Genomic DNA, 69,739 nt, shown 5'->3' with positions numbered 1-69,739 from the left:
GGACATACACTGTGTGTACCCAGAATCAGAGAGACTCTGCAGGTAACACCCAGAAACACACATTGTGAACCACAGTAAAAAATAAAATTAGGCCCACAAATACACTGCTGGTAACAAACAGAAATGCAGACACTGTTGTCCATATACGTACTCCTGGCCACACAGGAAACGCCTCACACAGGTCCCCAGGCTTGCTTTTCACACGCACTGGGCATGTATACACTCACACTTGTCTTGGCACACAGCCTTAGTGTGCGGCACACAGCTCCAGAAATAGTGACCTGCCTATTCTTGTGCACACTCTACGTTCTTCATTCTTCCTTGATAGCAGCAGAAACAACCAGGCTGTATGGAGGGCAGGCTTTGGGCCTACCTGCCCTGACTTGAGCTCTGGTCCTACTTGCCACCTGCTCAAGGAGGCAAGTCCAGCTCCTTGGAGGACCAGGCAGTCAGTGGGATCAGCCTCGGAAAGGAGCGGAATCCCTGCGGAAGGCTTCCTGGGGGTGGTGAGGCTCAAGGTGAGTGACATGTAAAGAGGCAGGAGGGAGAGAGAGATTGTCCTTCGAAAGCCTCCATCTCATTCTGTTCAGTTTTCTAGGAGTGTTCTAGAAGCTGGCCGTGAAAGGGTTAACAGTGCCAGCTTCCACATCCCCTACCATTAGGCCTTGGAAAACCTGAGCGCTGGGATTTGCCCAAGGGGAGTCAGGGTCACTACCTCCCCCACATCCCTTTTAGCTGTTCCCAGGATGAAATTCCCCAGGTGAGTGAGATGGAAACCTAAAACGAAACTTCGAAACTTCGCTAGACTTCTCGGACTCAAGCCTCATGACTGTCACCCTGATCAGCAGCAGCAGCACCAACTCCCTCATCATCATTGCCTCTCCCTGAGGCCTGGTCTCCCCTTGGGTTTGGAATGTACTGCATTCTCTTGGGCAAATGTAACTTCCCCTCACTGGGCCTTGGGCTCCCCACTCTCCTACTTAGGAGGTGTTTCAGGGACAAATGAGATTAAGCATACAAGGAACCTGGATAATGCCTGGCACCCTGGGAGGTTCAGGCCCACTTCCTGTCTCTCCCAGTGTCCTCTCTCCCCTCGCCCCTCTCCCATCCTGGGGTCCAGGTGAATTGGAATGCAACATTTGCATAGACATGAGACCTCACCCCCGGGGAATTTCCCCCTGGTGACCAGGCTTCCTTTCTGAGGTCAAGCCACATCATCAGACATTGCTTCTTCCTCTTCAGCTCCCCCCAGCCGGGCTTTGGCCCTTGTCGTCTGGCAGGTGTAGATCCAGGCTCACAGATGTAGTCCTGTCCTAAAGGTCCAGGCTCACAGATTTAGTCCTGTCCTTTCACTTGGATGCTGTCCAAGAAGTTGTGAGTGTAGAGGGTGGGCTGGGGTCCTGCAGCAAAAACAGAAGGGATGGATACTTGAGGAATAGAGGCAGGACAGCAGGCAGGAGGGTGTTGGAGAGCCTGGAGTGTAATGCCAGCTCTCACCAACTCCTGCCTGACCTTGGGCCCATGCCTTCCCCTCCCTGGGCCTTAGTTTCCCCTTCTGTCCAGCCAGGGGATTGGCCAAGATAATCTCTAAGCTTTGTTCCAGATGTGATGGGCTAAAAGCCACTTCCTTTAGCAGCATAGTCTTGCAACATTTGTCCTTGGATCTTCCTTTGACAAGAATCTTGCAACATACTGCCCTGTATCCGTTTCCTTGGAAAGCACAATTTTGCAAAATGCATCCCCAAATCCCATTTTTCAGATGCTGACAGAATTGCATATACCTCCTCTCCTCATAGTGATTTGGTTTGAGTTTTAATTTTTCCTTTCATATCCACCATGTATAATGTTCTGTGACCCACAAAACGTGGGATAGAGCTCTCCTCTCTCCAGATTCTAAGATCTGTTGTCCTCATGGTCTCTGACCCTGGTACTGAGAAGGCACCTTCCCTGGTACAAAAAGGGGACGACCGAGGTCCTGGAACTAGCTGCATCAGAACCAACTGTTAGGAGGGCAGCTTTAAGAGCAGTGGTCGCAACTTGAATCACCTGGAGATCTTTTTAATACCAATCCCAGGTCAGACACCCCAAGATTCTGATGGAATTTGTCTGGGCTGGGGCCTGGGCATCTGTATTTTTACAAAGCTCCCCAGGTGATTCTAAGGTGCAGCCAGGACTGAGAACTGCTGATCTAAGGCCTCACCCAAAACCAAATGGATCAGATGATTCTGAGGGACACTAAAGTTGATGAACCCCTGATCTATGATATTCCTTATGAAATTATCCTAATGGGCACCCCTTCTACGCTGTCTATGCAGACAGCTATTTGCAGAGTTATAGATGGTCAAAGAGAATTGACCCCCTTTCACAGATGAGGAAGATGAGGGACAGAGAGAGGAAATTACTGCTGAGGTCACACAGTGAGTCAGTAACAGCAGTGGGCCTGGCACCTATCGGATGCTTGTGGACTCAAAGCGTTTTTGCAAAAGTCAGGGATTTGATGCTTGAGTGGCCCAGAGAAGTACATGACATTTAGTACCTCCTGTTGGCTCATGACAGTGATTTCTCCTTGGCTGCCCGTATACGAGCAGCTACTTCTCACTTTGGAGCTGGAAGACCCAGCTTAGCGAGCTTGGGCTTCTCGAACTCTGCCAAGTACCAGGATCACCCCTGGGAGCTTATTAAAAGTGCTGCCTCTAGGGCTCCACCGCCCAGAGAGTCTGATTTCTCAGGTCTATGGTGGGACCCAGAAATCGGCCCAGAGTCTTGGGCTAGCCTAACAGCATGAGGAGTTCCCATCCTTAGGGAGCTTTCCACAGAAGTGGTGGATCGCGAAACCCATGGAGTCAAATCCATTCATTTGCTAAATAAATTTTGATTGACTATTACGAGGCTGGCCCAATGCTATTCCAACAAGACCAACAACAACACCAGAGATGGCCAAGTGGGAGAGGTGGGGTTAGATAATTAAGTGTCAAAGGAGTGGGAAAGTTTCTCTGTGTATATCCAAATATCACCCATCTTTTGAGGTTCAGCATAGGTCTCATCTCCTCCAGGTAAGCTCTGGAGACATACCCGACTTTGAACTCCAGCTGTGGCACTTATTAGCTGTTGGCTTATGCCTCTATGGGCCTCAGTTTCCTCATGTAAAATAGCAGTACCCATCTCATAGGGTTCTGATAAGGAATGCATGAAATAATTCATTTAAGGGCACTTAGTACTGTGCCTGGCACATGTTAATCTTAAATATTAGCTATTAGTGTTATTATGTCCTGACCATCTTGGCCTGCCCTGATTTCTCCTTCCTCTGAACCCTTGGACTTTCTTACAGTGTCAGAATGGAAGGTCCCGTAGTGATTATCTAGTCTGATTCCTTCACATTATGGAACGGGAAGCTGAGGACCAGAGAGGGCAAGGGACTTGCCAAGGGCCACACAGCCGAGCCAGGACTCAAACTCAGCTCTTCTGATGCCCAGTCCAAAGGCCTCTTCTTCCTTGATGTCTATCCCAAGGCCTGAACAAGGAAGGCAATTTCAGAGAATTCATGACTGGAAGAAGGAAGAGGTGGAGAGAAGATGAGAGAAGCTGATTGCTCTTGGCATGGCAGCAGGGAAAGCCCAGAGCTCCTAACTGGAGATCCCAGCTCTTGTGGGTCCAGCTCCTTGAGCCTCCTCAGCCTTCAAGTCCCCTTCGCCATTTAAGACTCTGTGAGCAGGAACAAGTGCAAGCCAGGCTTCAGGAACTCACAGAGGATTTGTGATTGTTGTGGCCTCTGAAGACAAATACTGTGTATAGAGGGCATATCACAGTCCAGGAACATCAGGGCTGAATCACACGTCGTACTGATGAGGAATCTGAAACTCCATTTCCTCAAGGAAGGGACCTTCCTCAGTTTCACGGAAGCCTCTGGCTGACCCAGGGGGCTGATCCCTGGCCCCCAGGAAGCTTCACAAAGGGAGCCAGGGACAGGATTTCTCTCTCTGATGCTGAGTCCTGCCACCATCCCAAAGGCCTGTTTCTGAGCTGTGGGCGACGTGGGCAAGGGAGGCCCTGCAATTTGGTGTCAGAGGGCAGAGAGGGGAGCATCTGCCAGCGTGGGTATGAGAAGGTGTATTTTTACTCCCTGCAGAGAAAAGGGTCCATGTGCAGGGAAGCAGATCATCCTTTGCACCTGGTATGGCTCAAGGATTGTGCTGTTCATCCTGTAGAACTTTCTGCAATGATGGAAATATCTGCACAGTGTGTACAGTAGCCACTTGCCTCATGTGGCTATTGAACATCTATAAAGTGGCCAGTGTGACTGAGGGACTGAGTGTGGCGTGGGAAAGAGCACTGGACTAGGAGTCAGGAAGTCCCTCCATTTACTCACTTGGAAAGTCACTTCCCCCGTCTGGCCTTCACTTCCTCATCTGTATGGTGAAGCGTTGGGCCAGGAGGTCTCTCTAGCATTCCCCATGCAATCCTGATCTGCGGGGCAGGAAGCAGTTGAGAATTGGATTCGGCAGACCCTCCCCCTCCCTCACTCCCATCCCCCACTTCCCGCCACTCCCCAACTTCCCACCTGCCTCCCCCAGGGATGAATGTGGCCTCTTGTGACCTGGGTCTGCTTATTTCTCCAGGCCCACCTCTTTACTTCCCCCTTGCCTGCTTCAAACTCCATGTTCTACTCAGAGTGAATGATTTTCAGTTCCCTGAATGTACTCTCTCTTCTCTTTGCACACTCTATTCCCTTTGCTGAGAACACCCTTCCTTATGTTCTTACTTGACTGCTTTCAGGCCTCAGCTGAGGTGTTACTTCCTCCAGGAAGACTTCCCAGATCCCCAAATCCCGACCAGATGCTCCCTTGTCCAGGCTCCTGTAGCTCCTGCCAAAACACATCTCTACCACACTTTATTGAAATTACCTATCAATTTGCCTACAGCCCCAGGGCAATGCTATCCAATAGAACTCTCTGTGATGATGGAAATGTTCGATACACGTGCACTGTGGTCGCCACAAGTGGTGATTGAGCACTGGAAATATGGCTGTTGCTACTGAGGAACTGAATTATTCATTTTATTTAATTTTAACTAATTTACATTTAAATAGCCACACGTGGCTACTGGGTACTGTAGTGGACAGGGCAGCCCCAGAGCCTGAGCTCTGAGTGCGTGGGAAGCAGGTCTGACTTGTCCATTCCTGTATCCTCAGTGGTCTATAATGTTGCTGTAAGAATGAAGAAACTCCAGAACCACGAATGATCAAGAAGGGCCACCTCATCCAGATTGGCCTCCTCCCAGTCCCTCCCCAGGCAATTTTTCAGCAGATAGTGAACTGAGACCTTCTGTTTGTAAAGGAGTCAATAGTTTACAAAGGATGTCTGCAAACCATCATTTTATTTTAATTACCATCACAGGAGGCAGACAAAGTGGCACTCACTACCCCCATTTTACAGCAGGGGATCTCTGAGGCTCAGGAGTACCAGCTGGTTAGTGCAGAGCTGGACTGCTCCTTGGTGGGTAGGTCTCTAAGGCCCCACTTGACACGGGAATGAGACCCAGCACAGAGGGAAGGAGTGGGCTTTTTCTTCCCTGTGGAGATTTCATGGAAACTAAGTGGAAACAGATGGATAGGAACAGGGGCAGGAAGATGTGGGCTGGGCATCTGGCGGCTTCCTCAGGACTCTGGACTCTGGAATCCCCCACCTTAGGCAAAGGAGGAAATAGAGGTCCTTGGGAGAACCCAGGAGTGGCGTAGGGTAGGCAAGCCAGGTGGCCCCTGCCCCTGGGCCAGTTCCCAGTGCAGCCACAGAATCATCAGGCTTCCAGCTCTTCTCCAGAGCCCTCTCCCCACCCTGGAATTCACAGCAAGCAACAGCCAGTCTGGAAAGTGACAGGTGGGAAACTGACAAAGAAGGGCCCTGTGCTCTGCCAGGGGGCGGGATGGGGCCTCAGCTGGGCCTTGTGGGGCTGCCTGGCGGCTGGCTCCTCCATCTCGGGGAATTCCCCTCCTGCCTAAAAGTCAGCCCAGCCCAGCCCTCCTTCCTGCAGAAGCACAGTGAGCTGAGGAGCCTTCACAGGGCCGCAGCCCCCGCTGTACACACCCTTGTCTTCTCCTGACCTTCCCCAGGTGAGTGACCTAGCCCAGGGGTGGTGAGGCAGAACAGGGAAATTGGCTCTCTGCACAGGGTACGGGAGCCACCAGACCCTCCCAGCTCTGGGCCAAGAGCCACCCAGCCGCCCGCTTTCCTGCCAGCTGGGGTCAGCTGCTCCCCTGCCCAGCTCCCTCTTCCCCGACCCAGGGCTTGGGCTGGGGCCCTCTGTACCTCCTTGCCTGGCCTCATTCTCCTCTTGCCTCTCTCCCTCCATTACTTATTTCCTCTTCCTGCCCTCCTCTTCTTGCCCTGCCTTCTCAGCGGGTCTTTTTCTCTCTAGTTGCTTTTAGTTTTTCCAAAGGGAAAGAAAAGAAAGGTCTATTTTTGTCGTATCCTTTCCCCAAGAAAAGGGAGTAGGTTCACCAGTGTGAATGCAGACGTGTGTTTGTGTATTTGAGAATGAGTGTCTATGTTTGTGAACGTGTGTCAGATCTAGGGGGTGTATGTGTGTCTGTCCGTGTGAGCGAAGGTTTGTGAACATGTTTACGTGTTTATGTGTGAGGGTGTCTGTGGGTATCGGGGTCATGATGTGAATGTGTGTCTGTGTGTGAGTGTGAGTTTTTGAGGCTGAGTGTGTGGGTGCATGTTGGGCACTTTAGTGATCTAAAGCTAGACAGGAAGAGACCAGGTGGGAGTCTACCCCTTCTCCCCTGGGAACAGGAGGGAAGGCTGGGACCATCCTTAACACTGGACCAAGTGGATCCCTGGAGCGCTCTCCCCCCTGCTTTACTCTGAGGGCCGCTGGACCTTCCTTTAACAGAGATCCTGAGGTACTAGGAGTGGGTGAAGGGCTGGCAGAGAGTGCTGATGCGGCCTCCTCTTTGATCACAAACAGTCCAGATTTTCCAAAGCTGGTCAGAGGCCCAGCCCAGGGAAGTCCCTGGCTAGGATGGGCAAGGAGTGGAGGCCAAGTCACTGTCACAGTGGCTTCTGTGCTGGAGAAGAATAGAGGGAGAAAAGGGAGGGGCCCTAGAAGAGGGAGCATGAGAGAGGATGTGGGGTGAGGCTGAAGGAGGATTGCTCTCAGAGCCCTGTCAGGGCTTCCCAGGATTAGGAAATGCTCTAGTTCCCATGGGTCTGCCTCCCTCGGGGGCTGGGCTGGGCCTGGCTGACCTCTTCCCACTTCTAGGAGAATGACAAGGGGCAAGCTTGGATCCATACTCAGATCCGCTTGACAACCTGACCTGGAGAGAGGGAGGCGAGGGAGAAGAGCTGGGGTGGGGAGGCCTGGGGCTCCTAGGAACTGTGGGAGGGGCCTGGCAGGCTGTGTCTGCTACACTTTGCCCTTTCCTCTCCTCCAGTGGTGCCCTAGAAACCCTAGAGTAACAAGCAGACACAGGGACACAGGGAAACAGTTGGGATGGAGAAAGAGGAAACCAGGAAAGATCTTGGAGAACAAGTCAGGAGGAATGCCTTCTAGGCCTGGCGCTTCTGAGAACATTTTTGGGAGGTCTAGGGCAAGGTCCTCCACAGCTCCAGGCCCTGGGGCCTCGCTGGAAAAACGAGATAATCAATCCTGCCCACTCCATAGGGCTGGTGGTCATAATTATCATCGCTGCCTTTCACTGACGCCAGGCCCTTTGGCATTTCGTTCTCTCTCTTCTGTCCACTGGGCACTGTTCTAGCCTTCATATTATTAAGGAGGAAACAGGTGGAGAGTGATCACGAGGTGTGAGTGGCCGGGCTGTGATCTAAGCCCAAGTCTGTTTGACTCCGGAGCCCACGCCCTAACCCTTACAAGACAGGCCTCGTGGAGGAGGGGCAAATTGTGCGTATGATATGGTGTAACTCACCTTAAGGTGCCGAATGAATGTGAAAGGTTAAGGAGATCTTATGGCCCTCATATCCATCCCCTCCTGCACTTATTTGGGAGGTAGGTAGGGAGAATTAAAAATGCATTCTCCTGAGGGTGGGAAGCAGGGACCATAGACTGCTCACTTATTTACTTCTCACCAAAAAATATGATTACCTAGTACAATTTCAGTCAACATCATGTGCTTGACACGCATTTCTCGTTTAACTATCACTGAAATCTCTCTCTCACATACACACACACCCAACACCAAAAAGCACCTAGAATCCACCGGAGGGTTTTACATTCCTGAGATTGCCTCAGGCTATGGAGACGTGAGACTGGATCTAAGGAAGAGACCCAGACCCAGGGTTGCTATTTTCCTAGCTCATTAGCTGCTCTCCCTGAGTTTCATTCACCCCCAGCCAAAACCCTGATGCACTGATTCAGCTAATGGAGCTCGCGCTTGTTTGCTTTAGAAGCTCTGTTTCCCATCAGTGGGGGTGAGGGGGTGTGGAAATAGCACTGCTCTGGGTTCTAGTCCCAAGTACTAATCACAAACTCGCTGTAAGACCGCCCTCCAGCAAGTCCCTGACCCCCTCTGGCCTTCAGCGGCTTCATTTGTACAAGGAAAAGGCTGAATTTGATCCTTTCTAATGACCGTTTAAGGACTGGTATATTGAGTTCTGTGTCTTGCTAGCTAGCACGACTCCATAGCATAATGCTTAAAAGCATCCTGAGTTTAAGACCCTGGATCTTCATACTCCCATTACCTTTTGCTGTATAAGACCTTGTACACACGATCTAACACCTCAGGACCCCAGTTTCATCTGTGAAATGGGGACGATATGGTACTGACCTCAGAGGGTGGTTGGGAGATAACATTATGTAAAAGTGCAGGCCTAGCACACAGCAAATACTCCATAAATATTACCTTTTAATGTTTTTAATATGCAGCCTCTACTCTTTAGGCACTTGATTTAGAGCTCAGTCAATTACAGGTGGGTTTTTTGGTATGTTTCTTATTTCCTTGAAATGTGGATTTAGGTCTGATTTTGGAGCAGCCTTGGTGGAGATGGTGGAGGGGGAGGGAGTGGCAGAAAGGAGACTGGGAAGTTGCATGCTTTAAAACAAAACAAAACACAGGCCTTTTGATTAACGCCCCCTGTGGAGCTTTGCTTGGTGCCTGTCACCACTCTGGAAGAGCAAGAGGTCCCCAGCTACCTGACTCACTCAGCTCCCAGTATCAGGCCCAGCTTTCTAGCTTGGAAATCTCCCTCCAGATCTGGGGGTGGCAGGGGATGCCAGGCTAGGGGGCCTGTTTCCCACACTGCCAGGCGCCCAGACTCTAGGGCCCCACAGAGGATGTGGATGGTGGAATGGAACCTAGGAGGTTGCATTTCTGGGTTTAACAGCGAAGTTCTACCCAATGCATGCAATCCATGTCTACATACTACTATCATTTCTCGAATGCCTACTGTGTGCCAAACTGTGGGCTTTACTTGCGTTACCTCATTTATCCTGATGATCACCTGAGGGGTAGGTACAATTATTATCTCTATCTTTCAGAGAGGAACTGAGGCTTAGAGAGAGGCCACCCAGGTAGTAAGTGGTTGAGTAGGGGTTAGAACCCCATTACTTAGATCCATAGCCTATGTTTCATAATGAGTATTGAGTTTCTGTAACAAAGTAAGAAAAATCATGACCTTGTAAAGACAACATGGTACGGTGGAAAGAGCACACACGACCAGGAGCCAAGGTCCTGGGCTCCAACCCTGGGTGCACCACTCAACATGCATAGGCTTGAACAAGTCCTTTACTACACTGAGGCCTCAGTTTACCTATCTGTTGAATAGGGGATTGTGATCAATGGTCTCCAGGGCCTCTAACATGGTGGGATGTTCTGAAATCAAACTAAGACTTAAAAGGATGGAAGGGTGGGCACAGTCATGGCTTTGAAGAGATGACTTTTCTCACACACTGCAATTATCAAGAAAAGTTATCCAATAGCAGGAAATCAGGCAAAAAGGTGACTGTGTGAACTTTGTATGTCATACTAGAGCATTGTCCAACAAGCCCACCTGGGAATCATCTGGCACTTTGGGGAACGGAACTATGTGTCTAACTCTTTAAGGACAGACATTTTACAAAAACAGTTGAAATAGTTTGGAAACAAATGCAAATAGTTGGAGACACTTCATTTTTTAAAGTAAATTTCAGGTGCATGAGAAGACTTGGGTTGGGATTATGAAGAGAACAGTCCAGGAAGAGGCAAATTGGGAAGTAAAGAGGAAGAGTAGGAAGAAAACCGGTTTGGAGGGGCCTCATGGGTAGAGGTGAGGCCTGAGAGGCGCTGAATCCAAGATTCTAACCTCCCTGTACCCTCCCCCATTGGTGACACTCAGTGGTGTTCTGTTTGGTGTTTGCATCCCTCTCTCCCTCTGTCGCTTCAAAATCAGGGTGTATGTGAACTTATTTTCATAATTCAAATGAACTAGAATTAATACTGTTTTGAGAATCTGATGACACCTTTGAAGCAACTGAAGGCCTCCCAGGATGTCACAAAGCCTGAAAGGAGAATCCTCGGATAGGCATATACTTGCGTAGGGGAGCGCGCGCGCGCGCGCGCGTGTGTGTGGTCACACACAGTGACGGTTGCCTGACAGATCTCTCCTTCCATAAAATGAGGGCCTGTATGGAATAGCTCCCGAAATCCTTTCTGAGGATGAGAGCCTGTCAATGACTAAGTTTTCAACAGTTCCAGTGAAATGAGTGTTTCGCAATAGGTTTTTCATAAAGCTGTATTTACCCAACTTAAAGAGCTGTCTTTTATCCCAAGGTTAGGCCTTTCCACTTTTTGGAATTAAAACGTACCCTCTTTTAAATAAAATGATTGGCTTAAAAAAAAAAAAATAAGTGTTCCCAACCTTAAACCAAGTTACTGCTCCTTACTGGTCTGGGAAATCCCACAGCCTATTTGGACGATCTGGCCCATAAAGGTAGGCAGGGTAGAAGGCAGGCAAGGATTTGCCCACCTGGGTTTGAATCTTGGTCTGGCCACTTAATGAGGTCATGTAACCTCTCTGTGCCTCGTATATTAATTTATTTATAGTAAAAAGGGGGATAAAACCCACTGCACTAGGGTGGCTGTGCGAATTAAAGTAATGCGTGCAAAGTACTTACAATGTTAGGGCAGTAAGTTAGCAAAAAAACTGTTAGCCGTAATAATAAGATTCTTTAAGGGTTCATTCACCTCGGAATTTCTATGAGCTCTGCTAAGAAGTCCAGGAAAGCCCTGGACGGAACTCTGGGGCCCTGAGCCCTAGCTCTGGCTGAGCTCCAAATGCTTACGTGCCTTTTGGCAAGTCCCCTCCCTGCTCTGGCCTGTGCGCCCCTCCGCACAAGGAAGGGGTGGGGTGGTCTCTGCGGCTCGTCTCGGCTCAGAAATTCCGGCTTGCAGGGTGGCCCCAGCCGCATTCCGGTGCCAGGAGTTTCCGGCGCGGGGCTGCCCTGACCCGGGGCGGTTGCCATCCGAGGCGAAGACAGCCTCGGGCCTGCCTGCGGGACGGGTTACCCGCGGCTACCGGGCCGACTCTCGGACCCCCAGACCTCGGGCGCCTGCTGTTTACCTCGCTCCGTCCCTCCCCGGCGGCCGCGGGCCCGCCCGGACGGCGCGACGCGATTGGGCGAGCCGCCTGTCAATCGCCGGGGACTTTCCCAGGGGTAGGGCGGCCCGGCCCCTGGCACTTCCTCGTCCCGGTCCCTGTCCCTCTGCCCCAGCCCGGAGCCTGCGGAGTGCTGCGGAGCCAGAGCCTGGCCCGGGCCACTACTCTGGCCCTGGACCCCAGGCTGGACGCGGAGAGCGCGGCGCTGTCCCGCAGGGCCCCCACCCTGAGGTAAGCCGGCCTGGCTGGAGCGGAGGATGCAACGAGAGGAAGGGAGTCCGGGACCGGGCCGTTCAGAGCCTCGGCAGTGACCCGGCGTCGGGTAGGAGGTCAGGCCCGGCCAGGTGGCCCGGGCTCCTCCGCGCCTGGGCCCCGGCGCGCGAGGTTCCGGGCGCGGGGCGCCTCGCGCGGCCGGGGTCGGGTTGTCTGGGGAATCCCTGCCAGGCGCGGAGGGTGGCGGGCGCGCGTGCGCACTGCGTGGGCGAGCGCGTCTGGGAACGGCGTGCAGGCGGGGTGCACCGCGGCAGCCCAGCGGGTGGGGGGAGTGTGCGGGCGTGGGTCTGTTTACACTGTGGGAAACCAGTTTTGGAAGCAGTGTGCACATGTGATGAGTGCCCACCTCTTACTGGGCACTTACCAAGTGTTGGTCTAAACCCTTTACATCTATTAAACTCATTTAATTGACACATCCATCCTCAAAATGAGTGTTATTATTATTATCCCCATTTTACAGTTTAGGAAACCGAGGCACTTGGAGATTGGGGTCACACAGCTAGGGAGTTGCGAAGTCAGAATCTGAACCCTCGCATTTGGCTCCAGAGCCCCCTCTATGCTTTCTGTTGACCATATTGTGCACACAATTGGAGACAACTTTTGTGTGCACGTGCAGGGTAGCTGTAGTGAGTTTCTGGGAGCGATTTTGGGTGTGGGGTTTCTGCGAATCGGTGAGTTTTCCCCTGTAGAACATTTATGTGCATGTGTGTGTGACGGTATGTATGGAAGTGATTGCATTGTACATTCATTAATTGTGTATGGGAGTGGGTGGGAATTTTGTGTGACTAGGTGAGAGATTGTGTTTTGGTTGGGGGGGACTTTTGTGGATGATGCAGAAGAATCAGCAACATCCGTCTCCACCCCCTTGCAGAATGACAGTGCAGGGAAATCTGTGGATTCCTAATGCATCATTTGTATTTCACAGTCAAAATGGAATTCAATCAGCACTTACTCATTTTCCAAACAATGGGGTATGGTAGAGGGGAATTCGGCATCTGATGAGAGGTCAGGAAAGGGGATTTGCAAATTTTTTTTTTATTCCTGACAATGACTGTTGCAATAGGAGACTGGAATATTTATTAATACAAACTCATAGCAATCCTGTGTTGTATTAATATTTCTATTTTACAGCAGAGGGAACTGAGGCAGTGAAAACCCAATAATAGTAATAATAACAGCTTACATTTATGAACACTTACCATGTGCCAGGCACAGTGCTTTACATTCAGTATCTCGTTTAATCTTTTCAGCAACCCCAAGTGATAGCCACTATTAGTAGCTTCCATTTTCAGATGAGGAAACTGAGACCCAGAAAGGTTAAGACTTGCCCAAGACTATTAGCCTTGAACCCTGGGCCCTGTTCCCTTCCCACTGACGAGGCTGCTGTCCTGGCTGTGTCCTGGGAACATAATATGCTCAGGGACTGGTACTTCATGGAAGCACTTGATCACGTCCTTCTGGAAGCTGCAGCCATGAGTGTCCTGTGTTCTACGACTTATGTGACCCTGTTTTCCCCCACCCATGGGTGTCCCGTGGGTATGGCGTGGCGCTCACGCTGAGGGTTGGTGCCTGCCCCTATGCCCACACCAGGTCTTTTGGGGCCCCAGGAAGCCGTGGGATCTGACTCATACCCTTCCCCCCAGTGCTGCCTGTGACTTGGGGCCCGGATGTCCTGGGTTGGGTCAGGCCGACCTGATTTGAGCACCTCAGAATTGTAGGAGGTCGTCGGTCTGCCTCCCTCTCTGGGTGCTACTGGGTTCTGCTTACTCCCAAGCTCACTGTGATGTAGCTGCAGCAGCCTTTTTTCTACTCCAGCATGCCAAGCTTGATCCTACCTTGAGGCCTTTGTGTGTGCTGGTCCTTCTGCCTGGAACACCTTTCCCCAGCTCTTTCCATGGCTGGTTCTTCCTTATCTGTCAAGTCTCAGCTCAAATGTCACCTCCTCAGAGGGGCCTTCCCTGACCTTTCTATGCAAAGTAGCCCCTTTTTTCACTTTCTGTCATATTACTGTTGTACTTTTTTTCATACATTCGTCATGCTCTGAAATAATCTTGTTTGCGAATGAGAAAGTATAGGTATAGAACTTAGTGTCTGGCGTATGGTAATTTTTAGTGTTTACTCGTTTGTTGTCTTTCTCTTTTCCTAGAATAGAAGGGTGAGAGAACGCTTAGTCTTCACATGTGCCTCCCTGATACTGGATAAGGGTGTCTGGGGTCAGGGTCTGCTGGGTTTGTTCAATGGATGAGTAGAACAGAAGAAACTAGGATAATGGTGCATTTCACAGATGAGGAAACTGAGGCCTAGAGATGGGAAGGCACTTGTCCCAGAGAGGTGGGGCAGAGTCAGGATGAGAACCAGAACTTGCTTCCCAAGGCATTTTTTTGCTCTTCTGATAGTCAGCAAACATTTCCTGACGGCGCCCAGTGCGGTCCAGAGTGGCGTGATGTGCAGGTGCAGAGGGAACTGGCTCTGCCCTGCAGGAGCTTGTAGCGGAATGGGGAGGGATGTGCACTGAGTGCTATCTGGAAGACCTTGTGTGCTAGCAAGTGCCTGGCAGTATGTCTGACTGGAGTGCAGAGCAGTTTGGGGGCATCAGGTGGTTAGGGGGCTCCTGGAGGAGTTGACTTCAAGGCCAGGCTCTAGAAAGATGATGAGGTGCAGAACGGGGCCTGAGCCCCTTCTGGAACTTAGTAGACTGAGCAGAGGATTTGGGGTGAGGCTCTGCTGGGTTGGGGGAGCTGACCAGCTGGGCTAGGAAAAACCCTAAAGGTCTTGACTATCAGGTGGAGAAGTGTCGGTTTTTCCTTGTCGGCTGCGTTGGGAAGGGATTAGAGCAGTTGATTGGCAAACTGAAGCATGCATCAGAATCACCTGGGTGGTTGTTAGATTGCTGGGCTGTGTCCTCAGAGCATCTGGTTGGTGGCTGGTGGCGATGCTGATGCTGCTGCCTGGCCGCTCTTTGAGAACCCTTGGTGTAGATAGAGCACACGCTTTCGAGTTCGGCACACCTGGGTGGGTGCTGCCTCTGCTTCCTCATCTGTAAGATTCTGTGACATCAGTGCTATCTTCTAGAGTGGTGCGAATTAATGAGACGCATCAGGCACTCAGTAACTGCTAGCTGCTGATCTTGTTAATGATGATAATCATGAGGATACTGAAAGCTTTTCAGTAGATGAGGAGGATGGTTTGACTTTCCATGTGTGGGGATAACTTGCCTTTATCCCTCTGACACCTGTGGACCATGCTGTGTCCTCTCTGGATGGGTTGTCCTTTGCTTTGTCTCAGATGTCTTTCCGTCCCTGTTTGGAATAGTGGAAGCTTCTATCTTGGAGGGGCGTGGAGGATATCTGGCCCAAATTCCCTCAACCGCACCCAGCAGGTGATCATCAGCGCCTGCTTGACCCCCACCGCCAGAGTGAAGGTGCTCTACCTCATAGACAGCCCCTTCCAGTGATGTGACAGATGGCTTGCTTTTGTGGGCCTGCCTCCCCCGGGTTCAGGTACAGGTTCTTCCTATGTCTCCTCCTCTTTTTCCCCTCATTGCTCACCTGACCACTGGAGGAAGGGCCGGGAGGAGAGAGAGGGCAGTAGCGTGGTGGGGTAAAAAGAGTGCACACCTGGCCGCCAGAAGACCCAAGTTTGCCTCCCCTCGGTGTCACTACTGTCACTTGCAGCCTTGGGCAGGTCTCTTCCCTTTGCTGGCTTTGGCGTCCCAGCTGCAAAATGAAGGGACTTCACTGGCTGGTGTCTGAGGGCGTTCTCTTCCAGCTCCACAAACTCTGCAGTCCAGTGATTGGCCGCCCTCTCTGGCTCTAGTAGTTTCTAGTCTCTTCCCGCTGGACCAGGCCTTTCTGAGCCCACCCTCCGGCTCCTGGCTGCTGCACCCTGCCTGCCCACCATGCCTGCCCTCCTTCCCTGACTCTCTTTGAAGGGAGGGTGTCTGGGGCCCTCTGGGGAGTTGCCAGAAGGAAGGTACAGGGAAGCAGTGAGAAGCTCCCTTTCCTCTCTGGAGAGCAGAGCTCCCCACCCCCAGACACAGACCTTGGCAGCCACCAAGGCCGGCCAGTTGTAGGAAGTTCTTGATGTTCTTCCCTCTGCCTGGCCCAGGACAATCACTCTTCCCATGGGAGCAGATGACTGGCCTGAGGAGCTGTGTGAGGGCTGTCCCCAGGCAGGGCTGAGCTCCTCTCTCCCCGACGACCTCCCCAGAGAGTGTTCCCTGTGTTCTTGAGCACCTATGGGTGGACAAACCTGCTGGCCCAGGCAGATGTGTGTGTGGGGGGAGGGCGGGGGGTGCTGTGGGAGTCATGTCACCAAGGAGTCATTCTCAGAAGCCAGAGCTGGTATTTTCAGGGCGGGCGTGGGGGGGTGTCCCATGAGTCAGGGGCCTCTGGTTTGGTCTCCACCCACACGGAGAACGCTCTCTCTGCTCTCCATTGGCCGGCAGTCTGTGGTCGTGTGCCTCCATCGTGGCCAGCTCCGTCAGTGTCTGAGGAACCCTGGTCCTTCCACACTCCCACTTCTGCCTCTGCAATTGCTACCCCCCATCTCAACCCCTCAGAAGAGGAACAGAGTCTGAGGATGGCAACACTGACTTGTAGTAAATATGAAAGAATCTTTCAGACGTAGAGGGTAACATGCAGACACCTGGGCATCCACCCATCTGGCTTAAGAAATAACGCATTTTCTGTATGCTGAAATATCCCCCTTCTCCTCCCCTCCAGAAGAAATAAATGTTCTGAATTTAGAGTTTATTCTCTTGCATTTCTCTAGTTTTCTTTTAAATATATACATCTCTAAACAATATGTAGTATTGTTTTGTATGTTTTAAAATGTTATTTAAATGCTATCATACTGTCTGTATTCTTCTGCAACTTGCTTGTTTTGCTTAATATTTGTGAGAGTCACCCATGTTTATATCTCTAGCTCTGGTTCATTCATTTTTCATGGCTGTATGGCTGTATAGTATTCCCTGGTATGAAATTGCCCCAGTGTATTTATTCATTTTCTCCTACATTAGGTAGTTTCCAGCCTTTGCTATTAAAACAAGACATCTTGGGCATTTATCTGAATAGTCTTACCCGCTGTCCAGCCGTCCCCTTCCTGGCCGTTATCACTGATAGCCATTATGGCTCCTGTTGGGGGAACACTTGAAGGTCCACAGAGAGCTCTACGGTTTCTAGTTGGTCCTCACAGCATTTGTCTAGGGAGAAGCAAGGGAAATGAGGCCTGCTCAGGGGTCACCTGGTGAGGGAGCAGAGACAGTATTTGAACCCTTTAAACCCTCTGTCCACCATATTTTGTGTAAGGGGAATTCTCAAAAGTTGTTGTCTTGCCCCTTGGAGGGGGGAGTTACGTGGTTAGAGTAATCCTTCATTGGGTAAACCAGCTTTGGGCATATTGGGGACAGTCAAGTCACCCATCCCTTTTGTCCCAAGGTTGGCCCTAGTGCCCTTTGTCCCTATAGCTGAGAGTTGAGACGCTCCTTCTGGGTTAAGTGAGGTCCCAGCTGTTGGGAGGGAAGCCGGGCTTCTTGGCATGGAGTGTGTGCACCTGTAGATCCCAGGCGCTGAGAGAAGGCGTGCGTGGGGGAGATGGGGAGTGGGCTGGTGCAGCTTGGGCTGCCTTCTCGGTCCGTCTTAGGGGGCTGTTGGCAGTGGGGAGCACAGGGTGGGGACCAGTGATGTGATCATCAGGTGTGGGTTCTGCTTTGTCCCTTGGGAACTGTGCGGCCTTGAGCCAAGCTCTGCACCTGTCTGCACTCGACTTCCTCTCCAGCAAAGCAGGTGTAAGGCCCGGTGTGAGGACCCACAGGCAGTGGGTGGGAGGCCGTGCTCTTGTTTCCAGCTGAGGGTGGTTATCTGATGTCGGGTGCTTCTCTTCCCCGCTTTGTCACCTCGAGGCCAGCCCTGACCTTCCTGAAGGGAGGTCTTTCCCAGCAGGTTCCAGGTTGAAACTCTCCTCTACAGTTGCCAACTCTCCACCCACCGAATTCCTTGACTCCTTGACTAGAAATCTTGTCCCCGATTTTCCCTTCTTATTTATGATCAAGTCTCTACAGCCTTGTCTGTCCACACGAAGCAGGTACATAGTAAGGAGGCTCTCACCCCTGCCCGCAGCTCTCCACCCTCATCTGGTGCCAGAACAATAGGCCTTCCTTATTGCTCTGACCTTATCAAGCCACTTAAATGAAAAAAACCTTGTTTAGAAACCTCCCTTTAAAAAAGTTACAAAATAACATGTTCATTGGAGAAAAGTTTCAGAAAACTCAGGCAATACAAAAGGTATAAAGTAAAAAGTGAAAGTTGTCTTCTCTCACCTTCCTCTCCCCTGCCCCTGTCCCCACTGTATTTTAAAATTAATTTTAAAATAGAACAGGACTAGGTTTCCCTTGTAGAGAGTTAATTACAGGTAAAATAAAAGTTTCTTTTGATTCCAGTCTCCTGTCCTAAGTCCTTCTCTAGAGCTGTCTACTAGGAGCAGTTTGGTGTGTGTTTTTCCAGATCTTTTTTTGTGGACATTTAAGATTTTATATAGGTGTGTGTGTGTATACACACACACACACACACACATACATACACACACAACTGTGTGTGTGTTTTAAATAGCATCCTATTACACGTATAAATCTATATTTTGATTTTTTCCTTAATGATATTTTATGGGCATCTTTCTGTTGCTCCATTCTTTTTGATGGCTACATAGTATTCCATTGAATGAATGCACCATAGTTTATTAAACCAATCCTCTCTTGATGGACAGTCAGGACATTTTTGCTATTGCAAAGCATGTGGCAGTGCACATCTTTGTCCAGCCCCTGTATACAGCGAGGCAAAGATTTCTAGATTCTTAGTTAGGAGATTACTGAATCAGTCAGTTACCTCTGGCCCTTTAGAAAATTAAAACCTCCTCAAGCATACTTTTCTCTGAGGGAAGTTTGTTCTCAGCCAGTCAGGCATACAAGCAGGTAGTTGACATAATTGAGAAAGGATACTGTTTACTGTGGGTGACCCAGCTATAAGAAAAGCAAATATACTCGAGGTTACATCAATAGAAACAAGGTTCCTCTCTTTGGTCAGGCAAACCACACCTGAAGTGTTGTGTCTAGTTTCAGGACCAGCTACAAATAGGGTATGGGCGGAGGGTTGAGGGGGTGACTGGGGAGGGGTCTGGAAGCCAATCTGTATAAGAAGCAATGCAAGGAACGAGGGCCCGTCAGCCTCGGGAGAAAGCTGCAGGCTCTAGATCTCTTCAGGGCTGAGATGGAGAAGAGGGCCATCTTGTTCCTTATTCCAGGGGACCCCAGAGGGCAGAGCGAGGGCGGTGGATGCAGAACTGGGAGTAGCCTAACTACAGCTGGTGCTGGCTGCCCAGGGAGGCTCCTTGGGGAGGAAGTTGGTGAGGTCTGGGTCGCTAAAGATGGTCAGCCGGAGTCTCCCGGGGGCCGGCTAGCACAGGCCTGAGTTTCCCCTGAGCTTCCTTCCAGCCCGAGATTCTAAGCCCTGGTCACAGCAGGCCATCAGGGGCAGACTGGGACCTGGCTGCATACAAAGTTAGAGACACTCGGAGGCAGGGCCTGGGAACTTGGGACGTGTTCCAGATAGCCGGGCAGCAGGACTGGTTTCCTCCCCTGAGCTGCAACCCATTGCCTCTCAGGCAGTGCAGGCCAGTGGAAAGGGCACTGGTGTTGGAGTCTGACAGGTCAAGGCTGGATTATTTGTTCTGCCACTAACCAGCGGTGTGTCCTTAGGCAAGTGACTTAACCTCTCTGAGTCTGCTTCCTCGTCTGAAAAATAGAGATAATGCTATCTATCCGAGAGGATTGGTTTCCTTCCTAGAAAACAGGGATCATAATTTTTAGAAATCAAGATTTTTATTATCAAGAAAATGAGGTAATATGCATAATGATGCAGCCCAGTGCCTGGCATATGGTAGCTCTTAACAACTGTCAGGTCCTCTCCCAGCTTTAGTTAGACGTCGTTGGTCTTCTTTTGCAATGGTTCCAGCCAGCTGATGGCCCTGGTCCACCCCCTGTCCCCAGGCTGGTGGTGTGGAGCCTGAGTCATGGAGGCTGAGTGGAGGCAGTGGGGTGACCTCTGTGGGTGAGTCAGTGGAGGGGAGGGGAGGAAGAGGGACACCGGGGAGATGTGTGCCGTGTCTGAGGGACACAGTCCTCAGGCTGGGCTGGAGCCTGGATGCATGCCAGGGAAGAGGGCAGGACCCGGCAAAGGGCTGCAGACGTCATCGGGGTTTCTGACTTCTCTTGGGGAGGTGACAGCACTCCTGATAACCCTTGTGGGAGGACTGATAGGTCAGGGAAATCCACTTAGGCATTAAGAGGGATTGGAACTGAGAAGAGTAGCCTTCTCAAGGTAGAAGGTTATAGAAAGGGGTGATAGTAAATTGCAAGTTCTGTAATGTTAGAACTAGAAGGGGCCTTAAAGATTGTCTAGTCTACTGCCCTATGTTATATTATTGCTATTGTCTAGTCTACCCCGCTATGTTACATTATTGCTATTGTCTAGCCTACCCTGCTATGTGATATTATTGCTATTGTCTAGTCTACCCCGCTATGTTACATTATTGCAAACCCCTCCTTTCAGGAAACTGAGGCCCATTGAGGCCACGTTTCTCTGGTGTTCCCTGACTGCATCCCACGACTCCTGAGCCCCCTTCCTCATAGTACACCCTCGCCTGCAGCCTCTTTATTACTGAAGTGGTTGCCAAGACTTAAGTCCTTGGCTCCTGGCTGGCAAGGATGCCAGGGTGGGCCCCCTGAGTACACGCCATCTAAAGTAGGTGCTGTGTCTTTGCTGACAGTCATCAAGAGGGCACAACCTGCCCTTGAATGAATGGACCTGGGGCCACAGTTTCCCCGACCGTGGAGTGGCGGGGAGGACTGGAGGTCATCGTCACAGAGCACGAATGTGGACAGATCTTTGCTTAGTTTGCAAGGTGCCTTCATGACGCCTCACTGCCTCTAATCCCTGGGGGGAATTGCAGGCTATTCCCATTTATAAGGAGGAAAATGAGGCTCAGATGATTCCCAGTCTTCCGTGAGTGTGGTACTGTGGTCCATGAGCTTCTTGTAGCCACGTCTTCACTAGCGATGATGGTGTACCAGTGTCCCTGCTTAATGGTTATTCGCAGTTACCAGAAATTAAGTGGGTGCCACAGCCTGGCTTGCTGAGGAACCTAAAAACTCTATTGAAGGAGGGACTGTGTGAGTGGGAGACCTGGCCCTTAAATCAGCTGGGCACAGTTATGGGGCTGCCTCACCCTTTTACTGAGAACTCACTGTGTGTCAGGTACTTAGCTTGGTACAATACACATTAATATTAGTTTGGAAATTTTATTATAGAATGAATACGTTTCTTGTTAAATGGTCAGGAAGTAGCGAGTAGAAAGTGAGAACCCCCTTCCAACTGCACACGTATTGTTTCATTTAATTTCTTTAATCTGACACCAGGTAGATTCTGTTAATGTTCCTATTTTGCAGATGAGGCAGCTGAGGCTCAGAAAATGTGAGTGACTGGTCCTGTGTCACACAGCCTGCAGGCTGGACAGAGCTGGGTCTAGGGTGAGGCCAGTGCGGGCGAGGCCCCCAGGTGCAGCATGTGAGGAGGGCTCCCACTCAGGGCCGCGTGCGTGCACTGGAGCGCCCCCTTCAGTGTTGCACCTGCGTGCCTCTCTGTAGATCTTGTGCTGTTTGGACCCTGTCTTCCCGACTCCAAGGCTGTCTTATCTCCAGTGTGCTCAGTCCTCTCTCTTTCCTTGACTTGCTGCTGGCTTCCAGTGCTTGGGTCTCCGTCGATCCTTAGGCCAGCTTTAAGACATCGCCTGGTTTCTCTCCAGTCCAGGCTCCTCCCTGTGCACATGAAGGGATGGAGCGGAGGTGCAGGGAGCAGACGGGCTCGCCCGTGGCCGTGAGAGCGGGCAGCAGACTAGACGCTAGGACTTTCTGACTTCCTGTCCTGTGCCTTCCTTCCTGGAGACCCTTCCCTTCTCCCCTCCATCACCCCCACCCACCAGCATCCCTGGCAGCCCCTGCCTCTGTCTGGGGAGGTGGCCGTTGGCTGCCATGACCCCCAGTACCAGAGGTCGGCTCTTGCTTTTCCCCCTGGGGCAGGGAGAACCTCGCTTTTCCCAGGGTTGCAGGATGCAGCTGTGCCCAGCGGCATTAGATTGGGCTGATTAAGTTCCCAAGTGGGCCTCAGTTTCCTCATCTGTCAAACAGCATCAGCCCTGCCTTCTTCCCAAGGCCGTGTGACAATCAGGTGGAAAAACAGTGCTTGGGAAACTATTAGGTATTTTGCAAATGTTATTGGCTATGCAAATTCATACCATTTGGGGGGCCTGGGAGCCCCTGCTAATTAGCACATGGCTAATCTCATGACAGTCTCAGGTGGGCGAAGCATTTCAGTCCAGAAGCTGGAATGTAAATTTAATTTTCAACCCTCTTCTGAAGTGGAGGCTGCGATTTGGGCCCACGCTGCCACCCCCTCAGACCCCCTTGGCTGCTCGCCTGTCACGCCTCCTCCTCCTCCTCCTCCTCCTCCTCCTCCTCCTCTTCTTGTAGCGATGGTTCCCTCAGTTTCAACAGCATCACTTCCATCTTCACACTCTGTGGGCCCCCTTCTGCCCCCAAACCAGGCATTTCTGGTTCCGGCGGGCACTCCCAGGCCCCTCAGATGGGCTATGGGAGGCCCGCCTCAGCTGAGGTCTTGTTTTGGAAGAAGGCCTGAGTTGGCTGCCTCTTCACCACCGGCTGTTTCTGTTTTTGGAAGGTGGGTTGGTGTCCTGCTGCTGATGGGTCACCTGCTGATCTGTAGCTGCTGGAACCGGGCCCACTTGGATGTGGCCAGGCCCCGCAGGAACATGGCAGGGGAGGAGGGGCGCTACTTTGCAGTGGGATCGCAGTGCAGGCATGTAAACGGAGGGTGGAGGCAGTGGGCAGACTGGACAGAGAGCAGGGACCTCCTAGTTTCGGCTCCATCCTGATTTTTTGTGTGACCTTGGTCTGCGTGCTCTGGACCCTGACTCACTGCCCTCACAGCAAGAGGGAGCATCAGCTGAGCTCATGCCCCGGGATGCCTAGGCGCTGAACTCCGGCACTGCCCCATGCGAGGCGTGGGGCCCGCAGCTCCTTTCCCCTTTCCACACCCACTCTGTGGTCTATGACCGAGGGGAACCCTGGGAGGCAGGAGGGTGATGCAGCCCCTCATTCAGGAGCCTCTGGACGCCTGGTAACGGGGATTCGCCTTGTTGCCCTTGGAGATTCCTGTCCAGCTCTGTCATCCTGGGAATGATTCCCCTCTCCAGGAATGGTTATAAAAACCACATGACCGGGAGGAGAGTTCCCGTCCACCTGGCAGTCATCTTGGAACTGCCTCTGACCAGCTGGGCATGAGGTCAGCGGACGTGGAAATTCCCCATTTCCCTCTTTGTGTTTCTTTCCTCTAGAAGTCCAGGCCCTCTCTTGGGTGGCTCCTCTGATCTCCAGAGGGTTTTCTCACAGTAGGCTGCTTCATCTGGGTTCCCTCTGCCCGCCGCCTGGCAGCCTGTTCTCTCCCCCTGCCCCCAGGCTCTGCCCGCCGAGGCTGGAGTCGGGGAGGATAGCCCTGCCTGCCCTCTCTTTTGCTTCCCCTGAACTGCTTCCCTGTTGGCTCCCCAGTGCTGAGGGTGAGCCTGAGCGTTGCGTGGTTTAGAGGATGTGGAGATGGGGTTTCAGTTCCTGTATCCTGCATCCTGCTGTGTTGCTTGGCCGTACATCGGGCATCTCTGAGGGAGCATGGCTGTGCCAGCCCTGATTCTAGAAGTATATGGTTGTCCAACATGCCTCTGGTCAGTGGGTCCTGGCCAGGCTCTCGGATGTTTACACATGGCCTCTCAGGAACAGAGGCAGGGTCAAGGACTCCTGGTCCTTTCGGTCTTTCTGCTCTGATTAGAGATTTATGGAGGCTCTATTTTGGACCACTCTAAAGATACCCTGGTAGGCAAGATGGACTTGGCCCCTGCTCTCATGGAGTTTCCAATCTGCTGGGCAAGCCAAAGGTGGAGTAAAAAACATATCCAAATCATCACGCATTGTCAACTGGGAGTTCTGTTTAGGGTGAGTGTGGAGTGGCGAGCAGGAACCAGAACGCCTGCTGCCACTTGTCACCAAAGGTGGCTACCAGCCCCTTCCAGCTCTCCGTCTCCCCATTTGTGAACTCCATTCAGCTCTCAGTCGTGGCTCACCCTTCCAAGTACCAGAGCTGTGCTGGTGACAGCACGCTCCTGCCTCCAGGAGGCTCTCAGTCACAGACGCAAATGCTTGCACCAGTCAGGTACATTCCGTGCTGTACTGGGCGGCCAGTGCTTTGCTGGAGAGCCCCATGAGGAGAAGGGGAAGCGCAGAGGAAGGCCCCCGCCCATGTCTTCCAGCATTTTTGAGCACCTTGCTATATGCCAGTCGTTGTGCCAAGAGCTTTACCCACGCTGTCTCAATTCAGTGCTTTATTGCTCTGCTGCATAATGTTGACCTTTCAAGTTAAAAACAAGTCACTCCTGAGAAGCTGAGTGATGACTTTTGTGTTGGGCTTGTGGACAGCTGTCCTTTGCCTCCGTGGGGCCCAGCAGGGTGTGGGTGCGTCTTGAAGTATGTGTTCATCTTCTGTTTGTCAGTCTTTGGGGGAGGGGCCCTGCATGCCAGAACTTCGTTTTTCTTTCTGGCCCAAGTTATCCCCTGGTAATGAGGACCTTCTGGCCAAAATCTTTGTTATTTCTTGTGCTTCCAAGCAGGGGATACAGCCCAGAGGGTGCCCGATAGCCCTGTGTGTTACCCTACAAACAGGCTTGAAGCCGCTGTCTGCCCCTCTGGCCTGAGTCGTGATCGGGCACTATGAGAGTGAAGGAGGGGTTAACTTGGCTTTCTTAGGCAGGCAGAGCTGCGTTTGCATCTTGGCTCTCACATGCTGGCTATGTACAACAGGCCCCCGTTTTCCGTGGGGGATACCTTCCAAGACCCCCAGTGGAAGGACCCATTTGGGTAAATGCCCAAAACCACAGATAGTACCGAACCCTGCATGTACTATTTTTCCAATAGTACATACGTATTTGAGGTGCGCCAGCAAAACTGGCATGAATTTCTTTTTTCTTCTTCACGATTTTGTGGGTAGAAGATTCGTTTTTACTGTAGATCTTAGCAACCTCAGCATATGATTTTTTTTCTTTCCTTATTAAGTCGAGAACTTTCATCTTTTCACTTAAAGGAAGCACCTTACAGCCTCTCTTTGGCGTATCCGAATTGCCAGCATCACTACTCTTGTGCTCTGGGGCCATTACTAAGTAAAATGAGGGTGACTTGAACACAAGCACTGTGATACCACACAGTCGATCTGGTGACCGAGATGGTTACTAAGGCTAACAGGCAGCGTACGCAGCGCGGGTGTGCTGGACACAGGGAGGATTCACGTCCCAGGTGGGATGGAGTGGACAGCGTGAGATTTCATCATGCTGCTCAGAGTGGCACACAATTTAAAATACATGAGTTGTTTGTTTTTGGAATTTTCCATTTAATATTTTTGAACTGTGGTTGACCGCGGGTAACTGACACCATGGAAAGCGAAACTATGGATAAGGGGCAACTGCTGTAATCCTGGCTGAGTTATGTAACCTCGCTGAGCCTCCCTTATCAAACGAGGATACTTGAGTATGTATCTGAGGGTTGTTGTGCAGCCTAACTGAGGTGATGCTTCTGAAGTGTTGAATGCAGTGCCTGGCAAGCAGATGATTAATGAATGGTGGGCACTCTTTTCTCTCAGCGAGCGCTGTGCGCTGTATGGGTGCTCAAAGGGCCTTTGAGGATTCCTGACGGTTTTTGCCCTGGGGGTGGTGACCCAAGTCCTTCTGAGGCCCCCGGTGGAGGCCTTTGGAACTCTTTCGTGTTAGTGAGCTCTTTGTAGGGCTGGAGGCTGGATCGATTTTTCAGCCTCAGGGCTGTTGCACTTACTGTTCTCACTGCCTGGAATATTCTTCCCTCAGATATCTGTGTGGCTAGTTCCCTCATCTCCTTCAGGTCTTTGCTAAAATAACTCCTCTGTGAGGCCTTTCCTGACAGCTCCATTTAAAATGAAAGTCTCGGCCTCAAGGTTTCCTGCTTAATTTTTGACCTTAGATGTTTTCATCACCCCTAATACTGTATTTATCTACCTATCTATCTATAAGCGCCATGAGAGATTTGTATCTGTTTTGTTTGATGATAATTTCCCAGCACCCAGACTGGTCCCCAGCACACAGTGGATGCCCAATAAATAATTATTGGAAGAATGAATGAATGAATGCAAGAAAGAAGTCTTTCTACTAAGTCACAGAACTAGGATTCTGAAATCACTTTGCAGAGTGGTTTCAAATGAAATAAAACAGATGAATTTGAACAGATTAATGCAGAACACCTGCGGCACGAGTAGATTGTGGTTTGATGGAAAATTCTTCTATTCGTTAAAACTGGAAAGGACAGACCATACATGATACGAGACTGAAGGAGGAGGGCCACAGTGTCAATTAGTATATTAAATATTAGTCACGGTTCTTTCCTCCTCTTCTTTCTTTTAAAAAAGACAGTGTACGTATAAATGGAACTTTGGATTGAATTGACTTGCTTATCCCTTAGGGCACAAGCATTTCACTTTAAGGATCACTGATTTAGCGTAAGACTTTCATTTCCCCTCCTCCGACAGGGGAAGGGACTGCCCGCGATCCCACAGTGAGTTGATGGATAGAACCTGTATTCGTTCAGTAAGTGTTTATTGGGCATGCACGTTGTAGTTAGTACCATGCTGCGTGCTGAGGGTGCAGTGGTCCAGGCTCCCTGTCCCTCTGACCCCATCAACAGGATATGAACTCAAATTTTTTGACTCCAAGTTCAGTGCTCTTTCTGTACTCCATGTTGCACCTCATATGTTGATTGCTGTTCCGAATGAACCAGCAGTACAGTAAGGCTGCTAAAAGAAACTGATGCCATTCTTAGGTTGCGTTAATAGAGGCAGAGTGTCCAGATCAAAGAAGGTGACGGTTCTGCTCTGCTGTACTGTGGGCAGACCAGCCTGAAGTGCTGTGTTCTCTTCTGGGTTATGGGGACTGCCTTCTGGGGCATTGATTGACTAGGATGCCTCAATGGCCTGGCCAGCCCCCTGATATATTGCTGTTGTCCTTACAGCCAGGTGGGCACCACTGCAGGGGCTGAGCCACCCTCATGGAAGGGAGAGGACCATACCGGATCTACGACCCTGGGGGCAGCGTGCCTCCGGGAGAGGCGTCGGCAGCTTTTGAGCGCCTAGTGGAGGAGAATTCCCGACTGAAGGAAAAAATGCAAGGGATAAAGATGTTAGGTAAAGCAGACCCTGTGCTCTCCCGCAGGCCTCCTCCCTGCCGCCTGCAGTGCCAGCTGGCATGTGCCTCTGCCCGTCATCCCTCTGGCCCTCCTGGCCCCGCATTGGTGCCTGCCCCACAGCTGTGTCTTTATGCGCTTCTGTAGCACGGTGGCCCCGTTCCCGGCCCCAATTCCCCAGCACCCCAGAAGCATGATGACAGGACTCAGAATACCTGGAGGGGCTGAGAAGGAGGCGTGGGATGGGGGAGAGGGAGCTGGAAGGCCCAGTGGTGGACATGGAAACAGAGTGGCCTTGTCCTCCACAAGCACCAGACATGAGGAGAGTGGCGTCACCGCGGCAGCCAGGGCAGGGCCCCAAGTGTTGGAGCAGGGAGCTGGGCTTGGCTTGAAGCAGGGCGGGAGTAGGTCCCCTGATTTCTCTTTTCCTGGCTTTTGCTCAAACTGTCCCACTGCCTCGAGCAAGGCCACTCACCTCCAGGTGACCGAATCGTCCCCCTCTGTCATCAGATGCCAGCTCCTTCTCCGTGCGCGGCATTCATTGATGTCCCCATCCGGAGGGGTCTCTCTTTCCTCCAAACCCCTAAAACTCTTCCTTTGCCTTGCTCCGCCTTCTCTGGTCTTGGGCTTTGGGGGCGAGCACAGCTTCCCAGTTTACCAAATGCTTTCTCCTTGCTTGGCAGAGCTCTGCTTGGGATGGCCGACTGGGGAGGGAGGGGCAGAGTTTCCCCTTCTCCGCTTGTAGGAGAAGGAAAACTGAGGCCCACAGGGGTGGTTGGTACTATCAAGGGTCTCCACCCTTTAGGCAGCCCCCGACTGTGGGGGCGTAGGCTGTGAGTAGCCCCCCAGCGCCATGATGGTAGGCCTAAGAGAGCCGCTGGCTTTCTGTGGAGTCCCCGGCCAGGTGTGGCCGGGGTGGGGCAGGAAGAGGGTGCTGGGGGGCCAGGAGTTTGTTCTAGATTCCCCTATACTCCTTCTTCCCTGACTGCGGGGCCCACTTCCTTATCCGGCCTGTTTCTGGGTGGAAGCTAGAATGATGTGTGTCCCACTCAGCCCGCAGGCGATGGTGGGAGTGAAGCCCAGGGCCTGGAGCGGCAAGAGCCAGGCAGAAGCAGGCTTAGGGGCACAGGGCCGGGAGAAGCAGCGCACTAAGCTGAGCAATTCCTCTTGCTCCTCCTTTCCCCACTGTCTCCCCAGGGGAGCTTTTGGAAGAGTCTCAGATGGAAGCATCCAGGCTGCGGCAGAAGGCAGAGGAGTTGGTCAAGGACAGCGAGCCACTCCCACCATCGTCTCCCTCTTTGGCCTCCTTCGACCACCTGGCTGAGCTCACAGGTATGGGGGACCCTGTCGCCTGCCTTTGCCCGCACTCCAAACCCTTAACGGTGGCCTCCCTTCTTATTCAGAAATCCACCTCCCCTTCATTTATCCTTAGACCACAGACCATCCTCCCAGGCATGTTTTGGCTGCAGCATCCCCCAGAAGGTCAGGTTTGAAAGGGACTTCAAAATAGTCTTGTCCAAAAGTGCCTGGTGACTCAGCACTCCTGAGGCCCTGGCAGACATTGGTAATGGATCTCAGCTACCCACTGCACCCGAGAGGTGGCTTCAGGATCTTTATCAGCATATTTATTCAGCAGATACTTAATGAGCAGCCTCTATGTGCCAGGCACAGGGCTCCAGGCAGCTACTTCGGGTCACTCAGAGCTGGTGTACGCATCAAAAGCTCTGTGGTTTGGCCCCTCTCCTTCCATTTTACATTTGGGGAAGCTGAGGCCCATGGAAGAATCTGGACTTGCCTGCTGCAGTGTATTTCAGATGTAAGGTTACATATGCTCCCTATTAAAGGAGAATGTTGACTGTGACTAGGGGTTAAAGTCCTGTGCGTGGTCACCATGCATTCCTCTGGCACGTCTCCAAGTCCAGGGCAAGGTCTGGACCAGGGGGAAGAGGTCCCCACACACGGGGCGTGGATGCCTCCTGCTGCAGCCCCACCTTACTGTCCCAGCCCAGGGCACTGTGCCAGCCTTCCATTTGGCTGGTGGTTGCATTTGCTGAATAGACAAAAGAAGGAAAGTGATAATCTCAGAGTCCACTGTGCTGCAGTCAGTGGGCGTTTCCAGGCTCCACTTATCCATTCAGCAGTGTCTTCTGAGTCCCAGATTGGTGCCAGTCCCACCCCCCAGAGTGAGACCTGCAGTGACCCTCTAGGGGCTCCCTGCAGCAAGAACCCCAGGAGTTGGTAGAGGGAGGGCCAAGTTTGAGTCCTGGTTTTGAAGTTGCTGGCTCTGTGACTGTGGGCCAGTTGGTGACCTTTCCATGCTTCAGTTTCCTTACCTTTAAAATGGGGATACAGAACTGTCGTGAGAATCGACTGAGATAATAAATATAAAAACACTTTATTAATGGTAAATTGTCATCCTTGTCGTCATTGAGGTAGGTCCTGGGTAGCAAAGAGCTGTGGCCACCTTGGGATTTTCCCAGCAAGTCCAGGAAAGATGGTCTCTCTGTCCAGGTTCTCTCTCCATCATTCCATGGCCGGTCATTTTCCCAGGCCACCTGGCCCTGTGGGACCTCCTCCCGTTTTCCCAGACTCATGTAGGGAACTCTGCTGGAGAACTCTTCTGGCCAGGGCTGTCCCCGAGGGGGAGGTGTCTGGGCTTTTCCCCTTTCCCTGCTGCTCATCTATGTTTTCTCAATTCTCCAGGAAAGGATGCACATGTCCCAACACCCCCCGCTGACCCTGCACAGCCCAGCGACAAGCCAGAGCCAGTCCAAAAACCTCCATCCAGTGTAAGTTGCCTTTGGAGTCATCGCTGAAAGTTGCCTGGACTTCGAGGTGCTGGGGGCAGATAGAAGAACGTGAAGAGAGAGGGTTGGGGTCAAGAAACCTGAGTTCTAACTTGCTGGGGGATAATGGGCAAGTCGACGGCAATATCTCTGGGGCCTCAGTTCCCCATTTTCAAATGAAGGTCATAGTTAAAACTTACCAGAAAGACCTTGGTGTGCACAGGGAATTCTTCCCGTTTACTAAGTTGAGCATGTCTTGACTGTGCCCAGTGCTAGGAAAACAGATGAGTGTGGCATGGAACTCACATCTCAGACGGAGCACAGACACTGTCTTCTAGAGATTTGCCGTGAGAAGTTTTGATTGGTATCCTCAGACTGGAAGGCACCCAAGTGATCATATCATTTAGCATCTTCATCCTACAGTTCAGGTCCAGAGAGAGAAGAGCATTTTCCGAGGTCACGCAGATAATTAGGGAAATGTAGAGGTGAAAGGGATTTCCAAGGCAGGGCTGAGGTCCAGAGCTGGGTTCTTGGTGGCCATGAGGCTCAGCAGAAACTGAGCATAGAGATCCTCCCATCCGTGTGCCCTTTCCTGGGACGAGGGAGGGCTGAAATAGTCTTTGTAGACCCAGTTTAATAGCAATCCCAGAGCCATTTGCTCGTTCAAAGGGATCATCAGCCTATTCGTTGGTTGCACACCCGGTACGTTCTACTCGCGATGGCTGAGAGATGTGAAACGTCTGGTCGTCCTCGGCCACCCTGGATTTGGGTGAATCCTGAAGAAGTCTCTCCAAATTTGTTGACGCATCTTTGGGACTTATCCCCGATCAGTCTACTCCTCTGGGACCTCTGGGACTGGGTTGGCAAGGCTGGCATAGGAGCATCTTGGTGGTGGTCATACCAACTGCTGTGTTCTCCAGGCGACCAGCTGGTGACACCTGGCCTGGGAGACAGCTCTGGTGCTGTAGCAGGAATGTTGGATTTGCGGTCCTTGGGTGCAGTCCATACTTTTGCATTAACTAATGATATGCCCTCGGTTTCCTCCTCTGTCTAAAGGGGACGTAACCCTCTGACCACTCCGTGTGTTGCTTTGAGAAATAATGGAGTTTGTGAAAACCTTTTAAAAGTGCAAGGCCTTTAAGAAAAATACAATCCTAACGTGCTAGCAGTTCAAGGTCAGCTAGTCCAACATGCCCAACATCTGTTTTACAGATGGGGAAACTGGCCACAAAAGGGACAGTGGGTGGCAGGCAGACTGAGAATCCTGCTTTGTGGTCTCACATGAAGCGAAGTGTAACTGCCCCGTGAGCTCAGCCTCCGCACGGAGGGGCTGCCCGGGTGACTTGGATGTGAGAAGGGGTTTGGTCCTTCCATTCTCTGCCCCCTCGCTGCTCTCAGCCGTGGGGCCCCAGAGGAGGGGCCAGGTGTTTTCCTCTCAGGCAGCCCCTAACTTCCTTTCTGCACAGGGCACCTCCTCTGAATTTGAAGTGGTCCCCACTGATGAGCAGAATTCTCCACCAGAGAGTGGGAGCCGCACCAGAAACACGATGGTGAGTGGACGGCAGGTCCCTGGGCATGTCCCACGTCTCCTCTCTGTTTCACTCACCTAGCCCCGAGTGAGAGGCACTGGACCCACTCAGATCCCTTGGGCACCCTGGAGTCACTTGGGGATACATGAGGGGCCGGACCAGGGGGTGCTTCTCGCTCACATATGCAAATCGCTGTCTGGTGACTTCCCCGACTTGGGCTGCACAGGCAGCCGACCATTGTGAAAGCCTGGGCATGTTGCCAGCCCCCTGGTCTCTCCCAGCGCCGAGCACCTCACACACAGTGACTCAGCCCTTGGGGCTGTGGGCTCTGAGCCCTGGGGGAGTGGAGAGGGTCAGAGAGGCCCAGAGCGGCCCAAGGCAGGTGATTTACCCTTCTGTGCAGACTCTTGGTTCCTCCCAGGCTGCCCTCCAGGGCATCCAGGTAGGAGGTGTAGGAGGTTAAACCTTTCTCTCTCTCACACACACACACACACACACACACACACACAATCACACAATCACACAATCTCACAATCTCTCTCCCTCCCTCTCTCTCTCCCTCTCTCCAGCTCTGGGGTGTCCACCCAGCATCCTCATTCCATACCTTACCCTACTTGCTGCCTTTATTCCAATTATGTCCTACTCTCTCTTAACATGGCAGGCTTATTGGAGAAACATTGCAAAAGGTCTGGAACATTCTCCCTCCCTCCTCACTGAGATTTTTTGGTTGTTATTTGATAGGCAGTAAGTAGTCTAACCTTACTTCACTGACACCTTGGTCTCCACTGCTCATTCCACCAAGGCTTGAGGGATAAATGTGGCTCTTTGGTTCACTGATTGCGTCTTGTATCTGTCAGTTCCCAGTGAAAGGTCCCCATCAAGTGGCTGTCCAGGTTACACTAGCATGCTTTCAGTGATGAGGGGCTCATCACCACACCAGGCGGCTCTGAGTATTAGAAACGGTCTGGGTTTTGTCTCCTGGGAACTTCTGTCGCCTGGTCTGGTCCCTGAGGGCTCTGAGAAGCTGGCCAAGGAGGCAAGACCCCCCCTGCTCAGAAAGTCTTTCACTTTATGATCTTGGACCAGTAACTTCATTTTGTTAATATGTTCCTCCTTTTCCCCACCATGTGCCTATTCTGTGTTAAGCAAAGACAAGACAGCCTCCCTGCCCTCTGGGAGCTCGTAGGCCCGTTGGAGAAATCAGAGGGATGAAGCAATTCATGAGCCTTAAACAAAGCAGCATTCGCCACCTCAGATCCTTTGTGGAAAGAGGCAGTGGGGGAATGAGTGCAGAATTGAAGAAGCAGTGTTATCTCTTGTTAGAATAAGGTGCTAACACTATTACATGGGCATTCACTGAAGGCCAGGTTGTGGCTGTGGGGCATTTCCACTGCTGCAGAATTCAGAGACGTGGGAGGTCAATGTGGCAGAGCACTGGATCGAGAGTCAGAAAGCCTAAGTTCCAGTCCTGGCTCTGCCACTGCCTCACTGGGCAACTTTGGGCAAGTTCCTTCTCCCCATAGCTTGGTTTCCCAGCCTGAAGCCTGAGGCACCGCATAGCTCTGACATCCTGTGACTCCCACAGATGTTAGGGGAGGCCTGCTAGAGGAGCTGAAGTGTAGGCAGGGCTGGGAAGGATGAGCAGAGGGAGCACTGTGGGAATGAAGCCCAAGGTGGCACGGGGCCTGGTGCGTGGGGCTCAAGCAAGGGCAGGTGAGGCTCAGATGCCTGGTAGGGGAGCTGGGCTTGATGCAGTTAGCTGTGAGGTGCCCCTGTGGGCCTTGGGCACAGTGTTGGCATAACCAGGGTGCTGTCTTTGATAAGTGTTCTAGACAGAGGAGAGAGGGAGAGATTGAGTGATTATCAAGATTGGACTCTCCTCCCACAGTATGCTTCATTTCTTATATACTGTACTAGACTGGGATTCTTTGAACTATCTAGAGCTGTGATTCTTAGCCTGTTTTGAGTCTTGGGTCCTCTGAGAAGTTGGTGAACACTTGGACCATTCCCCAGAAGACACACACACAGACATAAAAGTCAGACAGTTTTGGTCTCTGAGTGGCTCCCTGGTCAAGACTCCCTGAGCTGAAGAAGCCATGTATGGAGTGATACCCTCTCCTGGGTGTGCTGCTTCCACATGTCAGTTCCCCCTCATAAGAACCCTGTGAGGTAGAGGGAGGGCAGGGGTGTGTATACATTAAGTAGATGAGGGTTCTGAGGCCCAGAGGACAAGTGATTTACCCACAGCACTCAGTGAGGCCCAGAGTGTGGGAGGAAGGTGGCTCCACTGCTGGTGAGCCAGCTGGTGGCCTGGGAGTCCAGTCCTGCCCTGTGAGTCAGCTCCAGACAGGGAACCTGCGTAACTGCAGAATTTCCCTGGGCTGAGCTGGGATCACAGCGGGAAACTGAGTCATGAGGAATGGGGAAGCCGAGAGAGAATGGCTGGCTGCGTCTGCTCAGACCCTGGTGAAGAGCGGTCTGTGTCCCCTTCCCCCCGCCAGGAGCTGGGCCCCCTGCCCCACGAGGACTCCAACCTGATGCTGCACCTGCAGCGCCTGGAAACCACCTTGAGTGTGTGCGCCGAGGAGCCGGACCACGGCCAGCTCTTCACCCACCTGGGCCGCATGGCCCTCGAGTTCAACCGGCTGGCCTCCAAGGTGCACAAGAACGAGCAGCGCACCTCCATCCTGCAGGTGAGGCCGGCGGGAGGGCACTGGGATGGGGAGGGGTGCTCCCCTCTGCTTCCTCCAGCTCTTCCTGGGAACGCAGGGGTCCTGTGGGGACTTCCAAGGGTGATGTTGGGGGCAGACTTTGGGCTTCTTCAGGGTAGTGAGCAGGGTAAGGAAGTTGTGGGAAGGGACGAGGAAGAGGAAGGAAATTGGGAAATATGGGGTGGGCAGGCGGCAGCAGCCCTGCCTCTGTTTTTCATGTCTAGGCGGGGGTAAGGGAGGGAGCAGAGACCGGCCCCCTGAGGTAGGACCTTCATTATCACCACTTCACAAATGGGGACACAGCCCTTGAGAAGTGATTTTTTTTTCGTCTAAGGTCACCCAGCTAGTAGATGTTGCAGTTGGGATTCAAACCTCAATCTGTCATGTTCCAAAGCCCATGCCCTTAACCATCATCCCGGCCTGCCTCGCGATGTGGGGGGCTTCCTTGCATAACTGTCTCTGGGCCATGGGAATGAGGTCACATTTCCTTCCTACCTAGGCCAGGCCGTGGAGTCGTATGGTCCTTGGTTCCAGTTTGTTGTCAGTGCCGTCAAGATGATTCCGACTCCTGGTGGCTCTGTGTCGGCAGAGTGGAACCCTGCCTGGTCTTTTTGCGCCGTCCTCTCATCTTCCAGCTGCTATTTGTAGGGTTTCAGTAGTGACTCTTTATTGCTGTGTGACCTTAGAAAAGTCAGTTATCCTCTGTCCCTCACTATCCCTGTCAGTAACTTGGAGCTGAGAATGCCTCCCTCATGGGATTGCTATGAGTTTTAAATGAAGCACCTGGTACAGTCTAGAACATAGTAAGTGCTTGAAAAGTGGTCACTGTTAGGATCTTATGATGATCAGTCATTTGTCCTGGATAGGGGATCTTAGCCTTGAGGACTTGGGGGTTTCACAGATAGTGAAACTGAGGCTCTGAGAGGACCTGCTCAGCACCTGAACACCTGTCACCTTAGTGACAGCGATAACAAAGTCTCCTTCCTTCCCCCGGACCCTCCTCTGTGCCAGTCACTGGTCTGTGGGCTCATTCATGTCAGCGAACATTCAAGTGCCCCGTTGAAGGGGGAATCCACCGTGTGTGACCTTGGGGAGGGCCTGGGTTGACAAGAGCAGGAGGGGCATCCAGGCTGGAGACGTGGTGTGAGGAGAGATGTGGGAGCAGAGGACACCAGGGAGAGCACAGGACTCCCATCCCTCCCCAAGTGAGGGGGCTGTTGGGGGGCGAGGCTGGAGGAGTGACTAGAGCCTCTGGGGAGGGCCTGGGGGGCCGGGCTGAGGGAGATGTCAGCTCAGAGCTGAGCTCTGGGGAGGTGAACCTGGTGCATCGCATGGGGCAAGATCATGTCAAGCCTCAACTTTTCAGCTTTGAAATGGGATTCGATACCCGGCCTCATAAAAGGGGTCCTGCCAACCGCTGTTGTTTTTTATATCAGGTGCCTATTTGTTTCCTTCTTAGCTGTTATCACAGCTTAGAATAATTTTATTTTATGAGGTGGTTTACTTACTTTGTGTTTGTTGTCCTTGTGCTCCTTGCTAGAATGTGAGCCTCACGAGAGGGGCACACGTGTCTCATATCCCAGTGCCTGCACTTAATAGGTGCCTAATGTGTATTTGGTGAATGAATGAACAAATGAATGAACAGGTGAAGTCACAGGTGGACTCTGTCAGCCCATTTGAAGGAAGGTGATGACCTTTGTGATGACTTCTGTATGTTAGCTGCTTTGTGCCCAGGGCATGACCCAGAGACTTGAGGAAACGGCCCTCTAGACTGGGAGAGTGGACAGCACATGAGGCCTCGTCCTGGCCTTTTTGTGGTGGCCAGGAGTAGGACGTTCTGTTCTCTGGAGGCCTTGCCCAGGGCCATGGCATCCTGGGTATTTACCCACCCTGTGGGTGGAGGCAGATTAATCCAGTTTCTCCACGTGCATTCACTGATTTGTTTCTTGGTTCACCCAGCAGACATTTTTGAGGCCAGGTATGGCACACGGCCTCTGCTGAGCATTGGAACCGGTCAGAATAGTGTTCTGTTCTCTCAGCCTCGGATCCTTCCTGTCCGACCACCCTCCAGTTCCAGGCTGTCGCCTCCATTCAGCTTGCCCATTTCTCCTGTGTTAGTCAGAAAGGGCTAGGTCTTGCTGTGGAAACAAACAACTCTGAAATCTCCGTGGATAACATAAAAGTTTTCCCTCATATTCTGTGTGGCGGGGGCTTGTTTCTGCTCTGCAGTCACCTAGAGGCCCCATCATCTCATGCCCTTTGGAATATGAGGCCACAATAGCCACAGGGAAAAAAGAGACCAGAGAATTGTGCATAGGCCAGCCCAGAGTGACACTTGTCACCTACGCTCATCTTTCATTGGCCAGAACTAGCCACAGGATCACAGCGAGCCTGGGAAATGGAAATGGAAGGGAGCGGGTGGAATGTCGGGTGAATTCCACTGTCTCTGCCCCCAGCCCAGCTCACAGGCTGCTGCCTCCCTTCTCTGCTCTTTCATCACAGGGGAAAGAGACGCTGGTTTAGGGTCTGCCAGTTGGAGTTTAATCCCAGTGGTGATTCTTAACAGCTGTGCAACCTCATGCAAATTACTTCACCTGTATTAGCCTACCTTTAAAATAGAGACGAATTACGTAGCTTTGGGGAAGCTGTGAGGCTCTGAGGCAGTGAGTGGAGGAGCACCCAGCACGTACGTGGCACGTGCTGGGTGCTCACTAAGTGTTTGCTGAAAGACTGAGTAGCTCAGTACTGACACGGTGCCTCCACATTACCAGTCAGCACCTCCCTCCCCTCCCCGTCTGTGAGGCCCTGAGTCTGGCCGTCCATCTGCATGCCCCCACCTCGCAGCACTTCCAACACACGTCCTCACATGTTGTCAGGTGACTGGCAGTTCACACGGCGCTGGCACCTCCATGGTCCTGTTTGTCCTCCCAGCAGCCCTGTAGAGGAGGCACAGTTGTCCCCATTCTGTAGAGGAGGGAACTGAGTCTCCGAGGTGGAGGAAGCCTGAGCCACACTGAGGAATTGGTGAGAGCTTGAGGATGCCCTGGCTTCCAGCTTGCCGTTTGACAAGATGGGAAGCCTCGCATACTCTCCAAATCGACTGAGCTCGTAGGCTCCTGGGACTCACTTCTTCACTTGTTCATTCATTCATTTGGCCATTTAGTCATTCAGTCGTGGGTTCCTTCAATGGAGTTAAGTGTCGACCTGTGCTAGGTCCTGAGCTGGGGCTGGGGGTCTGGCAGTGGATGAGAGATGAGTGAGGGGGCTGGGGGATGGACATTAATAACAATGACACAAACAGTTCTTTAGTTCTAATTGTTACAAGCAAGAAGGGTGAGAGCAGGGGGCCGTGAAGAAGGATAATGGAGGTGACCTAACTCACCTGAAATGTGGAAGTCAGGGAGGACTTCTCTGAGGAGGTGACATTTAGGCTAAGACTTGAAGCAGGAGTAGAAGTGAGTCAGGGGAAGGCTGGTGGGGAAGAGCGTTCTAGGCTGTGGAACAGCAGAGAAGGAGGAGGAGGGATGGAGCTCCCTGCCTTGGAGGACCAGAAGGCCCTGTGGCTGATTCTTGGTCAGGCGTCCTCACGGCTGGCTCCTGAGGGAGAAGAGGCGTAGAGGAGCCTGGGTGGGCCTAGTGGCTTGGCTCCCAGCCGTCCTGAGAGGGACTGGGTGAGGCCAGGCAAAGGGGGTAAAGTATTGGGACGTGGCATGGCTGTGGCCCCTCCCCTGTCCTCCAACATCAGCCTGCATTTGGGGTGCACCCCTTCCCTTCCCTTGTCCCCATGCACCTCTCTGCCCTGCAGACCCTGTGTGAGCAGCTTCGGAAGGAGAATGAGGCCCTGAAGGCCAAGCTGGACAAGGGCCTGGAGCAGCGGGACCAGGCTGCTGAGAGGCTGCGGTGAGTGCAGCTCCTCAGAGAAGGGCTTGGGAGTCGGGGTGGGCAGGAGGCGGGGGTGGGTGTGGTGCTGATCTCTGGAATGAGGGCTGAGGGCTCTGAGGCCTGTGCCCAGAGCCTTGCATTGGGTCCTTCTCCGTAGGTACCTTGGTATTTCCTCTCTGGCCCTTTTAATACCTTGGGGAGTGTCTGTTCTTAGTGCCTTCAGATCTTCAGAAGGGATCTGTACAAACTGCACTCCTTCCTTGGGAACTTGCCCCGTTGGCCTGTTAACAGTGGCTCACTGGTGTTAGAGAGAGGGCTCAGGACTTTGCTGCCCCCTGCTGGTCACCCCCCTGCTCTGTTTCCTGAGAATAGTCGAGGTTCCTCATCTGGGCTAGTGGGTCTTGGACTTAATTGTGCAGGATCGCTGAGGTTGAAGGCATTACAAGTTCACACTTCCACCCCTCCTTCCTCTGCCGAGATTCTGATTCAGTGGGTCTGAGGCGAGACCCAGGAAATGCAGAGGCATCTGCATTTTCCCAAAGGCCCCTGTGATTATGATGTGGTGGCCCAGGATCACACTTGAGAACCACTGATCTTGACTCTCAGACTCTCAGAGCTGGAAGGGCCCTTTGAGAGCGTGCGGGCCAATCCCCTCATTGTGCAGAGGGAGACTGAGGCCTTGAGAGAGGCAGAGACTCGCTTCGGGTCTCACAGTGAGAACCTGGGCCTCCTTGCTCCCCATTCACTAGAGTGGCCGTAATTCCTGCCTGCACTGTGGTCCTGGAGAATTGGGTGATGAATCATCTGCTGGGTACCACCTGGGCTCAGGTATGTGGAAGAGAGGTCTTTGTTATAGCCAGGACTTGCCACTCCATTTCTCCCTTCCTGTTCCTTATTAGAATCAACAGGAAGAGAGGGAATATAAATGTGTAACTACTGGGCCACTGTGCCATTTTAAATCAGCATATATTTATTTACTTTTGGATGGCCAAAAGTTTTGGGGTTTTATAGCCATAATGACTCCATCCATGGATCCCAAAACTCAGGCTGGAGGAAAGACTCTTAATTAGAAGGCAGTAGTGCAAGTCCCTGCTCTGTGACCTTGGGAAAGCCACCTTCTTTCTGTTTTTCTATTATTACGTGGAAACTCAGCTTGCAAATAGAACATAGAGAAATATTTGACATGTTCCAGTCATACCTGAATCCACATCACCACTTTTGTGTGCGTGTGTGTGTGTGTGTGTGTGTGTGTGTGTGAGAGGAAGATTGGCCCTGAGCTAACATCTGTGCCCATCTTCCTCTATTTTTTATGTGGGATGCCACCGCAGCATGGCTTGATGAGTGGTGCAAAGGTCCCTGCCCAGGATCCAAACCTGCAAACCCCGGGCTGCCGAAGTGGAGTGCGCAAACTTAAACCACTACGCGTGAACTTAAACCACTATGCCACTGGGCCGGCCCCTCACATCACCACTTTTATTATGTCCTGTATCACCTACCTTATTATTTACTTAAGAGTTTATTTTAATTTGAATCATGTTTTTACTTAAAATTATTATAAAGAAAACTTTCACTACAGTAAATGGAAAACAGCATTAGTGTAATAAATAGAAGATAACTCCAACAATAAATACAATGAAAATGGAAGGATGTTCATAAATTCTGGCTAACTACCATTGCCCACTGAAGGATGTGGGCCTGAAGCCTGCTCTTTCTCTGTTAACAAAGGAGGCTAGTAAGTACTAGAGAGGTGCTCAAGACCTGTTAGCAGCACACTGAGGCTTTCCCCGTGCTCTACACAGGAAGTTTGAAGATCATTGGAAAAGGTGTAGCTTTCTCGCCAGGGTGTGATCCAGGGCTGTTTAGTGCAGTGTGGATACATCCTGAAGGCCTCATGTATACAGACATCCACAGTTGGGGAAACCCTTCTAGGGCTCTAGAGTCTCTTTCCTAGAGACTTCTAGGGAAGCCCATGGATTGCCAGCAAAGTGGCTTAAGGATATCCTTTTTGGTTCTACCCGAGGGCAGGTTTTAGGGTCTTGCCTTACTTCCCAGGACTCAGCTGCAACTCAGGTGAGTGGTAGGTCAGAGGCCCCCAGCCTCCGTAACCCAGGGCCAGCAATGTGACCTCTCTGCTTGCCTCCAACACAGGGAGGAAAACATGGAGCTCAAGAAGTTGTTGATGAGCAGCAGCAAAGAGGGTGCCTCCGGGCGGCCAGGCTCGCCAAAGATGGAAGGCGCAGGCAAGAAGGGGGCGGCCGGACAGCAGCAGGTACGTGGTCAGAAACTCCTTCCACAGCATCCTCGATTCCCCAGCGTCTGATGCCACCTTCAGTGGCAGTGAGCTCAGTACCTCCTGCTGCAGCCAGTTCCACTGGTAGAAGATTCTAGTTGTCAGATGCCTTTCCTTAGCTTGGCCTGACATCTGCCTCTCTGGAGCTTCCACTCCTCAGTCTTTATTCCGCCTTCAGCCACACGGGGCATTTCATTCCCTGGGACACACACTCAGGCTGCAGGCCATGACCGTGGCTTCGTGGCCCCACAAGCCTTCTCTTCTCCAGGCTGAATAACTCCAGTTCCTTCGGCCGTTGCTCATAGCAGGTGGAGTCCAGTCCTTTCCTCAGTGTGGGCACATTCCCTAAACACATTCCAGTTTGTCAAAGTCTCTCTTACAGGGTGGCTCCCAAAAGTCAGTTTAGCATCTCAGGTATTCCTGGCAGAATTAGGGTGTTAGGTGGAGAAAGCCCCTCAGAGGACTCTGCTAAGCTCCTGTGATTGCACCCTGGAGCCTCTGACATGGAGAGAGGAGGGCACCGGCCGACATCGGCGTGGCCTGGTCATGCCACGGGGCTGGCCCTCTTGCCCCCTCCCACGGCCGCTCCCAGCCCCTCTCACATCCACTTCCAAGCAGGAGCTGGCTTTCCTCCCTTGCCTGGCCTGTGCCTTTCCCCTGGCTGCAGAGCTGAGTCCCAGCTTTTTAACTGACGCATTTTTCTTCTTTAATGGGGTTTAATGGGTGCACAGCAGGACTCAGCATCTTTAACAATCCCCACACCTATGTAATAGTAGTAATTATCCTAATAGCTTAATTTCTTATTACTATGTGGCAATGTAGAGTTTGCCCAGGACTTGCAAACCCATTATCTTATTTGGACCTCCTCTCTCTACACGTAAGGTGGGCAGGGCCGGGACTATTAACCATGAGACAGCTATGGCAGGAGGTTTGGAGAGGTCGTGTGACATCACGTAATCAAGATTCCTGTCTCACCTGGAATGGTGTGGCAGAGACACATGCTGATAAATGGCCTTCTGCATCCTAGCCCATGAAGCCCCTCTCTTCTTTTTACCCCTCAAGTCTGGGCCTGCCTTGTCTGCCCTCTGGTGGATGTGACTTGTGGACTTTCCTTATCTCCCCTGGGGTCTCAGAATTCTGTGGGCAGGCCTCTTCACTTTTCTAAAGCCCTTTAATATCAACTCATCTCACTTGACTGCATGAAAGCCCAGATGCTCTTACCGCCCTGCCAGGGAGGAAGCTCCTGGAGGAGGCTGCCACCTTGGACAAGTTACATAAATTGTCTAGATTCAGTTTCCTCCTCTGTAAAATGGAGATAATAATTCCTACCTGAAAGGGTGATTGAAGGATTCACAATGTGATGCCTGTGAAGTACGTTTAGCACCTGGCACGTGGTAAACAGTGAACATTAGCTATTGCTTTTAATGGCAGATTTGGTGCCCAGCAGCCCAGTCAGCTGACTCCTCTCTTCTTTGTGGAGGTTAAGAGTACACGTCTCAGGAGCCCAGCACCCCGTCTTCCTCCTTCCCCCAAAATGTTAAGTACAGCTTTCCTCCAGGAGGCAGCAGGCTTCTAGGCACAGGCCTATCTCCTGCCTTTCTTAAAGGAGGCAGGGGTCCCTGGAGGGCTCCCCCAGCCTGCTCCCCTCACTCCCTGGTTCTTGTGGTGTGCTTACAGACCTTAGCCTGTAGGGGGCAGTTGAGTCTCACAATTTCTGCCCTTAGGCCCCACCCCAAGCCACAGGGGAGTGTGGTGGGGACCAGAAGGAGGGAAACAGAATGTGGGCAGTGACCCCAGGACAAATGCTGACAGGCCCCCAGGGTATCTGAGGTTGGGTATCAAATGGGCCTTCAGAGCCCATCCTGTTTGATCTCCTTCTACAGAGCCCCAGAGAGGGTGTGGGTCTTGGCCTACATCATGCAGGGCCTTGGAGATGGAGCCTGGGCTCAAATTCTGGACTCCTAGCTTTGTTCTGCTGTTTCAACTCAACACTTCCTATTTTTTAAAGAAAAAATTAAAACTTTTTATTTTGAGATAACTTTAGACTTACACAAGAGTTGCATAAATAGTCCAGGGAGTTCCCATATCTCCTATCCGCTTAACGTCTCACATAACCACGGTTCGGTGATGAAACCCAGGAAGTGAATAGCACCGTCAGCTCAACCGCAGGCTGTGTTCAGGCTTCACCAGGTTTTCACTCATGTCCTTCATCTGCACCAGGATCGAATCCGGGAGCCCACGCTGCATTCAGTTGTCCCGTCTCTGTAGTCTCCTCCGGTCTGTGACAGTCCCCAGGCGTTCCTCGTCTTGCATGAGCTTGATAAGTCTTGAGTTATACTGGCCAGTTACTTTGTAGAATGTCCCTCAATTTGGATTTATCTGATGTTTTCTCATGATTAGATTGAGGTTATGGATTTAGGCCAGACCCCCACAGCAGTGACATTGCGCCGTGCTCAGTGCATCATATCACAGGCCCGTGATGTCAGCGTCTTATTACTGTCAACCTTGATCACTTGGTTAAGGGGATTCTGTCAGGTTTCTCCACATGAAATGACTAATTTTCCCTTTGTAATTAATAAATATTTATTTTTGAGGAGAAAATTTGAGACTGTGCAAAAGTGCTGTTTCTTCTTAAACTTCTGCTCACTAATTTTAGTATGCATTGGTGGACCCACCTGCAGTCATTATTACCGTAGTTCTAGTGGTGATTTTGTGTTTCCCTCATTCCTTGTACATTCACTAACTAGAATTCTTCTGTAAGGAAGAGTTGTCCCTTCTTCCCCATTTATTTTTCAACTATTTCTTTCTGCCATTATAGACTCAAGGATATTTATTTTATTCTTTGGGTTGTAATCCAGTACTATCATGATTTATTTTCTTGTTCAGATTGTTCCAGCTTTTGCCATAGGAAGCTCTTTCAAGTTGTCTCCTGTGCCCATTTATGCCCTTCTTCTTCTCTTCTTATTATTGAGCACTTCCTTACTTCCTGGCACCATAGACGCTCCAAACTCACCTTATATTTTCCTTGCCCCAGCCCTGGAACTGACCACTTCTCCGAGGAGCCCTGTGTCTTTTTCTTGGAGAATGGCTTTTAGAAGCCAGGGTCTGGGCGCTAGGTGTGCTCATTGCTCCTGGAGTCTCACTGCTCGGGGCGCTCTCAGAGGACAGAGCTAGGAAATACATGTCTGTGTACTAATCGCACATACGTGTACATCTTTATTTCTGTATCTTTATAAAAACATTTTTTAAATAAGCATTTTATAAAATGTTAAAAATATGTAACTCTTGCCTTTCAGGTCAGAGGATTTTTGGCTGATGTGTGTGGGGAGGGGAGGGTAGTGGGCAGTGCCTTAGAGATACAACCTGAGCAGGGAAAGAAGTGGCCATGGGGAGGGGAGGGGAGTGGCGGGGGGAGGGTCTGGCAGCCACTGTGGGTCTGGGAGGGGGAATAATAATCTAGATGGACTTCCTGAAGGGGGCTTAATCATGGCTGGGTGTGTAGTGGTGTCCTCGTAGGTGGGAGGGTAGAGAGGTGGGAGACAGAGGGCTGGGTCTCAGGGCTGAGGGGCCTTGGGGGAGCACAGAGTGGGTGAGAGAATTGTTATTTGAGGCTTTGCTGAAGGCCCCTCTGTTTCTCCCCAGGCTAGTGTGACAGCAAGTAAGACCCCAGAGATGGGGGCCTTGGGTGCAGCTGAGAAGAAGGTGAAGATGCTAGAGCAGCAGCGCACTGAGGTAGGTGGCTGGAGAGGGCGGTGGTGGTCAGGGAAGACCCCTCTTCCCCACTGGGACCGGTGAGACAAAGGCCCTCCCTGCCCCCCTGGTGAGTTGCCATGGTGACCACTGAGCCATCTGCCCATGGGAGACCTCCTGCTGCCTTCTCCTGGGCTCTTGTTTCTTGATCAGTCCCCCTGCCCACAGGGGTCACTCTGAGGAGGTGGCATTTGTGGTACGGCCTGGAATTGTTGGTGGGGCGTAGTTTAGGAAAGCTCCATGGGAAACCCCGGCTGGTGGAAAAAGGTTGTGATAAGGTAGACAAGTTTCAGCATCAGGAATGGGGGGCCTGGGATTCACCTGTCCCCACGCAGCTGGTTCAGGGAGGGACTGAGAGGAGAGCATCCGGCACCTTCTTGTAGCACTGCTTCTAACTGGCTGAAAGTGGCCAGTAGTTGAGGCCATTCCCTGTGTCTCCTCCATCTCCCACCCCCAGGCCAGAATTTCCAGAGCGGAGGTGGAAGCCAGTTCCCATCTGTTCTCTTAGCCCCTCGTCTTCACTCAACTCAGATCCTTCTCCAGATCCCTGGGCCTTTCTGCCCTCCCTGGTCCCCCAGTACATGTGAAAGTCAGGCCTCCATAAGTCTTTTGTTTACATGCATATTCATTGTAGTTTCCTTTTTGTTTTGCCGTAAGGTATTTTTTCTGATTACAAAAGTAATGTAATGCTCATTATAAAAAGATAGAGTCTCATCTCCTAGAGATGAGCACAGGTGATAACAGTTCATTGCATATTCCTCAGTTTTTTCTATGTACTTATTAATGTATAATCTGTTTTTAAAAATAAGCAGAAAAAATTATATCATACATGCTGCATTACAGATTACTATTTTCTTTTTTTCCTTACAAGTAACGATATCTTTGAGGGTATTCATTTATATATAAAACATATACTATATTCCTTCAATTCTGAGCACTTTTTATCATATATTAATGTTTCTGAAATTGGGTTACCCTTTCTGATTATTTTATTTATTTAATGATGTAGGATTGTTATAATAAGAGTATGGCAAATAGTGTCATCTTAGAAACAAGGCAATGTATTAGAGGCCTGATTTTCTTAATACAGTTCCCTTAACCCGGCTCCTATGCTTAGGTTCTCCACTGTATTACATATATATTTGCACACTTGTGCAAGCGCTTCTTTTGGTTACATTTTCAGAGTGGAATTATTAGGTTCAAGAAAATGCAAACTTGAAGTTTTAGTACATAGTCCCGAATTGCCCTCTAAAGAGATGTGTGTTCCATAATTGCACGCCACAAGTGTATACTGTTTCTGTGTCTTGGTGTTGGTCTTGCTTTCCTGGCAAGGATACGATATGGCAATTGGTGAAGGTGAATTGCTTTGAGGAACATTGAGTTTTTGAGAAGAGGGATTGAGGTGGTATCTGCAGCCCCCATTCACACACACTGCACGCACCCTGGGAAGCTGGTCTGCATGGGGTTGACTCTCTTTGTTCCTTCTCTGCTTATCTCCTGCTAACCCCAGTCTCTCCCCACAGCTGCTCGAAGTGAACAAGCAGTGGGACCAGCATTTCCGCTCCATGAAGCAGCAGTACGAGCAGAAGGTAACGTAGGGGTTATGGGAGCGCAAGGCTGAACCCTGGTTCTTGTCTGTGCTCTCAGGACATCCCCAGTCTCCTGCTGGCGGCTTCCTTCCCAGCAGCTCTGCACCGTGGACATTCACCCCTGCCCTCACGCACTCTCTCTCTCTGCCTCTGAACCCAGATCACCGAGCTGCGCCAGAAGCTGGCGGACCTGCAGAAGCAGGTGACTGACCTGGAGGCTGAGCGTGAGCAGAAGCAGCGCGACTTTGACCGCAAGCTCCTCCTGGCCAAGTCCAAGATTGAAATGGAGGAGGCAAGTGTGGCTGCTGGTCCCTGCAGGTTCAGCTTGGGAGGCCTGCTCTCCCCTCCTCGTTAGGCGGGAGCTCAGTGGAGTAAATAAACCACTGGTGGGCGGGCGGGAGTCGGGAGCCCTGGGGCTTCCAGCTCTGGCTCTCATGCTAAAGGGCCGTGTGGCTGTAGGGAAAAGCACTTTCCTTCCCTGTGTCTGTTTCCCATCTGAAAATTGAGGAGACTGGATTAACTATTGCTTTTCATTTTTTCTTGTTTTCATACAGAAGAGCTTTTTGTTCAATTAAAATCTTATTAGACTAGGGAACTGTACAGAAAAGCACAGAATATAAAAGAGATACGGGCAGGCCTGCTCGTTTACCCTTGATGGGGGAGGTGCTGCTGAATGTTTACAGTAGTGATGGCTGTTTGTGCGGGAGGGGCTCACAGATTAGACAGAGCTTCCTTTATTCGTTCTTTAGTCATTGTTCGGCAGATCATGTACTTGCCACCATGCTGGGCAGAGACTCAGCGGTGAACAGTCCAGTCCCACCCGTGAGGGAGAAGAGACACCAAACAACTAACTACAGAAGCAAATAAGCAGAAGTGTGTGTAGAGGTGCTACACAGAAGGTGACAGGGATCAAGGAGAGGGCATAAAGGGGGACCCACTTCAGCCTGGGGGCTCCAGGAACAGATCCCCTGGAGAGTAGCATCTGATCTGTCATGTGTGTGACTGATTCCAGCCGAGGCTGGTGGCCTGTTGCAGCTTAAAGAGGAAAGGCCATTTGACGCCCAGACTCTCGGGACGTTTTATTTATGTCGCAATATCTTCCCCTTAATGGGAACTGGATATGGGCTACTTTTGCCAAACTTAAAAATGGACATTTTCAACACAGGTTGCATTTCAGAGTTCCCTCCCGTCAGCATGTGACACCCAGGGCCTTATCTGAGTGGTCAGCCTGTCTCGGTGGCTGCCCCTTACCTTGAAGTGTTAGGAAGGACACCGCCGGTCTTTTCTCTTGAGTGCAGTCACACCTGTGACTCGCAGCCAGCCCGCTGGCTCTTTGGTCCCTTCCCCTGGCTCACATCAGTAGGTGAGACAAGTCCCTGGAATCCAGCAGCTCCTCCCTATCAGCTGGGGCAGAGGCGGGACATTTCGAGACAAAGGGTGGCCCTGCAGATGAAGATACGTGGCGACAGAGGCCATCATGGAGCCTCTTAAGTGGGGAGTCCAGAATAAGTCCTGAGCAAGGCTACCCTTGGCAATCTGGCTGCCCTCCCCTATTTTAAACACTTCCTTTGACCTGCAAGAGGAGAGAGAGCACCAGAATTAGGAGACCTGGGTTCTAGCCCTAGCTCACTGTGTGGCCTTGGGGAAGTCACCTCCCCTCTCTGGATATTCCCTTTCTGTCGTATAAAGGGGCTAGGACTTGATGGAGGAGCTGGTGTCAGAACCCAGGGACTTTCACTCAACTGGACCACCTCTTCCAGGAGGACAGGACGGTATGGGCGTTAGTGCTTTCAGCCCAGGTGCCCTGCACGGTGCCTTGCGTGTGAGCATTGTGGGGCCTGCTGAGTGACAGTGAGAGGAGGCATGGCTGAGTGAGGGGGGCAGGCAGTGCAGGGAGTCTGATCCTCCTAGAGGGGCTCCCTGCTCACCAACCCTGTGTTCCCTGCAGGCCGACAAGGAGCAGCTGACAGCAGAGGCCAAAGAGCTGCGCCAGAAGGTCAAGTTCCTGCAGGATCAGCTGAGCCCGCTCACCCGGCAGCGGGAGTATCAGGAAAAGGAGATCCAGCGGCTCAACAAGGTGGGTGCCTGGGGCCGGCCCGGTGGTGTAGTGGTTAAGTTTGCATGCTCCACGGTTCTCCAGTTGGGATGCTGGCACAGACCTTCGCACTGCTCGTCAAGCCACGCTGAGGCGGCAACCCACATAGAGTAACTAAAAGGATGTACAACTATGATGTACAATTATCTGCTGGGGCTTTGGAGAGGAAAAGAAAAAGGAAAAAAGGAGGAAGATTGGCAACAGATGTTAGCTCAGGGCCAGTCTTCCTCAAAAAAAAAAGGTGGGCGCCTTGGCCCTGGTCCATGGGGCAGGCAGGGCTTCCCTGAGCCCAGCTGCAATGCCCACCCCATCGTCGGTGCCCCCCACCCTCAGCTCAGGATGGGGACTCCTGGATCAAGCCGCTGGCTCTGAGGGCCTCACTGCAGCCTCGTGGTTCCCGCCTCCTCTGCCTTTTCCTCCCCGCGTGCTGAGCGGCCAGGCCTGAGAGGAGCCCTTGCTCAGCCCTTGGACATGCTGTTTCCTCTCACTATTGAGGTTTAGCTTTAACATCACTTCCCCAGCGAGGCCTTCCCTGAGTCTCCTTCAGGTCACCCTTTTCTATGCGTCCAAAGCACCAGCAACTTCTTTTATACCCTTCCCGCATTTTCTTGTGATGACTTATTGAACGATCTGTCTTCCCCTCCAGTGGGGGGAGGTGTGCATCTTCACCAGGGCATATACCCCCAGTGCCTGGCAAGTGCTATACCCCCAGTGCCTGGCAAGTGCCTGGCACCAAGCACGTGTTCAGGAAATACTCGCTGAAGGGAGTAAGCACAAGCCCAAGGGCTCCCGCCCTTGAGAAGTGGGGTCCAGGGAGACGGGGTGCCTGGGGTGGAGGCTGGCTGGAGCAGAAACCCTCTGCAGTGGGCCAGGGCGGGGCTGGGGGCTGGTTCTCATCCCTGCTTAGCTGCTGTAACCTCTCTGGGCCTCAGTTTTGCTGTCTGAACCCTGACTGGAATCAGTCTAGGCCTGCCTGCCTTCCAGGGCGGGGTTTAAAGGAGCGAGCTGACACGGGGGAGCTTTGAAATGAAGCGTTTCCCGGAGGCCTGGAGGAGCTGAGGAGTCTGTGACTCAGCCTTTCCTCCATCTTGTCTGTCTGTCTTCCCTTCTGTGCCCTCACTCTGCTCCTGTTTCTGCATTCACTGGCCCAGTGTTTGGTTTTGGTGTTGGATAAGCATTGATCGTGCCAAGGCTGGGGCCCTTGGGACCTATTCTCAGAGAAAAGAATAACGGTCCCAAGCTGGGGGGGTTGAAGGGTGTAAATCCAGGCAGAATATTGTACATGGTACTGGTCGTAGAGATGACCAGGCAGGATCACTGCCCTCCAGGTTTCCATGGCATAGCCGGGGACAGAGACACTGGTGTGGATGACTGATGCAAGGCTCTCGCTGTTCCTGGATCTCAGTCTTCTCACCTAAAAAAATGGGGCGGATGGAGTAGGAGGATGAAGTGGAGTCATAACCTCCCCTCGCAGCAACCTGAATTTACTCTTGGCTTAGTGGTGTCCTCATGTTTCTGGGGGAGACGAGGAGACCAAGCGGAGGCCCAGGGACCAAATTGAGAAAGGTCTCCTTTATCTCCCCATGGTCCGGGGAGGCCCTGTGGGCAGTGCTGACGCATGGGAGCAGAGGCCCTGCTGTCCAGGGGGCTGAAGTCCAGGCGGTGATGCAGGGTGGCCAGTCTTGAGAGTGTTCCAAACGTCTCAAGTAACATGTTAACAGGGTGGAAGGAGAAAACCAGTTAATGGAAACCTTTTAGGAAGATGTGAGCACACTGTTTACACAAAGGCAAGTATTTTGTGAGCATGGTAGAATGGTAGGATGTTTTTGTTTTCTTCTCCAAATGTTATTTGGTGATGTTTCAGCCCATTTTCAGGGAAATTCAAGTCCAGTCTGATCTAACTACGGAAGAGCTGAGGATGGAAGGATTGGCTTGGTGGAAATGGGTTGCTAAAACTGAAGAATCCAACAGAAGCTGTAGAATCTCTGGGCAGGGCAGTTGTCGAGGAGACTGAAGCTTACTCCAAAGGACTTAATATTCTTTCTGGGTCTGGGTGCTAAGAATTGAGCCACACCTGCTCAGGAAAGGGGAGATTCTGCCTTCTACATGAGGACCCCAGTTTAGGCTACTGGTTAAGAATGCATGCTAGGTTTGAGTCCCTGGTTTGCCACTTACTAGCTGTGTGACTTGGGACAAATCACTTGAGGTCTCTAAACCTCAGTTTTCACATCTGTAAAATGGGGGTGATGATCATAGTCTTTTCTTCATAGGACTATAAAGAGGCTTCGGTGAAATGATGTGTATCGAGTGTTAATAAATAGGGTAGCATTTATTAAACAGTACTCGGTGGTGGTTATTATTATCATTATTATCAGGAAGGGGGTCACTGAGGATGACCCCTTCAATGGGGCCTGACTTCCAGGGGCTTCTGCTGACAGGCCTGCCTCCTCTCTTCCTATTCCCAGGCCCTGGAGGAAGCGCTGAGCATCCAGGCCTCCCCTTCATCTCCATCAGCTGCATTTGGGAGCCCAGAAGGAGCTGGGGGCCTCCTAAGGAAACAGGAGCTGGTCACACAGAACGAATTGCTGAAACAGCAGGTGAGGCTGGGGCGGGAGGCCAGGTCGGAGGTGCTCAGTGGGAGCTGTAATTAGTGGTCCACTTTCTGGCCATTGGCCAGGACCCCTGTCTGGTTATAGGTTTATCCTTTGCAACAGTGTATCCCTAACTAGGTCATTCCTCTGCCACCTTTATGATTTAGCCATCTCTATGCCCCAGCTGGGCTATCAGTGCCCAGTATTTTAAAAATAAATTTTAAATAAATTAATTTCAGTAAATGTATTTAAAAGGAAACTTTGAATCACTGCTAGTGGAAAAACATGTTTATTATTTGCCATAAAGAGAAAGCAATAAATACAGTATTAAAAAAAAACAAAAAAAAACCCCAAAAAACCCAATGTTACTAAACTGTAGCCAGATACTCTTGCCTGATGAAAACTCTGAACTTGAGTTCCCTTTCCCCTCATTTAAGGGAAATTAACAAGTACTAGAAAGGTGTTAAAGACATACTAGCATAAAACAGAGATTTTTTTGTTTTTGCCTTGAGAGACACAGAAGGAGTGAAAGGGAATTTGGCTCTCCCATGTGTTTCTCTTTGATGCCATGCTTTTCATCCTCCTAAATCATCTCAAACCAGGACAGCGTCTCACTGATCTGCAGTCGGGATGTGAAACAGCAGGCACAGAGGCAGGGCCAGCCCCTTCCCTGCCAGGGCACCCCGAAGCCTTGGGAGAGTTTTGCAGGTCCTCTGTTGTGGAGCCGGGAGACCTGAACTCCAGTCTCCACCCCCACTCTGGGCCTGTGGCCTCTGCCTCTCTATGGGCCTTAGCAGAATGAAAGGATTGGACTGGCTGGTGGCTTTTGACCTTTTTTCCCCCACAGATCCTTTGTTCAAATAGGAATGTTGAAGCCCAGAATGTAAGATAGATGGACCCAGAACTCCTCTGTTTGAAGCTGGGGGTAGGGAGCTGAGGTGCACCATTCCCCTCCCCACGGTGACTATCCAGACGGGGCGAAACCAGCTCTGACGTCTGTGACTCCCGGCGGCAGGCCGGCAGGCCCGGGGTTCCGAGCCTCCGCTCAGAACCGCCCCTCCTCCCTCACCCGCCCCTCCCGTCCAGGTGAAGATCTTTGAGGAGGACTTCCAGAGGGAGCGCAGCGATCGAGAGCGTATGAATGAGGAGAAGGAAGAGTTGAAGAAGAAGGTGGAGAAACTGCAGGCGCAGGTCACCCTGTCAAACGCGCAGGTGAGGTCAACCGGGCCAGTGAGGAGGCAGTTGGCCTGTCCGCATGGTGGGGGTGGCGTGGGTTGGAGGGTCCCTGGTAAGACTGCATGTCAGGACACTCACTGGTTCTGCCAGCTCTGCTACCAAATTTCTTGGTACCTTAGCAAATCCCTTCCCCTCTCTGACCTCTAGCTCTGATTTCCCACAATTAGTTTTGATGCCTTAAAAGAGCAAATTAGGAATTGGTCCTGAGCCACCCACTGTCTCACAGAATGGAACCAAAAGATGGTAATATGGAAGCACAGAAGCAGTGAGGCTCACAGGAACCGTCCTGACCTGTGTTCAGACCTCCCACAATGAGCAGGCCTTACCTGCAGCCCCCAGCCTGCCCCACACGGCCCTTCCCTGGGGCTGGGCCAGGCAGGACAGCCCAGACTGGTAGCCATGTGCATCAGCCGGTCAACCCTCGGGACTGGTTATGCCCTGGGTTTAGGCCCGGCCAGGAAGCACTTGCGCCAACAGCCGTCTCTCCCTCTCTCCTTCTCTCAGCTAAAAGCATTCAGAGATGAAGAAAAAGCGAAAGAAGCCCTCAAACAGCAGAAGAGGAAAGCCAAGGTGAGGAGGTTTGGGAGAAGCAGCAGGACTTACCCTGTCTTGCCTTCTTCAGGGAGCTGCAGTCTGATGGGAGAGGCAGTGTTTGCTCAGGGGGCCATCTCACAAATGAGGTGATGCAGGTAGGGCGCTTAGAACGGCACTTGGTACAGAGTAAGTGCTCAGGGCACATTAGCTGTCATCACTGTTGATATTCTGTCCCTACATGCCTACCTCCTGTGCCCCTGTACCAGCCTTCAGAGAACTAAGATTCTAAATAGAGAATGGGAGATGAGATGGGTGTCACTGGGGATAGCCAGTGCAGCCTGTCACAGGCCAGAGCCAGACCAGCCTTTCTTGCAGGCCTCGGCAGAACGCTACCACGTGGAGCCCCACCCGGAGCACCTCTGCGGGGCCTACCCCTACGCCTACCCGCCCATACCAGCCAGGATGCCACACCACGGCTTTGAGGACTGGTCCCAGATCCGCTACCCGCCACCCCCCATGGCCATGGAGCACCCGCCCCCACTCCCCAACTCACGCCTCTTCCATCTGGTGAGTCTGTGCTCATCCTTCACTCCAGGACACTCACAGAGGCCACCCCGGACACTTTCCAGAGGGCAGGGTCAAGTGAGGGAGCAGAAACTACATCCTCGGCTCCTTCCTGAACAGCATCGCAGTGTGCGGCGGACTTCCAGCCCAGCCCTGCTATCCCAGGGGCAGGACTCTGCAGCCCAAAGCTGCTGAGGGTCACCAGTGTAGACAGAAAGGCTGAGGAAGAGAGCAGGGCAGGAAGGGCTCCCTCCAACCAGCTAGGCCGGGGGGTCAGAGTTTGGGTTTGACTTTTTCTTATAGCCCCACTATGACCAGGTACCAGGTCCTCGCCATGCATTCTCTCCCCTCCTTCTTCCTTCTCTTTTCTCATTTCAGTTTCCTTTCCTTTTCCTTTCTCTTCTCTTTTTTTGCTTCCTTTCCTTTTCCTTGCTTATCACTCTTTCTGCAAAGAGCTGCTGTTGCCTGTCTATCCTCTCCAGTCCCTCTGCCACAGCCCTCCTCAGACACCCCGCTCTCACCTGGACCATGACAGCAGCTCTTGTGGGCCTCTCTTCCAGCCTCTCCCCCTATGACCATTCCTTGCACACATCTTCTTTAAACACTGGAGTATAGTGTGGGGCTTAAGAGGTTGGCTCTGGGATTATGGAGACCTGGACTCAAATTGAAGCTTGGCCACTTTCCTAGCTGAATGGCCTTCAACAAGTTACTTACCCCCTCTGAGCCTCAGTTTCCTTACCTGTAAAATGGGGATGGCAATCTGGGTTGTTGGGGAGAGAATTCAGTTACACTTGATTAGTATGTATTTAGCACTCTTCTGGCACAGTGGCTGCTATTGTCATTTTCAAATGTGGTTATTGATTACTAAGCCCAGTTTTGTTGCAGCCAGAATACACCTGGCGGCCGCCCTGTGGAGGGATACACAGTCAGAGCTCCCAAGTGATAGACTCGCCCACAGCCAGGCCTGCGGAACCGGGTGAGTGGGACCCCTAGGATTGGCTCTTATCTTCTCCTGGGGGAGATAACTTCTTATCTGCCAGGATGGCCCTGGTTTGGGGATGATGTTGCTGCCTTCTGATCTTGGTGGAGGAGAGGCCCAGCTTTCCGAGAGGAAAAGGATGGTGACTCCAGGGTGAGGAGATTGAAACCATTCATTCGTTCATTATAACTTAGGGTCTGCATGCCAGGCGCTGGGCTGGTGCTGGGGAAGCCGAGAGAGAGCAGGAGCAGGTGTGACGGTCCCCGTCCTCATGCAGCTTCCTGTCCTCTGAGGGAGGCGGAAATGAATGAAAAGAAATCCCACAAACAGGCATATGATTGCACTCCAGTGCCTTGAAGGAAGAAGAGCAGGTTTCTATGAGAGCAGATAACCAAGGAACCTGACCTAGATGGGGGGCGATGACGTTTGAGTCGAGACCCTCAGAATGAGTGGCATTCACTAGGTGAAGAGGTAGGAGTGGAGGATGTTCTTGCAGAGAAATGACAAATACAAAGGCCATGGTGGGAGGAAGGGAAGAATTGTGGCTGACTTGAGGATCTAGAGAAGGCCAGTGTGGCTGGAGCCGAGAACAAGGTGGGGAAGGAGAGACAGGCAAGGCAAGGTCAGGAGGTGGGCGGTTCCTGGGCAGGTAGGGCCTTGCAGACCATGGCAGGGTACTTCAGGATGATGTCCAGTCCTTGGACATTTTTAAAGACATTTTAAAGAGTGGCATGACAGATTAGCCTTAAGTTTTGAAAAGCTCCCTCTGGCCATGGTGTCCACCATAAGCAGGGACCCCTGTTGAAGGGACTGGGGCTGTTCACTGGTTACGAGAAGACTCTGGCCCTTAGTGACTACCTTTGCTTTCTGCAAGGCTCTCATGGGGCAGAAGGCACTGCCTTGCCTGTGGGCTTCTGGGGCCAGAAACGCAGCTAGTGGGTAAGAGCGATGGGGAGGCTGAGCCAATCTCAGCATGAGGGTAGAGTGCCCCTTCCAGAATGTGTGCGAGCAGAGGCCCCAGGGCGACTTGGGGGAGTGTGGTTTGGAGGATTTAGTGGTTGGGAGGAAGGATCGGGCTGCTCAGTCATTTCCTAATGGTTCCCTGCAGAGCCCTAGAGGTTCTGTGGAGCCCGTCACAGGCTTCTTTGATGAGGGGCAGAGGGTGGCCAAGTGGCCAGGGCTGTCCCCTCCCCCAGAACTGCACCACTTCTGGGATCTGGAGCCAGACTGACTAGGCTCCAAGACTTCCAGGATCTGGGACTTTGGGCCAGATTTTTAAAACCTCTCTGTGCCCCAGCTCGCTCCTCCACAGAGGGATAACAGTCTGCCTGCTTCATAGGGCTGGGCAAGAATTGGATGACAAATGTACCTGAGGCACTTAGCCCAGGGCCTGGGACTCACTAACACTCAGTAACTCCAGCTCTTATTTTCACTCTTACTGTATTGGTTTCCATAGGACTTTGAAACCTATCATACCACATCATCTTTAAGCCCTCAAAATTTTTGTTTATTTAGAGTCCACAAAAAATGACCGCGAGAGGCCTCAGTGAGACCAGATTACATCACTTGGCTCCATCTTCGTCTTGCAGAGCCAGCTGATCTCAGATTACCGAAAAACTAGAGGCTACGTGCTCTGTGTGGCCAGAGCTGCAGCCAGACGGGAGGCTGAGATGGACGGCCAGCTTGTGCCCCGGCTCTGACCTGAACTGTTTACAGACTGGGGAGGCTCCACCCGGAAGGCTTCCATTTGGGCCCCTCCTTTGGAGTGCCTGGGGAAAAGCTCACTACCCAGCCACCACCACCGAGTGGAGAGAGACCTCATGCCGCTTTGATCTGCCATCCTTTGTGGAAGCCACCGGGGGACGTCAGTCTCAAGAGTGGGGTGCAGCCAAGACCCCTTCCTTTCAAAACTTCCCCAGAAGTGGTTCCAGCGCCTCTGAGGACCACGTCCATTTCGTGTGTGTGTGTTATAATTTTTGCTTTAAGCTCTGTAGTAGCAGGACCTGCCCCACACCTATCCCTTCCCCTCTGAATTGCTTCGGGAAGAGCGGGTTTGCCACCGGGAGCAGAAGAGAACGATGGACATTCTGCTGCAGAGCCCACCACCTCCGCCCACGACAGCCTTGCCAGCGCCATTGCAGCCTGGGATGAATGCCATACGAGCCACAACCGCTGAAGGGCCCAGCCTGAAGCTGCCAGGCCCTCAGCCCCGCAGTTGGAGGCGTGTGGCGCCAGAGGCCCAGACTGGGGTGGCTGTCTGTCCTTGGGCAGCTGTTTGCACGAATCTTGGACATAAATCCAAGTTGAACATCAACATTCTGTGACTAGTGTTCTTTTACGCCCTGGCTAATGTTCCCCTCCTGGTCACTCAGAGGGCTGCTTTCCCAGTCCCCTTCCTCTGTGCCCCATTCCCCCCGGCCCCCCATCTTGACAGATGGCCCCTAGGGCCCTGCTCAGAGCCTCCCTGAGGGTGGGGCATTGGAAGGAGCCTGGGCTGAGAGTCAGGCGACCTGAGTTTAAATTCCAGTCCTGCCCCAACTCGTCAGGAGATACTGGGCAAGGCCTGGCCCTGCTGTGAGTCTCAGTTTCCTCACCTGTCAAATGGAACACCCCATCTCGGCCCCAGCTGCCTTAGAGAATTGTGGGAGGGAATGAGAGTAGATGTGAACTGGTTTTATAAAGTCTAAATGCTGAGTTAGAGAAGCAGAGTGGGCCGGGATAGAAACCAAAGAGCAAGGGCCCAAGGCACTAGTTCATTTCTTATCTTTTCCTACGACCTCCCTCCCTCCCCCCAGCTAGGGCAGCCCCGTTGAGGAAGCACCACAGTAGACTTTGCTGCTGCAGAAAGGCCTTTACTGGGCAGACAGGGGTGAGTCTAATGGCAGTGGGCCAGAGTGAGGGGAGAGGGCACATCCTCCAAAGGAGTGGGGGTGGCATCCCTGCCCAGGGGCTTCAGCCTGAATGCACTAAGGGCTGGCCCTCTGGACAGGCTCTGGGGAGGTCCGCCCACAGGGCTTCGGGCCCCTCCTTCATGGAGATGCCACCCCTGAGATGGGGAATGTGGCCCTTGCTCTCACGTCCGCCTTGGCTGCTCTCAGGGAGCACTTTGGGGTGGGGTAGGAGGCTTGGGAGGGCCCTTCAGGAAGGAGAGAGGCTGTACGATGGAGAGGAGGGAGGTTGGGCAGTATGGTAGACCCAGAAACTTCTGGGCACTTCAGTGGTGGTATTTAGAGGCAGTGGGAGATGTCCCAAGGTTGAGGTCCAGTTTAGAATAGAACAATGAATCTAGAGCTGGTTTTTCCTTTGGGCTTGGCTGAAAGTGAATTGTTATCATTGGAACAGAGAACTGGAGAGAAAGGGGTGTTGTTCTCTAGCACTCTCCACAGCACACAGCTGTGGGCACACATACGGTACACATTCCCAGGTATTCACACAGGTGGACATGTGGCTGTACATTCATGTGCACACACATACCTGTAGGCATGCGTGCAAACACCCACATGTACCATAGTACAGACACAATTGTATGCACACGTTTGTGTCAGGCTGGGGCCTTGGGTAATAGTAAGGGGTTTGTGGTGGGAGTGTGGTGTGGGTGGAGAAATGGATTCCTTCCTGAAAGAGTCCCTCCCTAGCCCCTGCATGGTAGACATGAGGTGGGTGGGCCTCAGTTACTTCCCCATGGCCCTCAGGGCTGCCTGCCGCCTCATGTAGGCCAGGATGTCCATCTTGACAGTGTTGACTGTGGTCCGGTGGTACCAGCGCATGATGGGTTTACCGTCTGGCCCCACCAGGAACTTCTCAAAGTTCCAGCGGATGTCATGGATCTTCATGGGTTCCCAGAAGAGGCGGCCAGGTGAGCCCAGGAGCTCCGAGGTGGGAGGACAGGAGTTCTGGAGCGGGGATGAGAGTAGCGTCAACCCTGCTTAGAGCCCCTCCTGCCCTTCCCCTCCCACTCTCGTCCTCCCCAGGCCTTCCTGGGGGTAGAACAGCCTGGCCCTGAGAAAAGAGCACCAGTTGGAGTTAGAAAACTGAGTCCCAGAACCGGCTTTGGCTCTAGCACACTGTGAGACCCTTGGCTTGTTCCTTCTGGGGCCCTGCCTGGGCCTCATCTGTAAAATGGGATGATGAGTTCCTAAGGGTCTGCAAAGCCCTCTAGTTGGAACAATAGTCAGATATCAAGAAATTCCCCAAGGGCCCAGGAACAGGGGAGGGCGGCATGGGCCTTGTCTCTGCATGGGCTGGAGCTGGGAGTGGCTGCAGCCCTGTCCAGAGCCAGTGTCACCGGGCAGAGAGGCTCCTACAGAGGTGGCTGTGCACTTACCTTCAGGAATGTGTAGAACTTCTGCTCTTTCTCCCCATTCACATCGCCTTTCTCAAAGAGTTGGAAATTGGGGACGAAGCCCCTACCTGGTCGGACATACCTACGAGGAATGTTCTTATGTGGGTCCCAAAGAGAGGGGCACAGGGCTCAGAAATGAGAGGAAGGGACAGAACAGGGAGGGGGTGTTGGGAATCTGGATTTTATTCCATAGTGGCCAGTGGCAGCCAATGAATACGGAATAGGCATAGGCATAATGCGGGTCTGCAGTCATCTTTTTCAGTTTAGTGTCTTCTCGGTCACCCCTGCCCCCCACCTGCACTCCCCCTGACTCCATCATGCACTCACAACCAGCCATCCCTGTCCCTCTCCCTCTCCTGTCCCCTCTTCCACTCATTCCACAAATGGGGCTCCTGGAAGAGGAGAGTCGTTCTTGGTGGCTGATGAATGCCCATCATAAGTAGGGGCCAATGCAGGAGAAGCCTGCAGCTTGGGCTGGGGCACAGGGTGGCTGTGCCAGAGGAGCTTTCTCAGGACGCTGAGCGAGCACTCACTTGAGGGTGAGTGGGATCTCCGAGTTCTCTCCTGGTTCCTGTTTTCCGAATTGGTTGCTGGGGAAGCCCAGAATGACCAGACCAAATGGTGCAAGCTCTTCCTGTAGTGCATTCAGTTCTGCGCCAGGGAGAGAGAGCAGGGACGGGGGTAGCCTGGTGAGGAGCCCTGTCTTCAGCCGTACCACTCCACCTGCTCACCTGTCGTACAGCTGAAGTCACTGAGGCCTGGCAGGGAAAGGGCGTTGCCCAAGATCACCCAGTGAATGTGGCAACGTGGTGGGGTGGGGCCCTCACAACCCTCCTGTACTCTAGTTCAGGAATCCAAGGGAGGCCCTGGCCCGGCTCCCCAATTCCCTCAGTGCCTCCTGGCCTCTTGTCCAGTGCCAGCACCCAGCCCATCTCCCACAAATGCACTCTGCTCTATCCCAAAGGCTAGACAGAGCACTCCCTGCCCACCGAGCCATCCAGCCCACTGTCATTCCACTTCCAGGAATTTGCCTGCAGTTGCCAGGCAGAACCTTCAGGGTCAGATTGCCATTGCCTCCCTGCAGCCCCCACCAGAGGACTGTGCTCAGTCCCAAAGCATTTTCCTGGAGGTGCTGTCAGATGCCTTTGACCTGCTTGTTCCCTCAGGCTCTTTACTCTGCCCAGCTAAGGAGAAAGGAGTGAGGATACTAGGGATCAAGAAAACTGGGTGAAACGCTCGGTTCTGCCACTAGCACACACACTCTGTGGCCTCAGGGCAACTGCCTGCTTTCCAGATGGGAGCCAGGAGAAGCACTAAGGCAGATGGGGCTGAGGGCAGATGAGAAATTCTCAGCAAGCTAAAGCTACCATTTCTTACTCCAGTGAGAGGACAGGACACTCCAGGCACAAACCCAATCTCCTCCATCTTTCTGCTGTTAGGGCAATTGAGGTGCCCAGGGATGAAGAAGGGTAACCGGGAATCTTCTAGAACATGTTCAAAGGCGATCAGACCTCAGGCTTATATAATCATCTTCATAAAACCATGGAACACAGTAGAATTGGGAGACAGGGTTTGGAATCTCATCATCTCTGTCATCATTTCCCCCTTGTACGCGAAAAAGCTCCTGTGATTGAAATGTGCTCAGCTGGCAGAAACAACCCCAAATAAAGCAGGGGAGGCGGGGTGGGCTCTTACCAACGTACTGGCCTGTCAAGCCTCAGTAGCTGGCCACGTTGACGAAGAGGATGTATTTGCCAGCATACTGCTTAAAGGGGATGTACTCTTCCCCATCGATGGTGAGGGCTCCATAATCATAGATGGTACCACTCACACCAGGATGGCAGTCCGTCTGGAACAGAAGAAGACCAGCACCAGGGAGCCATTAGAACTGGAAGGAAACTTGGACATCACCATTTTCAAGATAATGACGGATCCCAACAGGGAGAGGTGGAACTGACTTACCTAAGAGGTCTTGTCTTGCTCAAGATCACTCTAAGAATTGGAACTGGACTAGAACTGAGGGCTCCTAATTCCTTGTACAAGATAATTATTATGAAAGCACTTAATAAGCTGGTGAGTGCTATGGAAATCTGGAGCATTGCTTACTGTGATCATTACTTCTGCATTACTCTGTCCTGATGCTGGTGGCTCCATTATTGCATGGGCTTGTAGAGACTGGTTGGGCGGCTGTTGGAATAATGTGGGCAAGTGATGATGAGGGCCTGGACTAGACCATTGTGAAAGAAGACCTGAACAGAGAGGAGGAAGCAGCAGGATGGAGAGTGGTGATTCAGAAGTTCCCAATCTGGAGGACTGGAAGCTGAGGCTGTCATTATAAAACAGGGAAGTAGGACAGGAGCCAGGGCTGCGGAAAGGCCTGCCTCGAGGACTGGATGTGATGGGAAGAGTAATGCAACAGCGCCTAGCATATATTAGATGTTCCCTGTGAGTGAGCAGCAGTGACGATGACTATTATGCCTTCCTTTTTGCCCAACTGCTGCTCTAGTCAACCTCCAGAACAAGTAGGAACAGCGTACAATGGACTGCAAGTTGGGGGACCTGGATTCCATGTCCAGCTCTGCCACCAACTCCCTGTGTGTTGGACTAGCCCTTTCTCTTCTCTGAGCCTCAGTCTCTTCATTTGTAAAATGAGAACCTTGAACTGGATCAGCCATTCTGAACCATGCTGGCTTGACAGCATCACTCTCAGTGGGAGAGGAGGGATTGGGGTTACTGCTAGCAAGCAGGATACTGCATTTGTCCACACTCTACCCTTATTGTTACAATTTTTGGCACAGACTACAAAAATCTGGAAAGGGTGCCATTGTATCAACAACACAATCAGCAGGCGGACCAGTTGTGATGGGAAAGGAAAAAGCTTGCAACCATGGTATCAGGTGATCTCTGAGGTCCTTTCTGGCCTTGACATCCTACTAGAGGTGGAAAGACAATCAACAAATCAAGTGCAAACTAGCATTATAGACCTGGAGAGACAGAGACAGGTGGTTAGGGTTAGAGAAGCAAATTCACACCCTCACTTCCCATCAATCACGGAAGACTTGCTGTTGAGGTAAGGCAGCTGGGCCCAACTGGGTGAAGGGAGCCATCTGGGCTGGCAGGAAGTGACTCCAGGAGGGTGTAGGAAAGCCGCCTCTGTCTTGAAGATGCCAACGCAGGCCTGCCGAGCCAGGTGAAGCGGGGCTCCCTCCACCAAGCCATTCCCTGACAGCTGCAAGCACTCTTCTTGGCTTTGGGGCAAATTCCCTGCTTTACATGAGTCTAATATTCCATGCCTTGTGACTTTTGGTGGGTGCTGGAAGCAGGCCTAAGACCTAAGATCAACATTCCTCCAGCCCCTGGGCCTCCTTGGCGCCAGCTGGGGTCAGTTCCACCTCAAAATACCAACAACTAGGGAACAACAAACACACCCCAGCTGGCCACAGAGGTCTAGCTGTCCACCTCCCCACCTCCTCCACCCCGGCCCGAACCAAAAAGGAACTCTGGGAAATGGAGAGGAAAAAAGCCAGGAGGTTGTCCATGTAATGGAAGCTTGTAAACAACAGGAAGATCAGCTTCTGGGCACAGTTTCAGGGCCCGGGTGGGGCAAGAGGAATTTCCTCTCGTTGAGTTTTAGTTTTTGCTGGCTGTGTGACCCTGGGCAAGTCACTTTCACTCTCTGAGCCTCTGTGTGCTGATAGGCAAGGATAACACCACTTGCCTCCCAAATGGCTGTGAGAATCTATTGGCAGTTCAAATAGTCTCAAAAGCCCCTTGGAAAGAAATTTCCACATCAAGGGATGGTGATTATTCTGCCTGTGTCTAGGGAAAAGGGCCCTGATGTTCCCCAGCCACTATGAAGAAGATGATGCACTGGGCAGGGTCTCTCCACAAGGATGGAAAAGTGACAAAGCCTCCACACTTTCTACTGGGGCCAGTGAGGCCAGTGCTGTGGGTTCAGATTGATGGGGGTCAGAGGGTGGCCCATGGTGGGGGAAGCCATGGCCTGCACTCACCGCTGAGCACTGCAGCCCAGTCCTTAACGTGAGCTGCCTTCCATTTTCTGGGCCCATGGAATCCCAGAGCCCTGCCCCTTAAACAGGGAGGCCAGAGGAGATGGTGAGGAGAGGCAGTGAGGGTGTCTCAGTCCTCCCACAGCTGGACAAGACAGGAGAGTTCTGACGGATTGAGAGTTAGAGAGGGGACTCAGCCAGGCCCCTGGCTGGCTTGGGCTCCTGGTCTTTTGTCTTTCTTCTCTCCCATCTCACCACTCCCTTCAACGTGAAGGTGCGAAAGGAGAACTGGACTGGGGGCAGGAGACCTGAGTTCTGGACCTGGCCATGCCTCTGACTGTGTGACCACTCCTTTCCCTTCTCTGGGGCTCCAGCTTCTCGACTGTGAGATGGAGTCGGATTCAGTGCTGTCTTAATGACCCTTCAGCTCTGCCTGTCAGCCTGTGGTTCCATGATTCTCTCTGCCTGGTTTAGTCACCTAGAAACCAGTGGTTACTAAGATCCCATGCATGTCAGCAATTGTTCCTCTCTCCAGCTTCTGCAGACCTTTTATAGAACAAGGACAGGGGCCTCAGCAGCTGTAAGCTGGACTGGAGAGGGGACACACCCAGGGAAGGATTCCCTTTGTCCCCCAGCCCCTCCTTTGAATTGGAAGGAGGCAACATCTCTCTGGTGCTGTCACCTTTTGTCCATCCCATTCTCCACATGCCCCCCACCCCATCCCTTGACCCTGGGCTATGACATCTCAACTCTCTCAGGACCTGGGAGGAGAGACAGGCAAGCCCAGACTGTCATTAGCCAACAAGTCCTAGCTGGTTGCATCTGATATAATCGCACCTCACCCTAAGAGTTTTCTAGACCATACCCATTGTGTTCTCTCTGAATCCATCTATTCCTCCTGAGCCCTACAGAGAACATGTGGCTATGATGAGCTATTCATGGGGTCCAAGTTCTTACCTCCAGCCTTCTTGAGGCAGTGCCTAATCTTCCTTTCTCTGGCTCTCCCCAAACTGAGGGTATAGGACTGACTCCATGGTACTGGCCTGCCCATGGTCTACCCCTACCTCTACCCCACACCCCAATCTTGAAACTCAGCCCCATCCCTACCCTAGAAAATGCCTTCTGAGTTGGGGATTATGAACAAAGTTGAATACAAAGGAGGAGACTTGGAGGAAGTGGCCTCATAGTCATCCAGTCTCTGGGCTGACTCCAAGGAGGGGCAGACTGAATGAGATTTACGCTGAGGACAGGATGTGGGATAGAAACAGACAGAAGGGACCCTGCACTTGGAGTGGGTTTCCTGAGCAGTAGATAGGATTTTGGAAACAGAATTGTAGAGTTAAAAGATCTTAGAATAAAGACCCAGAAGATTTTAGAAACACAAAAGCTCAAAGCTTCTTCTTGAGCTTACACAAGCGTAGTGTGTGTGTGTGTGTGTGTGTGTGTGTGTGTGTGTAATGTGTGTTGGGATGTTGGAGACAGAAATCTCTCTATACCTATGCCTGGCTTCTACCTCCCTACTCTGGGGAAGAGAAGTCTACAGTGCCCAACTTGGCATATACGGTCCAGAGAGTTAAGCATGCTGGGTGACCCCTGCTCCTGGCCTCAGCATCCCCTCTCCAGCTAAGGGTCACACACTCCGCTGGGGATACAGTCTCAGGGGAATTCTGCCTCTCTTTCTGAGCTGGCAGTCCCCAGCTTTCTCCAACCACCAGGTTTGCTCAGGCCAATATGGGCAGTGGGTAATGGGTAGTGAGGCTGCTCCAGAACAGAAAACCCTTCAGAGAACAGCGTGTAGATTTGGCACCTTCTCCAAGCATCCCCTCTGAAATCATCAGCTTCATTATGCCCTTGGCCCCACTCCCCACCACCTGCACATGGAGAAACGGAGGCCCAGAAAGGATTAGAGATCCAGTCAGGGTCCTGGGTGTTCTGTACTGCCAGTGCAAAGCTCTTTCTGTCACAGATCTTTGCCTCTTCTACCAATGACTTAGAATCACAGGGAGCATTTCTACCTGCATTTATTCTTGGGCTAGAAGAGCCCCCTGCGGCAATTCTTCAAGCCCAGGACACTCCGCTGCATTCTCCTTCCCTTTCTCCTTGTCTGTCAGTCTCCCTGGGAACCTCCGCAGCCAACCAGGCGCCAAATCTCTAGGCCTTTTTCTGCGCTCCCACCCCCTTCAGGCCCCACTGGAGGGGAGTAGCTCAGGGACAGCTGTGGCATGGATGTAGCAAGGCTACCCTGAGGTAACCGTGGGCGGCCGGCGAAAAGCCTGAACTCCGTCAGAGGGACCTTCCTCCCCTATTCATTCTGCCCACCCAGGGCAGCCAGGTCTCCAACAGGTGAACTGCGAAGAGACCGACAGTCCAGGGGCGGGGGTCCCGGCGACGGAGTGGGAGGCAACCCGAGTTACGGGCGTCCCTCGCACCTAGGTGTGGCCCTTCTGGAGGGGAGCCCGGGGAGAGGGGTGCCTCGCCCCCGAGAGACGGACACCTGGAGGCTATGTTCGTTCCCCCGGCCCCCACCCCGGAGGCTCACTCACCTTCGACTTCTCCTGTCCCCGGCTCGGCGGGACGAAGCCGGCCAGGAGCAGGGAGAGAAGGCAGGATGCCCGGAACAGCCGGGCCATGGTGGGCTGGGGGCGCGTCTCGGGCTCGCCTGAAACGCCGTCCGATCCCGGGCCACCGTCCGTCTGAGGTGTCCGACGCTCCCAGCTACCTTTCAAGCCCTCAGCGATGACCAATCAGCGGCCCGGAGGGTGTCCTTGTAGCCAATCGCGGGGCGGCTGGGATTTCAGGGGCGGGCACGATTTACCCTCCGCTTCTCCCCCTCCTCAGGCTCCGGGCCACAGTGACATAAGCAAGTCTCTGGGCAGAGAGATGGGAGCCAGGTCCTTGCTAATCCGCAAAGCAGCCCCCTCTTCTTTGAGCTCTAAAGTGCAGGAGGAGGCAGGCGCAATATCCTCCAGCACAGCCAGGGAAAGGGCGCTAAACAGCACCGAGGATCTGATGGAAGGCTCAATCCTGGGAAGCATTTCCTACTGCTAGGCTTGCTTGCTTTATTTATTTTTATGATTACGTCTATATACTTTATTTATTTATTATTAAGATATAGTTGACATACAATATCATATTAGTTTCAGATGTACATCATAGTGATTCAATAGTTATATACATTATGAAATGATCACCAGGATAAGTCTAGTTACCAACTGTCACCATGCAAAGATATTACAATATTATTGACTGTATTCCATATGCTGTACATTACATCCCCATAACTTATTTAGTTTATAACTAGAAGTTTGTACCTCTTAATCTCCTTTACCTATTTCACCCACCCTCCAACCGCTCTCCCCTCTGGCGACCCCCAGTTTGTTTTTTGTATTTATGAGCCTGTTTCTGTTTTGTTTTATTTATTTGTTTGTTTTTTTTACATTCCTCATATAAATGAAGTCATACAGTAATTGTCTTCCTCTGTCTGGCTTATTTTACTTAGCATAATACCCTCTAGGTCCATCCATGTTGTCGCAAATGGCAAGATTTTGTTCTTTTTTATAGCTGAATAATATTCCATTGTATGAATATATATATCACATCTTCTTTATCCATGCATCTATCAATGGATACTTAGGTTTTTTCCATATCTTTGCTGTTGTAAGTAATGTGGCAATGAATATAGGGATGCATATTTCTTTTTGAATTAGTGTTTTTGTCTCCTTTGGATAAATACACAAAAGTGGAATAGCTGGATCATATGGTAGTTCTATTTTTAATTTTTTGAGGAACCTCCACACTGTTTTCCATAGTGGCTGCACCAATTTATATTCCCCGTGGCTTTCCTTCTTCCCTCCTGCCTCCATTCCAGTTGAAGGGATGTTGAAGATTTAAAACGTCAGCAAGATCTGAAGTTAGACTTTCACGAACATTTACTCAATGTAGGTTTAGTGCTTAAGAAGCAAAGAGTGAGTGTCCTTGGCTTTTGAATGCAGCCCCCTCCTGGGAAGAATATTGGGATACCTCAGCTGGTTCGGGAGCAGAAAATGCATTTGCTCCCTGTGTAGTCTTGAACATGTTGCTTTCTCTCTCTGGGCCTCAGTTTCCCCAACTGCGTAATGATGGGATTGGTTGATGATCTCTAAGGTACTTCTGGCTCTGGCTAGATGACTTGCTTCCAAAATACGTGACAGACTAGACCAGGAGTCCCTTGAGAATAGGGACCATAATCATCACCTGGCACAGGGCCTAGAACACAACAGGTGCTTAATATTTGCTGCATTAATCAATCAATAAATTCATTTCTCTGCTTGGAGATACTTACGATCAGGTCAGGCAGCTCTAGGTCTGGGCTGTCTAGGCACGATCCTGTCCACAGATGGGGGAATGCGTTGGGATCAGTGTCTGATCTACTGACTGATGTCTGACTACCAGAATCACCTGGGAAGCTTTCAATACAGATTCCCAGGCCCCACTTCAGCATCACTGCATTAGAATCTTTAGAGGCAGAGGCTGAGAATCTGCCTTTAGACATGTTCCAAAGGTGATTCTGAGGCAGCTGGTGTGGCCACAGTCTTGGTGGTGGGAGTCGCAGGATTAGGTGCCCTTTAGAAGTCTCTTCTGACCAAGAAATGTCTTGAGATACCATATCTCTACTATAATTTGAGATATTATTGTCCCCATGGGAATCTGGAAAGTCAGTCTCTTGTTCCACATTCTCCATGAAGCCTTCCTTACCTCAAACCCCAGCCTGTTAAAGTGAAGAGAGCCTTGAAGGCCAGGAAGTCTTGCAATAAGTTACAGCACAGGAGCGTTTGAACAGTGGCCCACACGGAGTATGTGCTCAATAAATGGTATTTATTCAACCACCTCATTTCACTGAAGCCTAGAGATGGAGAACAACTTACCCAAGTTCCTAGAGCAAATCGGTGGCAGAGAGGGGACCAGAATCCAAGTCTCTAGACTCCAGTCTCGGGCCATCTTCGCCTTGTTCCATTGTCTTTTGAAGGTCATTTTTACGCAAAGATACAAACACCTGTGTACCTATTAGTTGTCAGAAATCCATTGTTCATCAGCATCAGTAGGCATCTAGTGACCCTCAAAATATGTGCCTAGCTTCACATTAACACTATAAGAGATTTCAAAGAGTGTTCTGGAAGTTACAATCCCTGCCCTCAAGATGTGCCCAACAGAGCCAGGACTAGGATGAGGCAAGTGGGCACCTGAGTGAGCACTGCCTTAAATTTCACAGCCTTAAATTTCACTTGCCTCACTCTAGTCTCAGCCCTGGTGTTCAGTTTCTTCGAGGGAGACAAGAAGGAGTCAGAGGCCTGAGGCTTGTGGTGGGGCCACAGAGAAGTTACCTTCCTTCTCTGGGCCTCAGTGGGTCCGTCTGTTAAACAAGAGTCTTTGACAACCTCTCAGGGGTGGTCTCCATGGCTCTACAGTTCCAAGGGTCTAAGGAAGGCCTGTGTGGCACCAACCAAACTCAGGAGTACTGATTTCATGGACAGTGGAGTGGGAAGTCAGGGAGCAAGGCCCGGCATGGAGGAGGTCATTTGTGCTACAGACTACTTTCAAAGGAGGCCTGAGCCTTGGTACAAAGAGCATGATGATGAGAATGAAAACAGTACTTCCCAGTCTTTCCACCATCAGCCTTCTTAGCCTTTGGTTGACTTGTTCCCAGGAATCCTATGTTTTGAAAGATGTTGTTCTTCACCGGGCTGTTTCCTCTTGCCCTTGGGTTAGAGTCCAAATTCCTTAACGCTTCATACAATGTCCTCAAAATCTAGCCGCTTCCTCATCTTTTGCCACGCTCCTCCCATTCTCCCTACCTCAGCTGTTCTGCACTTCTTTTCAGTTCTTCCAACAGGTCGTTCTCTCTTACCTCCAGGTTTTGTCTAGGCTATTCCCTCTGCCTGGAACATTCCACGTTCTCTCTCTTCAACTGGTTCTCTCCTACCATTTTTCAGGTCTCAACTTAAATGTCACTTCTTAAGAAAAGAGTTCGGTTCCTCTTGCTTTATTATAGTCCCTAGATTATTTGACACTTTCTACATCAGCCCTTTGTTGTACTTTATCATCATTTCTTGTTTGTCTGTTTTCTACACTAAATCATAAGGTACACAAAAGATTCATTCGCAGCACTTTGCACAGGGCCTACTACATAGTAGATGCTCAGTAAATATCAATTAAAGACATGAATGTCAAATAAAACACTATTTGGCATATAGAATAAGCAGAGCTTCAGGTCAGCACGTGCTAACAAGTTTGGGCCCACAAAACTGGTCTGATTCCAGCTACTAGTAAGATTCGAGACGTGTGAGTTATGCTGAGTGAGCTTATCAGAGAATACTGGATGATTTGCATTGGGTTTCGGGAAGGATAGGGTGGAGACAGACGCTGTAGAGGAATCATAAGCTAGCTTTGCTCCGAGCCTGAGAATGTGCTCTACTGCATCCCAGACAAGGGGGCACCCAGTACATCTTCACTCTCTCTTTTTGAGACATATGCAGGCAGCTCACTACCTACCTGCTTGGTGGGTGGATGGGGGCGGCAGATGATTTAACAGGAGGTTTAAAAAAAGTGCTGATGCTCTGTGGAAGATAGGACATGAGTTAATAAACAAGCAGGGCTGTTAAAAGCCAAAACAATGGAAGCCAGCCCTATCACTGCCGACTAAGCACTGGACTCAGTGATGGGGTCAGCCAGCCCAACTGATGGGTCCAGGAGGGGCAGGAGAAGGGACGCCCGGCCTCCATCTGAAACTTTCAAACAATGGCCCCGTTCTGTAATCAAGAAGGGATTGCAGAACCCAGGTGGGGCCCCGGAGCTGCTGGTTTCCTGAATAGTTGATCCAGTCTCAGAGCCAGCCAGGAGACACAGAGTCCATCAAGAGAAAAGGTGGCTAGAGCCTTTGCTGTTGAAACTAGTGCCTTCCAAACTCTGGGCCTCACTTTCCTCATCTATAGAACAAGGACTTAGACAAGTGGATCTCAAGGGCCAAGCATTTGGATAAAAAGAGTAACAGCCAGCATTCACCTAACAACCTATACCTACCAGGTTCTGCCTTAGATTTATTAACTTTTTGAAAAATCTCTGCAACCTCATGAGGTAGTTAACTTTATTATCCCCAATTTACAGATTAGGAAACGAATACATAGAGAGGTTGAGTAACTTTGCTTAAGGTCATACAGTTGGTAGGTGGCAGAACCAGTATTCAGACCCAGATATCTTGTCTCCAGAGCCTTTGCCATTAACCTCTCAGCCTGTGCTATCCAAGATGGCAGCCACTAGCCGGGTGTGGCTACTGAGCACTTGGAATGTGGCTATTCCGAATTGAATGTGCTATATGTGTAAAATACACACTGGTTTTTGAAGACTTAGTATGAAAAAAATAATGTAAAAATATCTTAATAAATTTTTATATCATTACATGTTGAAATGTTTATATTTTTGTATATTGGGTTAAAGAAAATACATTCTTGAAATTAATTTCGCTTGTTTCTTTTTACTTTTTAAAATGCGACTGCTAGAAAATTTAAAATCATATACGCAACTGACATTATATTTCTATTGGACAGCCCTGGTTTAAGCTATGTATTTATAAGAAACTGGTATAGG

General features: G+C 51.6%; 2 protein-coding genes across 6 annotated transcripts; one reads left to right on the top strand and one right to left on the bottom strand.

Moving 5' to 3' along the window:
• The first annotated feature begins 11,474 nt into the window (after window positions 1-11,474).
• On the top strand, window positions 11,475-56,081 carry TNIP1 (TNFAIP3 interacting protein 1). Of its 5 annotated transcripts, none has more exons than XM_058544404.1 (18): window positions 11,475-11,819; window positions 27,061-27,232; window positions 28,429-28,563; window positions 29,935-30,020; window positions 31,484-31,567; window positions 34,048-34,239; window positions 38,063-38,157; window positions 40,288-40,408; window positions 44,072-44,161; window positions 45,703-45,768; window positions 45,929-46,060; window positions 47,717-47,845; window positions 50,329-50,460; window positions 51,541-51,666; window positions 52,195-52,260; window positions 52,600-52,791; window positions 53,674-53,764; window positions 55,357-56,081. In XM_058544404.1, exons 2-18 carry the CDS (start codon window positions 27,097-27,099, stop codon window positions 55,386-55,388), a joined length of 1,905 nt encoding a protein of 634 aa, XP_058400387.1. In that variant the 5' UTR covers window positions 11,475-11,819; window positions 27,061-27,096; the 3' UTR covers window positions 55,389-56,081. The 5 variants fall into 5 exon arrangements, with proteins under 5 accessions (XP_058400387.1, XP_058400392.1, XP_058400391.1 ...); XM_058544409.1 differs by having other exon boundaries at window positions 11,476-11,819; window positions 53,678-53,764; XM_058544408.1 differs by having other exon boundaries at window positions 11,477-11,819; window positions 53,678-53,764; window positions 55,283-56,081.
• Window positions 56,082-56,579: 498 nt separating this feature from the next.
• GPX3 (glutathione peroxidase 3) lies at window positions 56,580-64,817 on the bottom strand. Its single transcript, XM_058544390.1, has 5 exons — window positions 64,663-64,817; window positions 59,805-59,958; window positions 58,643-58,760; window positions 58,092-58,191; window positions 56,580-57,660 (listed from the first exon to the last, which is right to left on the bottom strand). Exons 1-5 carry the CDS (start codon window positions 64,747-64,749, stop codon window positions 57,439-57,441), a joined length of 681 nt encoding a protein of 226 aa, XP_058400373.1. The 5' UTR covers window positions 64,750-64,817; the 3' UTR covers window positions 56,580-57,438.
• Between the last annotated feature and the right edge of the window lie 4,922 nt (window positions 64,818-69,739).

Source organism: Diceros bicornis, chromosome 1 (genome assembly GCF_020826845.1).
Source record: "Diceros bicornis minor isolate mBicDic1 chromosome 1, mDicBic1.mat.cur, whole genome shotgun sequence".
Taxonomy (NCBI): domain Eukaryota; kingdom Metazoa; phylum Chordata; class Mammalia; order Perissodactyla; family Rhinocerotidae; genus Diceros; species Diceros bicornis.
Note: the sequence above shows the minus strand (reverse complement) of the source record. Positions and strands in the feature narration are given on the sequence as shown.

Excerpts from the sequence above, each read along its gene's own strand:
- TNIP1 (XM_058544399.1), top strand. The coding sequence starts at position 27,097 with ATGGAAGGGAGAGGACCATACCGGATCTACGACCCTGGGGGCAGCGTG. Across the intron at positions 30,021-31,483 it reads TCCAAAAACCTCCATCCAGT|GGCACCTCCTCTGAATTTGA; the intron begins GTAAGTTGCCTT and ends CTTTCTGCACAG. Across the intron at positions 50,461-51,540 it reads ACGAATTGCTGAAACAGCAG|GTGAAGATCTTTGAGGAGGA; the intron begins GTGAGGCTGGGG and ends CCTCCCGTCCAG.